Below are 72,089 nucleotides of genomic sequence, written 5' to 3'. Positions count from 1 at the left end.
TGTGTCCCTGACTGTCTGTGTAAGATAATCTCCACACATTCTCTATCCTGCATGTTTTCTTTCTAGTAACCCGCCCCTGCCTTTAATATCAGTAGTTTATTTCATATTTTGATTGCTTTTTAGAAAGACATTAAATGTCATAAAGGCAAGAACTTCTTATTTTTACTGTTGTTTCCCTGATCCCTAAAAGGTGCTAGAACACAGCAAACACTCAATAAACAATTTTGGAATATATGAATGAAAGAGGAACTAGAACTAGAATTTGATGATAAAGGTTGAGTAAACACTGACTGGGAGGATGACATGGCAGACAAGGACTGCAGCAGAAGCAGGGAGGTATTGACAGCCCTGGGCATTCATAGACAGTTAAGAGTTCTCTGTGGATAGAACCCTCCTGGAATCCTTCAATGATTGCAATAATTGTGCAAATCTGTTTGCCTATCAACTCTGAATCCAGTAAAAAAGAAGCAAATGAGTAGAATTAAAACTTCAGTGTGACCCATCACAATGCTCCCATTATCTCCACAATGTGTACGATAACTGTTATTAGAGGACAAAGAAAATGATTCAATCAAACCATTAATTAAGTGCAGTCTCTTCCAAGTGTTCATAAGTTGTCTCTGTCATTGACAGTATCATGATGCATATGTAAAGGTGGGACTAAAATCCCCAGGTGTGACAGGTAATCCTTGTGCCAATAAACAGAAGCTTAGCCAGACACTCATATTTAAGACTCGTCACATTCTGTGGCTTAGTCTCTTCATCTCTCTGGCTGCATGGAGCCTTATCTCAAACAGAGCTACCTGATGTTGTCTTGTTATATGCCAGGTGAATCTGTCTACTGCTGTCAAATTTGGGACTGTGTACAGTTATGTTGCAGCATTAACATTCCTCTATCCACTCGGTTGGAGTTTACTTCACAGCAAATTCTCTGTCCTCAATTATTTCGAATTGTGCAGACATCCAACACTCAGTAGCATAATATTAAGGCTGTAGAGTACAGAGTGCCCAGTTGGCCAAAACTTGTGAATTTTCTCAATCTTGGTTTTATATCATTTATAAATGAATTTGACATAGCAGTTTAGAAGCAGAAAACAATATCCATCACAAGAATTTTCATTTAATAATTATCGTTATTTTGTTGTTGTTCTGTTTAGAGGGACAATCTTAGTGGGCTGAAGTGACTAAACAAGGATCTAGCCACAAACCCAGAATGTACAAACAAGAGTAAAATTAATGTGCCACTCTCAATTCTAAGGAAGAATCAATTCTTAGAAGAGTCTGATGTTAGTATACCATTAAGAAAAATATTAATGTCAAGAATTGTAAACTCACTGACAGCAGACAACTCCCTTTGAAAAAATCTGTTGCTATGTTTCTAGCACCTAGTCTGTATTAAAGAAAAATTTTTACTTAGTTGATCTCAGTTCTACTCTTAGGAAATCAAGAGCTTTTGTCTAAAATAAAGTTTAGACAATCACAGCACTGCTTGATGTAAATGTGATGAAATGCTTCATAGGTGTGGGGTTGGCCCTCCTGGCAGTTACTAGACGGTGGTGCCAGAGGGAACACAACAGGCAGCTAGTGCAACTGAGGACCTGATTTCTTCATTTCCAAACTGTATGATTTTTATTTAAAAAGATATATATGGTTAATGCTTACTGTAATGAAAAACTCAGATCTGCAGTACTCAGATAATATGATCTTATATATTTTAGTATGAAATAGATGTATTTAAAATTGTTGGTAAACCCTTTCATTTATTGGAAATGAACATATACACACATTTTAAAAAAACAGTACTGAGAACCTCCATAATTAACTGTGCCTATTTATTGCAAGATACCTGGGAAATTTTTAATTTTCCAAAAGGGTTTTCTTGAATTTTCTGTTAACAGAAATATTCCTTGGTATCCACAAGAAACCACTGAAATGAAAAATCATAAATTTTAAGTTAGTACAAAATAAAGTCATTAATGAAAATCATTAAACTGTCAGAACTCCCTACATTATAAAGCATTGAGCAAAACAACATATGCCTAATATCTTCTTTTTTTTTTTTTTAATTGTGTATGTGAAGAGATGGCAAAGGAAATTGTCTATAATTTTCCTAATGACAAAAAGAGGAAATTCTCATACATATGAATAGTGATGTGTTCTTCTTTTCTTCCATTAGTCCATTCATTTTAAGAAGAGGAGGAGAAAAGGAATGCTTTTTAACTTTACTTCAATTTCCATCACATTGTGTCTGAAGACAGTATGTTTATTAAGTAGCTAGAGACTTTCTCACAGTGTCTTTTGCAGCTGTATAAACTGGCTCCCACCCTCTTCCCATTGACAAGCTCATGTTAAACAAAAGTTATGACCTGTCCCTCCTGAGATCTCTCTGTCCTTTGCTATAAAATCCCAATTTACCTCCCATTTTCACCCAGGGTCACAAAGAATTTTTATTGGAAAGTTAAGTAAAACCAAAAGGGTCCATGAACTGCTTTGAATGCCATTTTGCACAAAGCACTAATCAAGACTTCTGGGATCACACTGGAGAACTTTATATTGTTTTATATCTGCAGCAGGAGTTTGGTGAATTTCACCTTAATATGGGTAAAAGTGAACAAACAAGCTACTCGGACAGAAGAGGAGGAAGAATGTTTACTGTATTTACACTTAGGCAGATACTTAATGATCACTCAACATACCTGAAGCATGTGATGACCTCCTTTCATGCTTCAATATCAATTAGGACTACAGAGTTTTCTTCATTTCACTATTGGTGAAATGTCTATATTGAACTCCAAATACAGCAGTTTTTAATTTTTTTCTTAAGCCAAAATATTTTATTCTTTAAAAGTTTTACACATGCCTGTAGAATTTTTATGCAGAAAAAATACTGCAGGTCGGTAATATTTGAAACAATTGAACAAACTATTCTCCTAATTTTATCTTGATCATTTGTTCTTTGCCAAATATACAATATGGTTTCTACGACCACTAATGCACATGAGTCCTGTCCCTTCCTGGTCTTTCCACTAAATTTTAGTCTAAGATATCTTTTGGCCAGGATTTCATTGAGGACAGGGTCATGTCTTTTTTACTGTTTACTTTTAAGTTTCCAGAAGAATTCTCATAGTCAGAGATTGAGAATACAAGAATTCTCATGAGTAAATTTTCAACTGACTACTGTAAGGTTTCAACTGAAACCATCATGTCCTTGTATCCTTTGTTTTTTTTTTTTCTTTTAAATTGCTGGTAATGTGTTGTTACCATTAGCATCTTTGATTAAATGGCTGTCTTAACCCCTTCACCAAATATTTGCCAAATTGTGTCCATCTCCAAAAGATTTGAGCCACATATCACTTATGTCTTCTCATCTCATTCACACTTTTTCTATTTGAGGCCTTTATTAATGATAAAATGCACTGAAATGTGACTCTTCAAAACTCCTATGTCAAAGGCTTAACACCCAATGAAGGCATAATTGAAGGTAGGGCCTACAAACCTGAATTAAGGTTCAGTGAGATCTTGAGAGTTGGTCCTGATACGACTAGATGAATTCTTTTAAGAATTAACAACAGGGGCTGGGGATGGGGCTCAAGGGTAGCGCGCTCGCCTGGTGTGCGTGGGGCCCAGGTTCGATCCTCAGCACCACATACAAAAACAAAGATGTTGTGTCTACCAAGAACTAAAAAATAAATATTAAAAAATTCTCTCTCTCTCTCTCCCACTCTCTCTTTAAAAAAAAAAAAGAATTAACAACAGAGAAATATCAGTCTCTCTTCTTCCCTAGAACCTATGTCTCACATACAGGTCATATGAGCACATAGTGAGATGGCAGTCTATAAGACAGGAAAAGAGGTCTCACCAGAAACTCTGATTTCAGACTTCCAGCCTCCAGAACTGTGAGAAAATAAGTACCTACTATTTAAAATACCCAGTCTATGTTGTCTTGTTATGGCAAGCCTAGCTGATTATAACAATTATATTTTTTACCTGTAAACATGAATTTATTCATCAGGATCATAACTAGACCTCTTCTTTACACCTATCCATTAAGAATATTCTGAGCAGATATTCCAAGGCACAGCCCTGATAAAAGTCACTGTTGTATTAAACTGTTCCTAGTATCTTCTAGTTTTTATAAGATACAGTAATAATAGTGCATAAATCATCAGTATTTACATGCCAGGCACAGAATACTCTATTCTCATTGTGGCATTTGACATTAATAATCATATGAAGTATGTAATACATTTAACCCTCAATTTGCAGAGATACTGAAGTTTGTAATATATTTATCCCACAATTTGCAAATATACTAAGCTATTTGCTCAGTATCACAGCTGACTAACCACAGTTGCAGGGTGTAAAGTCAGGTTTTCTTGAAACAAAGTCCAAAATTTAAGCACAACTGTCATATAATCTTTCTTGAGTTGGCATGCAAGTGGTTGGAAACTAATAAAAGACTAGTACAGTCTTCCAGATGAGATGGATCTAATACAGATAGTTGTCGGAGGAAGTGAAGTGTAATTATCTGATACTAAAGACATACAGGCAAAAATGAATTAGGACTGAGAATACATTTCAAATCATCAATTCGGGTGCAGTGGCACATGCCTGTAATCCCAGTGGCTCAGGAGGCTAAATCAAGAGGATCACAAGCTTAAAGCCAGCCTCAGCAAAAGTGTGGTGCTAAGCAATGTGGTGAGACCCTGTCTCTAAATCAAAGACAAAATAGGGCTGGGGATGTAGCTCAGTGGCTGAATGCCCCTGAGTTCAATCCTCAGTACTTACACCCCTGTATAAAAAAAAAAAAAAATTCAAATTATCAAATATGGCATGGCATATGATATTTTAAATAAAAATCTCAACTTCTATAAGAGTCTATTTCTATCAAATACATTTGGTAATATATAATCTTTTGAAGATATAATAAAACATTAATTTTAAAATAGATGTCTGCCTCCTTTAGAACACATGCCAAATATGTGACCATGTCATTTTAATATCTTCCCTCACAAATGTGGAAATGTTTTTATAATTATTTATCTTAACTTTACCCTCTTAAAATAATAAAAGTCCATACCATCTACCATCTTTCGTCTTATTCAGCTTAGATCTCAATGTTTAGAAGCTTTCTTTTCCCAAGTGTCTTCCTTGTGAACAGTGCTTTATGATTATTGATTAGTTTAATTTATTAATCACTTGAAAAATTATAAATTTGTTTATAAGGTCTTATAAAATTTGCTTTAATAAATGCCTTTTAAAAAATTAATTTAATCTTGAATGAGTTCCTATAAGGAATTTTCTAAGATTGAGATGTTTATTATTTTAACTTATTTAAACTAAGAAGTAGCCTACAATTTATTTATTTGAAAATATCCTTTCAATTTTTTTCAAGGAAAAGCCATTATACAATTGGAACTCAAATTAGCAAAAGTGTTGTTATTCTGGTAAAATAATTATTATGTTCCTTTAAATGAAGAGACTGTAATACAAAATTTAGACACCCTATGACACACGTAACTTTATGTTTAAAAGAGACTATGAATAATTATAAAAGGGAAAACTCAAGTTAGAGGCTTTTCTATGATTATTTTCTACAAAAATTGTTTCACATTTTCAGTACTTTTCTGGAACTAAGACTTAAGTTTCATAGTATTCTGCAGCACATATATTGTTAGATGAGACATGCAAAGTGACATTGATTAAAAAAATCAAAACAGAGTACTTCTTTCAGGGGCACATAGGAACAATTCTTAGTACAGAATATATTGTTACTTTTCAAGGAAAATAATTTTTCTCCAGTGAAATTTTTATTGATAAAAATAGAACTGATCATTTTTAAACTAGAGAGAAACAAGTTCCTTTTCTTTCAGATTGGTGTTACTTCTAGCCACTGAATCTCAGAGAATAGATTTGTGTTTTATACAATGCCTGGAAGGTACCCACTTGTGCTACTAGAACATCCATGGACAATGTTAACTATAAAACTCATTTATATTCAGAGTATTGAAATATTCTGTTTGAATATGATTACTGAGGAAACTTTTATGAAGCCAGAAAAATTGATCTCTATCTACCATTAATACCAGCAAATGGCACTACTTGGAAGAAGTATTAACTTCATTAAACATTTTAATTTTACTAAAAATCTTTAGACAGAGAGCAATCATAACATAGTATAAAAACATGAAAAAATGGGCTTGGCTGGAAGAGTTTGAAAGAATGAGAGAGACCACCTGGCCTATCCTCCTTTGAGCAAAAAATATGCCTATCTTTCCATTAGGACTGTAATTACATGGGTCTTGCATTTATATCTCCAGTCCTTATGTTATGCCTAGAGCATAATAGATGTTATAAAACAAATATTTGCTGAATGATTGAACATAGCCAATGAAATGATTTTAGAAGAAAAAAAGGAGAGAGAGAGAGAGAGAGAGAGAGAGAGAGAGAGAGAGAAAGAACATTATAATGCAATAAAATTTAAATAAATGCCTCTACTTCCAATTGGAGATTAATAAAGCTTATCAGCATATTACTATCACCTAAAAGAATCTAACAGTAAATAATAATGGTAATAAAGGACACTTTTGTTCTGTCTGGTCATTCTCTTCACTGGTAGTGGGGCAAAAAAGCATGCCCATATTGCTTTCAGGCTTTGACACATCAAGTTGCAGATACAATCTCTCCCAAGTCCCTTTCTTTATCCTTTTCTCTTCCATAAATACAACCAGATCTTGGTTCTTACAATAAAGCTACATAGTTTACATTATTATGATATTTCTTTTGCTACTGTGAAATTAAGGAACATATTCCTTGAGAACTACATTAACACATGAATCTGGATAAACACCTGAGTAATTGTGTGTTATCATTTAATATTCAAGAAATCTTGTGGACTAGGTCTATTATACTCTTAAGGATAAAAATCTGAGATTCCTGGGGACTCAGAACTGTTCAAAATAACAAGTTTTAAAATGAAGACTTACAAATTGACAATAAGTTACAGATATTAAGAACTCTACAGATATTATCTTATTTAATCTACAAATTAACCTGTGAGATAGTATATTAATTTCCATTTGCTGCATAATAAATTAGCACAAATTTAGTAGTTTACAACAATACCAACAATATTATTACATTCCAGGTCTGAAGATTAGAAGTCTGGGCTGGCTAAAGTAGATTCTCTGTTTGGGTCTCAGAAAGCCTAAATCAAGTTCAGGTCAAGGTGGGCTCCTGTCTGAGGGTTCTGGGAAGAATCTACATAAAAGCTCATTTTGCATTGGTCAAATTCAATTTGCTGTTGTCACAGGATGGTGACTTCCCTTTCTTTGCTCATTAACAGCTGGGGCCCTGCTCAGCTCCATCATTACTTAGCATGTGACTTTGTCCATCTGTAAACCCAGCAATGGCACAACAAATCCCTCTCATAGAATCTATGATTTCCTCTTTCTCCACCAGCTGGAGAAATTCTCTGGAATGTACCAGTCTCGTGTGATTAGATTAGGCCCATCCAAATCATCTCCACTTTGCTAAGTAACCTTCAGGGATGCTCACGTCTTATCATCTTCACAGGATCCATTTGTGTTAAAGGAGAGACTATAAAAGGGTGAAAGTCATTGGGGATCATTCACCAATTTCCTTCTAAAATAGCTAAGTTCTGCTATCCTTGCATTCATGTTATTATCTAAGCTCCACCCCTATAAACAATGACTTACATTTCCCTTCACTTAGAAGCTTCTCTAGGATATTATAAATGTTTATGGAGCATCTGCTGACTGAGCAGCCTGGGTTAAATATGTTACTTTATTCTTTTCTGAACAACAAGAAATATTACCAACTCTTAGGCTGTCCTTCTTGTCTGATAAAACTACCTATATTTACAGCTTCTCTCTTCCTTTTTCATTTCCAAAGAGTTTCTGGACTTTTTTTAAAAGACCCAACTCCCTCTGCCTCTCCTGTATCTACTTTATGTAGGACTGCTTCTATGTAGGATAAAGCATTCTTTTTTTTTTTTCTGTCACTTCTGTTGAGTTTTTTGATAACATCTTTTGTCTTCTGCATATTTAAACAAAGTCTGGTATGGAAAAACAACAACAACAACAACAAAACATTGACTAACTTTTGTGTGAGCCAGATTATAGAGATCATTATCTATCTCAGGTATCATTGCAATTTCAATCCCAATTAATTCATTTTTTGACAATAGCTTTTCTGAAATTTTTGAAAGTGTGATTAACTGAAATAAAATTTGAATTCAATAAAAATTTATTTGTAGTTTATTTGAAAAATACAAGTAAAACACAATGAAGAATGTAGAGTTAAAACAATAGGTAAAGGCATAATAGCAATGAGATTCAGTGATAATTAATGTGATAAATGGACATATGCCATATGACTGTTTTATGCTAATTTTTCAAATATACTCATAAAGTGTGCTTGAATCTCACCTAACTGGTTATAGAATATTGAATAAAGCATTTAACTTTACTAGGCTTTGGTTTTCTTGCCTAAAATAAAAAGTGAATAGATATTATGGTTTGTATCTTAAATGTCACTCAAACATTCATGTGTTGAAGGTTTGGTCCCCAGCTGATGGTGCTGTCAGGATTTGGGGCAACCTTAGGAGGTGGGACCCAGTGGGAGGAAGTTAGGTCATTCAGGTGAGCACTTGAAGGGGATATTGTGATCCAGGCTCTTCCTCTCTTTTCTTCACTACCCGGCTACCAAGAGGTTAACAGGTTTTCACCACTATGTGATTCCACCATGGTGTACTGCCTTGCCACAGGTTCAAAGTGATGGGAGCAAGCAACCATGGTCTGAAAAGTATTGTTTACTCTGGAATATTTCAAATAAAGTTTACTTTAAACTGAGAAATGGGTTTCAGAAGAAAAATAGTTAAAGCTTTGAAACTTTCAGCTTAAGATTTCTATAATAAAGAACACAACTTGATTTATATTAACTATCAAAATGTGTTTTGTGGATAATTTTAAAACCCTTCACTTTGCTTGAGTGACAACCTAACAAGTGATTATTGTAGAAGCTAATGTAAAATAGTACTACTGCTCACTATAAATTTGTTTAAAACCAAAGTGGTCATTCTACTGCAATTGTAGTGTTAAGAACAAACATGATCTTTGATGTTATGAAATAAGATATGAATTTATGTTCCACTTATTCAGTTTCACGAAATGTTCTTCAAAGTATTTTCCACTGTATTGTTTCTTTACTTTGAAGTGGTTTGTGACCAACGTGAAGTAATTATTACCATGGCAAGTTTCCAGACTGCTAGATATTGGAAACTAAAACCGCATATATGAGAAGAGCAGTCCCTGTGCACCTTTATTATTCACATTGGAATCAATGATATACTGTTTAGCTACTGTAGCTTATAAAACCATCTGGTTTGATCTGGTTTGACAAAGAAACTCATTTTTTTTTCTTCCTAGTTTCTCCCTTGCTACAAGAGAGTTTTTGTTAAGATCATGTCAACACATCCTTTATAAATTCAATATAGAAATAGATAGAGCTCTAGCTAAAGATTCAGAAGGGGGTGCTTTGAATGGAGTGGGATTTACAGGTGGTTAGGAGGGAAGAAGGCCAGAGCCATAAGTGTCAGCAAAGATCACTGATGATTCCTTTAGCTATGAGGGAAGAGGTCCCGTTGGGGTCTTTGTGCAAATCTTGTGAGTGGTATTTACAATGTTAGAGAGTTTTATTTGAAACTCAAATGATGAATTACGCAGAAAAGTAGCACAAAGTGATCTTATCTAACATCATTTCTTTAGAGTCATTATAACTCTGAGTGTACAACCTATATATAATAAGAAAATTTTCTGTGAACAATATGATGGTAACACAATTCGGAAATAGCATAGGTAAAGTAAGCATATGAGTCCATATGAGAATTTTTTGATCAAATATATTGTGCTTTGTAATTTTTTTTTACTTTCAGCAAACAAACAATAATAAAGACTGTATTGACAACTCTCAGTGACATAGCATCTACCAATGAAGACTTACACAACCATAATTGAAAGAATGAACTTGACTGAAGTGCATAGCTGTCTTCTCTCATGCTTCATGAAAATGATTCTGAAGTAATATAGAGATGATCGTTTCATTTAAAATGAATCTTCAGACATTTTAATGGCAAATAGGAAAAAAAGAAAAGTATCTTAGAAAAAAACAGATACAGATATCTTCTATACATTTACTTAAAAAATCTCTCCTCTCTATAAAACTCCTACATCTAAACAACATCTGTTCTTACAGTAACCTTCTGTTTATTTTTCACATTTTTAACACATATCTGTTAAGGTATTTTTGGTTTTTATTTTTATATTAGTTAACTGTACTTCCTAAGGAGTCTTGACCCAAAATCATTTGGTACCTTATTTTAGCCTGCTTATAAAATATAATTTTACAATGTAGCATTTATGAAAAAATGTTTTAAGTTTCTAACAAGTATTAAACTTGGAAGGTTGGATATACTTTCTCAATGAAATACTTGTTATAAGTGTATACCTGTCAATTTTAATGAGTACTTAAAATACTATCATATTTAAAATCTAAATGGCATATTAATTTTTTTGTCCAAAAATATCATCATTAAAATAAAAATATACTTTATTAATACATATTACACATGTTATTCACTCAACATATGTGATTTAATTTATTTTAATATATTTTATTTGAATTGTATGAATTTTTGGAGTACAGTATAATAATCTAACACATATGTACAGTATGTAGTGATCAAATCACAGCAATTTACATTTCCATCTCCTTAAGCATTTAAAATAAAATTTTGATTAACATGCAACAAATATACACACTTAGGAGTTCAGGGTAATATTTTAATAAACATAGACATGTTTTCAAATTAGGAAAATTAACATTTCCAGGTTGTTATCATTACATCCAGACTCCACATTTACTTTGAAGCTCCTCTGTTCTAGTTATTTGTGAATTCAACACTTCACCTATTCTTCTTGACATCTATTAATCACTATTATACATTCAGATCAACTTTTTAAAAACATTCACATATGCGCAAGAAAGTACAGAATTCATCTTTCTGCCTTTGATTATTTCACTTACCATTTCTCTCAATGTATTTGATTAAATGAATCAAATTTCACCATATTATCAATGATATTTGATGATAAACATGGGCTGACAAATATTGCCAAAACAAGGTTTTAAATTTTTTTATACTCCATAGACTAGACAAAAAAAATTATTAGTGGAGTCTGAATCAATCTAATATATCATTATAAAAATCATAAACTTTACAATATTTTCTACTGCTCATGCAGAATTGTTATAATATCGTGTTATGGTGAAGAACTGCCATTGAGTCTAGTAAATAGCAGTATATAGGTTAATGTAACATGGCCTGCTTTTCCTAATACATGAGTAAAGAGAAATGCCCTTGTAATCCTGCACAAATACAAAAGTTAATCTTCATGTCACATCACAGGTCAGAGTAAATTACAAGTACCCAGCAGAACCGTTGAAGAGTTCATTACAGAGCTACAGGCACAACTTAATTCCATTTAACAAATGTGTGCTATGATTTTATTTTGAACAAATTAATGAACTGTTGAGCTGCTGAGAACATGTTGTAAACAGCTTGGGTTCCACTTTGGTGAGACAGAGAGCAAAAGTGCCTCCTCCTTTCCCTGTGGTTTCCCAGATGATCGGACCATATTTCCAACATTTTCAGGATACTGAATTTTCAGCTGTAGAGTCATTCTAGATAACCTAGTTCCTTCACTTATTTTGTTTGAAAATCTTGCCCTACTATCCCAACACTCTCTAAGGTATACTTATGAAAGGTAGTCATACTGTACAATTCCCCAATAGTTCTTCATTTTCCATTATCTACCTTGTACCTTTACCCAGAAGGATATCAAAAAGTTTTCTAATCCAAGATAATAAAATTCTGACTTATGTAGAGAGACAATTCAGTATGGTGGTTTTGAAGAAAAGAGGATAGTCTGTTCTTTTCCAAGTATCCATCCCAAATGCCTATTAAATTAAGAATTAATGTATCAATTTTATACTTCAGCATCTTATCTCTCTATACTCTCCTCGCTTCTGTCAAATTCTTAGAAGAAACATCTCCTTCTCCAAAACTCTGTGATATTATTTTCTCCACCTAAAAAGTTCTCCTACCTGTATTTCTTCTAAAATACAGTTATCCACATTCTTGTATGAAGGCTTATCTTTTTCAGGAAACAGGGCTTTATTCTGCAATATGGAGGAAACATGCTTTGCCCACCTGCCCCAGATATAAATCATTACCACTCAGGAATTGACCAGCAATGCCCCTTGTGGACCCCTTGCAGGGTCCTAAAGACAAATCAGAAGCTGAAAATTCTTTCTTCCCTTAAACACACTCATATCATTTTTTACAGAATTCTTTTTTATACTGGTATCAAAAATTATACTGAAAATTTATCACTAAACTAATTTTATTATATTTTTTCCCTTTTAAATTTCTTTGCTAAATATCTTCACTGTCCTGTAACTTCTGCTTCTTATTTTCTTGGTGTACTGTGTCCTTATCCTCATCCTTCTTTAGGTATTCTGCCCATCTCTTGGCACCTCTTGGCACCTCTCTGCTCAGATTTACTCCTCAGTGTAGAATGCATGTCCAGCTTTCTGAACCTCAGACACCTGAAGTCTGAATCCGGTTACTCCTTTGTCTTCCTTTCTCTTCTCTTCCTTTTCCTTATGGGGACTGCCAAGCTTTTCTCCCTCACTTCCTCCTCTGCTGTGTGAGGTTGGGAAATTCTGTCTTCCAGATCTCAAATACATTTTCTTTTCCCTGACTTTGTCCCTAGACTCAGGTTTCTCATCTTCATCAGCTGAGTTCTGTAGCTCCATTTCCTGGGAGGTTTTCATGTGCTTCTTTCCTGGCCCACAGAAATTGCTACATTAATGAGTGGTTACTATACAATAGTAGATAACTAATTCATATATTGGTACCTGGAACAGAATTCAACCAAAAGAGATACCAAAAATGTGGGAGAAGCTTTGGCTTGGACAGTGGGCTTTGAAGGGAATGTTAACAAATGCTTAGGATCCCTGGGACACACTGTTCAGAGAAATTGGGGCTTTGAGAATACTGCAAATGAGGGCTTGCACAAAACTGAAGATAACCTTGTTGAAAACTCAGGGAAGGGGGATATTGGATATGTATTATTAGAATATTTAGCACCACTATTGCAGGAAATGGTGTGAAATGAAAAAAATGTGCCTATGAACTAAGTGACACAACTAAGGAGATTTCAAAACAAAGTTTTGAAAATGCTTCCTAGTTTATTCTTGCTGTTTATAGGAAAATGCAAGAAAATAGAGGTAAACAAAGAAAAGGGCTTGATAAACAAAAGGAGCCAAGACTTGGTGGTTTTAAAAGATTCTCAACCTCTCCACAAAGTATATGATTTTAAAAATAAAAAGATGTCCTCTGAACAAAAATCAAATACAGAGCTCTTTCAGAAAATCATAATATACAGATGAAACTGACGGTGGCACTGTGAAACACTGGTGAAGACCTCAGAAAGATCAAAGGTTTTGTGCCAGGTTATTGTTTGGTCATACAAAAGGTACTTAGCAAGGTTAAAGATGTATCTCACATATGTTCTCAATTAAGCAACGGGTTATTAAGAAGCTTAAAGGCATCATCCTTCAGTCATCTTAGGAGAGCCCTGAGCACAGGAGGGCTTAGTTAGAAGAGATCCAAAGATATGGCTTTTGTGTCAACTCCAGTGAAATGCACAAGTGATCCACAAAGTTTTTCAAAGTATTATGCCAACATAAAAACTACAAGCATGGAGTTAAACAAACAAACAAACAAAACTAGTACAAAAAAGTAAAGAGGCAATTGTATTCCTCAAATACCCCTGATAGAAAGTGGGCTGAGCACACTACTTAGATGAACTCACATGCTGCCCTTCTTGAAAAGAAGCCTTATAGGGCAGATAGAACCAGGAACTCAAGAGAGGAGAGCTGATAATCTGAAGAATTAATCAAAGCCCTAAAATTAATCGAGGAACTTCCAACATTTACTCGACTGGATTTAAGAATTGCTATGGACCAGTATCTTTTTTTTTCTAATTATTAACAGTGAATGTCTGTAGTGATTACCTATGCCCATCCCACCCCTGTGTTTTTAATGCATGTGGGGGAAAGGGTGTGACATGGAGTAGATACTGACTCTACAGTCGCATAGTTCTACAGATCAAGGAAAATCATATTCAAGGAGCTATACTGAATAAATCTCTTCCATGGCTAGACCTGATTTCAATACTAAAATTCCGCTTTCTGCTTTCAAGCTCATGTTGAAATTACATTAGACTGTTAGAATCCTTGCAATTGGGCAATTTTTTTTACTTTTTATTTTTATTTTTATGTGTGTGTGTGTGTGTGTATGTGTGTGTGTGTGAGAGACATGGACATTAATCACTAGAAGCCTTAGAGCAGACTGATGTTGGGAGCTTCTAATGAGGTGCACCCCACTTCCTGATGTTAATGCCTTCCTTGCATTATTCCTTCTCCTGGAGTATGGATTGTATTTATTTATTTGTTTCTAATGCATAGATTACAGCAGAATTGATGAGATGTAACTTCTGAAGTTAGTCACAAAAAAACTATGACTTCTATCTTGACACCCTATCCTACCTCTGTTGCTTGGTGGAAGTTTGGTGGAAAGTCTGTGATGAATTTTCAGCAGGAGAGGAATCAGTCTCAAAATTTTTACTCTTGCTGTTTCAAAGTGTGGATTAGGTAAGGAAGGTAAAAAGAAGAAGGGGACAGCTGATACAGAGACTTTAAAAAGCTTTGTATTAGTCCTAAAGAGAATGATGAAAATGTACAGTTGAGTGTTGGCAAGGAAATGGAAAGATTTGAAAATAGATTCTGGAGGTCATGCCAAGACGACTTGTAGATAGAACAGATGAGCAGAATAAATACAAAAGATTGTTAGCTATGACTCTTAGATGGAGGGCTCATTTTATCTTATATATTCAACAAAATTGCAAGCACTTTATGGTTGAAGACTCTGTATTATACTTCTTCCAAACACACAATGCCTAATATAGATTGTTTTGTGGAATGTACAATGATAGATGCGTATGGATTAAGTAAAATCTCATTTATTTTGATGGTTCTGGGGTTTTGCCAATACCTTTCCTGAGCTCCTGTAAATTTATATTTCTGCCGAAAATTGAAGAGCAGTAGTTAAAAACAGAACAATTACTGAACACTTTCTGTAATTGAGAGAACTCAAAGGCAATTAGAGATATGGAAGAATAATAAAGGCAGCTGAAGGAAAAACTGATCATGTGTGTATCATTTGACTCCCTTAGTGAGAACTTGGTTATAAACATTTCTGTTAACATTGCCGTATTTTCCAAGTAAGACATTTCACCTGAATGTGCTGTTTGGGTTTAAATCATTAGAACTGCAGTCTTATAAAAATGACAGGTTTTATACAGGAACCTGGGTAAAACAACATTAATGAGGTACCCCAAAGACCTGTTGACTTTGTCTTAACAGTCTTCATACAGCATGATTTCTTCCCTGTGCTTCACTTCAACTGTTTTTAAATACAGATCTGTATTTTATATCCTTCAGAAATTTCCACTTAAATCCATATGTGACATTTGCCCATAATACTAATTAGCATGAGGGATTCAACATGTACTACAAGAGACAAAATGTTTGCTACCATGCTCTTTGAGCACTTAATCATAAGTTTTCAAAGACTCCAATCGAATTTACATGTGCCATCATTGTGTGGTATGAGCCTGAGTGTTTTCAGATGTCTCCATCTCATTTGGTGTCATCTCTCCACGGTAATCATAGCTCAGCTGCTTCTCATTAAGGAGGGAAGCATTAAATGGCAGGTGAGAGTTGACTCAGCCTGGTTCTTTTCCATGGATTTTGCAACTTTTAACAAAATCAGAAGCAAAATTCTCATTTTCCTTTTCTTCTTCAAAAGAGTTCTTCAAGATTCTAATATTTCTTTCTTAAAATGTCATTTGAAACACATCTTCTCTAGCATAAAAGCACATTATAATGATTTTCTTGTCTTATTATTTCAATTCAGTGATTAACTAAATTTTGCAATTAGGCCTGCAAATGTGTAACATGCACCCATATAAGAATTCCTTTGATTTTTGTTTTAAAATGTCATTAGTATACTTTTCAACATCTCATTAACTAGCTACATAATCTCCTACCAAAAATGTGGAATTGGATCTTTTCTATTAATTTTTTTTTATTATCAAAATAGTCTCAGATATTCAAGTACTGTTAAAGCTAGTACTGATGTCAATAGCCATAAAATTATTTTAAGAATTAAATGAAAAGTTTGAACTAGTATTATGATGATATATCTATCTAGTGTTTTGCAAGCAGTAAAGTTGAGGTATATATAATCATTTTCAAGTACCATACCCTTATATCAATGTAGCATTCATCAAAGAAGAATCTAGAATTAGGTAAGTTCTTGGATCTAATGTAAAAAAATTTAATTATTATAACCAACCCTTTCTGATTCATTAACTTATGCATTCAATTAGCATTCTGGATGCTGGATGTGGTGGCACATGCCTGTAATACTAGAGGCTCAGGTGGCTGAGGCAGAAGTATTCCAAATCCAAAGCCAGCCTCTGCAATTTTATGAGAGACCCTATCTCAACATTTAAAAAAATAAAAATAAAAAGGGCTGGGGATGTGGCTCAGTGTTTAAGTTCTCCTGGGTTCAATACCTTATAGAAAAAGGGGGAAAAAGTGTGTTCTGGAATATATATGATACTTAAAATCTTACATGGATAAAATCAACATATAAAAATGAAATAAGAAATTAGAACTGATAAATTCTTAACAAATTAAATGTGAAACTGTGATGAATTACAGAAAACAAAGAGAAACTTCTCTGCTAGAATAGATAGGGCACTGAATCAATTGAGATGTCAGGTATTTTTTTTTTGCTATTTATGTATTTTATTTTAAAAATAAAACTCTCAATTAATGTATCTGCAAAATTAATTTTAAAATACATAATGGCTAAACAATAAGCAATGCTTGCTATTATTGTTATTGCTGTTGACTATTACTTATTTCCTCTAATAGCCCTACCAAAGATATGTATTACCATCCACACTTGGAGTGTGTTTGTGTGTGTGTGTGTACGCATGCACTCGTAAACAGGTAGGTTTTGTGACTTTCCTCAAGGCAAAAAACATGTAAATAGAATAGGATTAGAAATCAAATATGCCTGATGCTGAACCCATCCTTACAGCACCTATTTTAGTTAGCTTTTTCACTGCTGTGACTGAAACATCCAACCAGAACAACTATAGAGAAGAAAAAGTTTATTTGTGGGCTCACGGTTTCAGAGGTCTCAGTTCATAGAAGGCCAGCTCCATTCCTTGGGGTTCCAGGTGAGGCAGAACATCATGGCAAAAGTGGAGCGAAGCAGCAGCTCACATGATGATCAGAAAGCAGAGAGAGAGAGAGAGAGAGACAGAGAGGTTGCCACTTGCCAAATACAAATATATACCCCCAATTCACTTCTGCAATGCCTTACCTTCTCCAGCCACCCCCTACCTGCCTGTAGTTACCACTCAATCCCACCATGTGATCAATTCACTGATTGGGTGAAGGTTCTCACAACCCAATTATTTCTCCTCTAAACCCTTAAATTGTCTCACATGTGAGCTTTTGGGGGGCACCTCTCTTCCAAAGCATAACATTTTGGCCCAGCCCCCAAAAGTTCACAATTATCTAACAATGCAAAATACATTTAGTACATTCCCAGGAGCCTCCATAGTCTAAACAGTTCCAAGATTGCTAAGAGTTCTAGTCCAAAGTTTCCTCTGAGACTTGGGGCAAATTTTCATTGTGAGTTCCTGTGAAAATCAAAAAGGAATTTACAAATATCTAATATATAATGGTACAGAATAAACATTTTCATTCCAAAACATAGGGGCATAGAAAGAAAGGATGGACCTAAAGCAAGACGGAAATCCAGCTGGGCAAACAAGTCCAGTCGCTCCATGTTCAGCATCTGGGGCACATAACATGGTAAAATTCTGTCCAAAGGGCTTATGTAGCTCCATTCCTGTGGCTTTGTTGGTTGCAGACCAAGTGACCTTTCTGTTGGCTTATCTCAGCTGAATTCCTGCAGCCCTTCTCAGGGCATGTTCCAGGGTGCTAGAGTTTCTTTATCTTGGGGGTCTCCACTGCAATTCTGGCTTCCTCTTCACACCTCCAAGCATCACTCTCTCAGGGGCTGCCCACAGGGACTCCAATCCTGCTGCACTTTGCCTGGCCTCCCAGGCATTCCTTTGAAATCTTGGTGGAAGCCTACATGACCCCCTAACTCCAGAATCCTGCATTTCTTCAAGACCACTACCATGGAGTTGATGCCAAGGTCTGTCACCCTCTTGAGCAGTAGTAAAGCCTCCAGGGACCCTGGCTTCAGCAGTCTTTGGGTGGCTGAGCATATTGAAAACACATCCTAGGCCCCCTCGTTCAAGAACTCACCATTGGTCGCTTCTTAAAAGAATTTTAACATTTACTCCCTTCAGTCTCTGATGGGTATAGTCTTGCCAGCTCCCGATATGCCTCAAGCCATCTTTCTTTCTGTCTCTGAGCAAAGTTTTTACATTTCTTTAGTGTCAGTAAAGTCTTTGACAACTGCAACTTTCTTAGCCCTAGTTTTATTCTCACCTTTGAAGTTCAACTATTTCAAATTTTTCTGTCCTGCTTTCTGCTCCTGAGTATCACAATAAAATTGGTTAAAAGCCTCCAGCAATACACATGCCACTTTCTCTTTTTTTTCACTTTTTAAATTTAATTTGCTATATATGTCAGCAGAATTCATTACAATTTATGTTACACATACAGAGCACAATTTTTTATATCTCTAGTTGTACACACCATTCGTGTCTTCATATGTATACTTAGGGTAATGATGTTCATCTCATTCTACCATCTTTTCTACCCCCATGCCTCCACTCTTCCCCTTTCTCTCCTTATCCCATTTGCCCTATCTACAGTTCATCTAATCATCCCATGATCCTCCCTCCCCTGCTCACCACATCATGAATCAGCATCCTTAAATCAGAGAAAATATTTGGCATTTGTTTTTTTGGGATTGGCTTACTTAACTTAGCATTATATTCTCCAACTTCATACATTTATCTGCAAATGCCATGATTTTATTCTCTTTTAATGTTGAATAACATTCCATTGTGTGTATATACCATATTTTCTTTATCCATTCACCTATTGAAGGGCATCTAGGTTGGTTCCACAGTTTAGCTATTGTGAATTGTGGTGCTATAAACATTAATGTGGCTGTGTCTCTGTAGTATGCTGTTTTTAATTACTTTGAGTATAGATGGAGAAGTGGGATATCTGGGCCAAAAGGTGGTTCCATTTGCAGTTTTCCAAAGAACCTCCATACTGCTTTCCACATTGGCTGCTCCAGTTAGACGTCCCACCAGAAATATATGAGTGTTCCTTTTCCCCCACATCCTTGCCAACACTTGTTGTTGTTCATAAAAGCTGCCATTATGACTGGAGTGAGATGAAATCTTAGAGTAGTTTTGATTTGCATTTCTCTAATTGCTAGAGATGTTGAACATTTTTTTTCATATATTTATTGACCGATTGTATATCTTTTTCTGAGAAGAGTCTATTCAGTTCTTTGGCCCATTTATTGATTGGAATATTTATGTTTTTTTTTTGGAGTGGGTGTTAAGATTTTGGGGTTCTTCATATATCCTAGAGATTAGTGTTCTATCTGACGTGTGTGGTAAAAATTTGTTCCCAAATTGTAGGCTCTCTCTTCCCTTCACTGATTGTTTCTTTTGTGGAGAAGGAGCTCTTTAGTTTGAGTCCATCCCATTTAGTGGTTCTTGATATTAATTTTTATGCTGTAGAAGTCTTATTAAGGAAGTTGGGGGCTTAATCTGACATGATGGAGATTTGGGTCTACTTTTATTTCTGATAGATTCAGGGTCTCTGGTTTAATTCCTACGTCCTTGATCGACTTTGAGTTTTTTGCATGGTGAGAGATAGGGATTTAATTTCATTTTGTTGCATATGGATTTCCAGTTTTCCCAGCACCATTTGTTGAAGAGGCTATTTTTTTTTCCAATGCATGTTTTTAGCACCTCTGTCTAATATAGGATAACTGTAGTTATGGGTTAGTCTCTGTGTCCTCTATTGTGTACCATTGGTCTACAAGTCTAATTTGGTGCCAATACCATGCTGTTTTTGTTACTACTGCTCTGTAGTATAGTTTAAGGTCTGGTATAGGATGCCACCTACTTAACTCTTCTTGTTTAGAATTGCTTTAGCTATTCTGGGTGTAATATTTTTCCAGATAAATTTCATGATTGCTTTTTCTATTTCTATGAGGAACATCATTGGGATTTTTATTTTAATTGCATTAAATCTGTATAGTGCTTTTGGTAGTATGGTCATTTCAACAATATTAATTCTGCCTACAAAAGAACAAGGTAGATCTTTTCATCTCCTAAGGTCTTCTTTAATTTCTTTCTTTAGTGTCCTGTAGTTTTTGTTGCAGGAATCTTTCACCTCTTTCAATAAGTTGATTACCAAGTTTTTGTTTCTTTTTGTTTTGTTTTTGTTTTTTGAAGCTGTTGTAGATGAGGTAGTTTTTCTCATTTCTGTTTCAGAGGATTTGTCACTGATATTCAGGAATGTCTTCGATTTAAGAGTGTTAATTTTGTATCATGCTACTTTCCTGAATTCATTTACTAGTTCTAGAAGTGTTCTGGTGAAATTTTGGGGGTCTTCTAGGTATAGAATCATATCATTGGCAAATAGTGCTAATTTGAGTTCTTCTTTTCCTATTCATATCCCTTTAATTTTTTTCATCTGTCTACTTGATCTGGCAGGTGTTTCAAGGGCTATGTTAAAGAGAAGTGGTTAAAGAGGGCATCTTGTCTTGTTCCAGGTTTTAGAAGGAAGGCTTTCAGTTTTTCTCCATTTAGAATGCTATTGGCCTGGGTTCTTCATATATCCTAGAGATTAGTGCTCTATCTGACATGTGTGGTAAAAATTTGTTCCCCAATTGTAGGCTCTTTCTTCACCTCACTGATTGTTTCTTTTGTGGAGAAGGAGCTCTTTAGTTTGAGTCCATAGCTTTTATGATGTTGAGATATGTTCCTGTCATCCCTAGTTTTTCTAGTGTTTTGAACATAAAGGGGTGCTATATTTTGTCTAATGCTTTTTTTGCATCTACTGAGATGATCATAGGGGTCTTATGTTTAAGTCTATTGATGTGATGAATTACATGTATTAATTTTCATATGTTGAACCAATCTTGCATCCCTAGGATGAACACCTCTTAATCATGGTGTACTATATTTTTGATACAATTTTGTATTCAATTTGCCAGAATTTTATTGAGAATTTTTGTGTCTATGTTCATTAGAGATATTGGTCTAATGTTTTCTTTCTTTGATGTGTCTTTGCCTGGTTTGGGAATCAGAGTGATATTGGGCTCATAGAATGAGTTTGGAAGTGCTCCCTCTTTTTCTTTTTCCTAAAATAAATTGAAGGGTATTGGTGTTAGTTCTTCTTTAAAAGTCTTGTAGAACTCGACTGTGTATCTATCTAGTCCTGGGTTTTTCTTGGTTGGTAGGCTTCTGATGGCATTTTCTATTCATCATTTGAAATTGATCTGTTTAAATTGTATATATCATCCTGATTCAATATGGGCAAATCATATGACTCTAGAAATTTGTTAATGCCTTCAATCTTTTCTATTTAATTGGAGTACAAGTTTTCAAACTAATTCCTAATTATCTTCTGTATTTTTGTAGTCTCTGTTGTTATATTTCCTTTTTCATCATGTGTGCTAGTAATTTGAGTTTTCTCTCTCCTCTTCATTAGCATGACTAATGGTCTGTCAATTTTATTTATTTTTTCAAAGAACCAACTTTTTGTTTTGTCAAATCTTTCATTTTTTAGTCTCAAATTCATTGATTTCAGCTCTGATTTTAATTATTTCCTTTCTTCTAATTCAATTAGTGCTGATTTGTTTTTTTTTAGGTCTTTGAAATATAATGTTAAGTCATTTATTTGTTGACTTTTTCTTCTTTTAAGGAATAAACTCCATGTAATGAAATTTCCTTTTAGAACTACCTTCATAGTTTCCCAGAGATTTCAATATGTTGTATGTCTGTTCTGATTAATCTCTAAGAATTTTTAATCTTTTTTGTCTTTTGCAACCCATTGTTCATTCAGTAGCATATTATTTAGAGTCTAGGTGTTTGAGTAGCTTTTATTTTTTTTTATTTTATCATTGATTTCAAATTTCATCCCATTATGATCTGATAAAATGGAAGTTAGTATGTCCACTTTTTATATTTCTTTTTTTTTAAGAGAGAGTGGAGAGAGAGAGAGAGAGAGAGAGAGAATTTTTTAATATTTATTTTTTTAGTTTTTCCGCAGGCACAACATCTTTGTTTGTATGTGGTGCTGAGGATCGAACCTGGGCCGCACGCATGCCAGGCGATCGCGCTACCGCTTGAGCCACATCCCCAGCCCTTTTTTATATTTCTTAAGAGTTGTTTTGTGGCATAATATATGGTCTAGTTTAGAGGAGGATCCATGTTCTGCCAAGAAGAAGGAGTATTCACTAGTTGAAGGATGAAATATTCTATACATATCAATTAAGTCTAAGTTATTGATTGTATTATTGAGTTCTATAGTTTCTTGGTTAAGATTTTGTTTGGAAGATCTATCTAGTGGTAAAAGAGGAATGTCAAAGTTACCCAGAATTATTGTGTTGTAGTCTATTTGACTCTTGATCTTGAGAAGAATTTGTAGGCATAGTCACTCCCTTTTTGTGGGCATATATATTCATTATTGTTATGTCTTTTGATGTATGTTTCCTTTAAGTAGTTTGAAATATCCTGTTTTTTCCCTTTTGATTAATTTTGGCTTGAAGTCTACTTTAGTTGACATGAGGGTAGAAACCATTGCTTGCTTCCACAGTCCATGTGAGTGCTATGATTTTTCCCAACATTTCACCTTTATTCTGTGCATGCCTTTTCCTATGAGATGAGTCTCTTGGTGGCAGCATATCATTGGATGTTTTTCTAAATTCAATCTGCCAGTCTATGTCTTTTGATTGGTGAGTTTAGGATATTAACATTCAGGGTTATTATTGAGACATGATTTGTATTTCTAGCCATTTTTTTATTATTTTTAGTATTTAACTTGACTTGATTTTTACTCTGATTAATTTTTTCTTTAGTGTAACATCTCCCTCTGCTGATTTTCATTATTGTTTTTCATTTCCTCTTCATGTAATATTTTGCTGAGGATGTTCTATAGTGGAGGCTTTCTAATTGTAAATGCTTTTAAATTTGTTTATCATGGAAGGTTTTTATTTCATCATCAAATCTAAAGCTTAGTTTTGCTGGATATAAAATTCTTAGTTGGTATCCATTTTCTTTCAGAGCTTGGTATATGCTGTTCCAGGATCTCATGGCTTTGAGGTTCTAGGTTGAAAAATCTGCTGAGATACAAATTGGTCTCCCTCTATATGTGATCTGATTTCTCTCTCTTGTAGCCTTTAAGATTCTATCCTTATTCTTTTTGCTAGGCATTTTCATTATAATGCACCTTGGTATAGATCAGTTGTAATTTTGCACATTTGGTGTTCTATAAGCCTCTTGTATTTGATTTTCCAATTCATTCTTCATGTTTGGGAAATTTTCTGATATTATCTCATTGAAGAGGTTGTGCATTCCTTTGGTTTAGAACTCTATTTCTTCCTGTACCCCAAGAACTCTTAGATTTGGTCTTTTGATGCTATACCATAATTCTTTGATGTTCTGCTCATGGTTCCTTACCATTTTACTATGTATAACCTTTATTTTCCAGATTGTATACTTTATCTTCATTATCTGACATTTTGTCTTCCAAATGATCTACTCTGTTGTTAATGCTTTCTATTGTTTTTTTATTTGTTTTTTTATTTCTTACATTTCAAGGATTTCTAAATTTTTCCCAGAATCTCTGTCTCTCTCTTGAAGTAATCTTTTGCTACCTGTATTTGCTCCCTTATCTCTTTGTTGGTGTTGTCAATTGATGCCTGTATTTGCTCCCTTATCTGTTTATTGATGTCATCAATGCTTGCCTGTATTTGCTCTCTTATCTCTTTGTTGAGTGACCAATTTTTGCTTCTATTTTCTCATTTATGTCATTCTTTAATTCACAGGTCATTTTAATTATGGAAATTCTGAACTCCTTCTCTGACAGTTTATCAACTGTGCTGTCCATGGGTTCTGTTATTATAGTATCCTGGTTTGTTTGGGGCACTTTCCTTCCTTGTTTTTTTATGTTATCTATGTGATTTCCTTACTTACAGTGTGTATCTGAGGTATTACAGTTTATACTCTATAATCTTGTAGTATCTGTGCAGATTATCTGTATCTCACCTTGGTGTTGGGCTTCCAGACCCTGCTGTTGACCCAGGAGGATGCTACTGCAATCATAGGTGGTAGCAGCAATAGCAGGAGATAACATGAGATAGCAGTGGAGGTGCCCCAAGATGCATGCAACAAGTTTCAGAGATGGGGCTGAAAGGGTGGGACTTACACTGGCTTTAAGATGCCTGCTCCAAGATGTAGCTGTTTCTAGGTCCTCTCTGTTGTCCCAAGGTAGAGGCTACTGCATGGGGAAGGTCATGGGGATGGCTGTGACCTGGGCTCCCAGGTGGTGGTGGGGGGGTGGACTCAAGCTTACACTGGGCCCTGGCTCCCATGCAGTCAGCAAGAGGGTCTGAGCTGGGCCTGAACACCAGTGGGTGTCTGTCGGTGGCTGTGATGAACCCAGCCTAATTCTATCTTAAGATTAAGAGCCATCTCATCACAAAATCATAAAAAGTTCATTTCTATTTTATTGCAAAATACAAAGATTTCTGTTTTGCCTGACCATAATTTGATGTTTTAAAAACTTGATTGGGATTCTTGCCTGTGCTTTGAACTTACCTGTGCCTGGTTCTCCTTGACCAGATAACAACCCTTCTTGAAATCCTAAATGCTCCTCATTAATTTTGATGTTGGAATCTGAATTTGCTTCCTACCTTGAGATGTTAAACAATGTAGATCATAAACCTGCTATCTACCCTTTTATTATGCTTGCATGAAACCTGTTAGCTGTAAGTTCCCAAAACACCCGCCTTTGTAACTTTTTGTGTTATAAAAGCATCCCTGTAATCAGATCAGCTGTTGTCCTCTGGCCCTGTTTTTCCAGGTGGGGGCGGCCATTGGCCAGCTCTCTTGAGTACACAATATAAGCTTGCTTTAATTTGGCTTAAGTTTGAGTTTTCTTCTTTTTTTTTTTTCATTGTGGCTCAACAGGTGGATGAATCCAGGCCTATCCTAGACCCTGGTACCCACACAGGTCAGTGAGGCAGATCTAGGCCATGTCTAAGCTCTGGTGCATGACTACTGGTAGTGAAGTGGACTAGGGCTTATCCTGGGCCTGAGCTCCTGTGCAGGTCAGCAAGGTGGATCTGGGCTGAGCCTGAGCTCCAGCAAGTGTCTGCCAGTGGGCAGAGGCAGTCCTGGGCTTAGCCTGGGCTCCAGCAAATGTCTGCCAGGCCCATGAATGCTATAATGTCTAGAAATTTCTTCTGCCAGATTAAGAAGTCCATCACTTTTAAAATCACCCTCACAGAAAGTCTCAGGACATGAGCAAAATGCAGACAACTTCTTAACCAGAACATAACACAAATGACCTCTAGTCCAATTACCAATAATGTTCTCCTTTCCTTAAACTCTCTTCAGCCTTGTCTTCACTAGTCATGGTGCTTTTGGCATTCTGGTCTTCTGATCTCTCAGCAGAATTAGCCATTAAGTTCAACTTAATATAATCTAAAACATTTTCAGCTTGCACTGCTAAACATCTTAAAATTCCTTCAACTAATTCCAAAGTGCTCCAAAAACATTTGAACTACATGGTCAGGTTAGTTAGAACAGTGACCCCACTTCTTTTTGTCAATTTGTGTTTTAGTAAGCTTTTTCACTGCTATGACTGAAAGAAATCACCAGAACAATTTCAGAGGAGGAAAAGTTTATTTGGAAGCTCATGGTGTCATAAGTCTCAGTCCCTAGAAGGCTGACTCTATTCCTCAGGGCTCGAGATGAGGCAGGACAACATGGTAGAGGAGTGTAGTAGAGAGAAGCGGCTCACATAAAGATCAGAAAGCAGGGAAACAGAGGTCTTAACTTGTCAAATACAAATATATACCCCAAATACACTCCCACAATGTCCCACCTTATCTAGCCATACCCTATCTGCTTTCAATTACCTGTCAATTAATCTCATCAGGTGATTAGTTCACTGATTAAGTTAAGACTATCATATTTAAATCATTTCTCATCTAAACCTTCTTATATTGTCTCACATATGAGCTTTTAGGGGACACCTCATATCCAAACCATAACAATGTCCTATGCTATAAAATACAGATTCAAGATAGTCACTTTTATTCTTTATCACAACTTTATTTCTCTGGTTCATTGAACTTTCCATTAATAAATAAAAAAACTTTTGGGTTTGTTAGGGTGTCTCTAGGTTATATTACCAATCATTTTATACACTCTCAAAGGATTTTGAAGAAGCACTTTAAATAGGAAGGTCCTGATTTTCATAGGCAGGCATGTGCACATGCACATCCACATCCACACATACTTCTTATTTAAACAAGCTAGACCAGTATGATATGTCAGTGTGGTAATAATTCCTATCTACATCCATAAGCTTTATATTAGGTAACAGTTCATGGTGCTATTTTATAGAAAAAAAATTCCAAAGTATATTTTTATTTCTCTTCAATTTTTGGTGATAGTTATACTCAAAGCTTCTTGTCATCATTATTAAGATCATTCTGAAGACAGTCTAAACTGATTCTTCTATTCTCCAAATTAATTAATCCAGATTTGAAAGCTCCTATTATTATTTCTTTTTTCAAACTTTAAATTTATGAATTATTTATACTGCTAACATCTCTATGTTTTTTAAACTTTCAAACATCCAAAATACTCTCTTAATTCTCATCTCATGGAAAACATACCATTTTTATATACGTTCACTTTGAAATCACAAAGACCTGTTTTATTTTTATATTTATTTACATATTTAATATCTTCAGGCTAGTAGTATGCTTTTTGAATTCCTTATTGTTCACTTTACTGGTTTTTATAGGTGAGCTATAAACATGGTAAATTTCAACTATACCATCATAAAATATTCTTTTCATTACTTTATTTTGTCTCATCCATAATTTAGTTTTCCTTTTTAAGTAAAATGTATCTGAAATCTGTCAAAACCCATCTATTAACTATTACAATAAAATTTTGTATTTAATAAATCAAATACATTAGTTAATGTAATAGATTCATGTCCCACTTTATGGCCTTTCTTTAAAAAAATAAAATATAATAAAACAATTTATAAAAATTAGTCACATCATTTTAGATCTAGTAATGTAATCAAATAAATAAAAAATAGTGAAATGCATTCTCCTTTGAATTGTATCATTATTAGTGTTGATTCACTGGTTGAAATATTCCTGTTTTGAACTGTGGTTCACCATTCCCTAAACTATGACTGTTAACTACAGAAATAAATCTTCAGAGCAGCCTATCATAGAAGGTCAAGCCCAGCATCCCAAATCCATCCACACTGGTCTCTGTGGGACCCAGGCGCACAGCAGGCCTGGTCAAACCCTTTCCTGGAGGGACAGACACTCTCCAGAGCCTAGCCTCTGGTACAGGACTGCCCCTTCTGACCAGGGTATTACCATGGGAAATCAAATCCAGTGGCCCAGATTCACCCACACCAACTTAAGCAGGACCCAGATCCAGGATGCACTAGTATTCACTGAGGGACACCAGCAGGGTCTGGAAGCCCAACATCAAGGTTAGGTACAGACAATCTGCATGAATACTCAAGAATACAGGGACGAAACTAATATCTCAGATGCACACAGCAAGAAAGGAAGACACATATACAGCATGAAAAAACAAGGGGAGAAAGTGCCCAAAACAAACTAGAACACTAAAATAACAGAACTCATGGACAGTGAAGTTGAAGAAATTACAGAGAAAGAGTTCAGAAGGTTCATAACTAAAATGATCTGTGAATTAAAGAATGACCTAAATGAGCAAACACAAGCAAAGATTGATCACTCCAACAGTGAGATAAGAGAGCAAAGGCAGGTAGCAAAAGATTACATCAAAATAGACATAGAGACTCTGAAAAGAAAAAAAAACAGTCAGGAATTCTTGAAATGAAGGATTCAATAAATCAAATAAAAAATTCAATAGAAAGCATAGCCAACAGACTAGATCTCTTGGAAGAAAGAATATGAGATAATGAAGACAAAGTATACAATCTGGAAAATAAAGATGATCACACAGTGAAGAAAGTTAGAAACCATGAACAGAACATCCAAGAATTTTGGGACAGCATCAAAAGACCAACTCTAAGAGTTATTAGGGTACAGGAAGGCACAGAGTTTCAAACCAAAGGTATGTACAATCTCTTCAATGAGATAATATCAGAAAATTTCCCAAATATGAAAAACAAATTGGAAAACCAAATACAAGAGGCTTACAGGACACCAAATGTACAAAATTACAACAGATCTACACCAAAGCATATTATAATAAAAATGCCTAGCATATAGAATAAGGATAGAATCTTAAAAGCTACAAGAGAGAGGAATCAAATCACATATAGGGGGAGACCAATTTGTATCTCTGCAGATTTTTAAACCCAGAACCACAAAGCCATGAGATCCTGAAACAGCATATACCAAGCTCTGAAAGAAAATGGATGCCAACCAAGAATCTTTTTTTTTATTAGCTACACATGACATTACAATGATCTTGGCATTTCATACATTTAAATCAAATGGGGTATAATTTCTCATTTTTCTGATTGAGAATCTTATATCTATCAAAACTAAGCTTTAGAGTTAATGGTAAAATAAAATCCTTCCATGATAAACAAAAGTTAAAAGAATTTACAACTAGAAAGTCTGAACTACAGAACATCCTCAGCAAAATATTCCAAGAAGAGGAAATAAAAACCAAAGATGAAAATCAGCAGAGGAAGGGATTACACTAAAGGAAAATCTAATCAGAGGAGAAACCAAGTAACTTTAGATGCCAAAAATAAACAAAAATGGCTGGGAGTGATGGGAGTATATATCATGTCTCAATAATAACCCTGAATGTTATTGGCCTAAACTTACCAATCAAAAGACATAGACTAGCATATTGGATAATAAAAAAAAAAGACCCAACAATATGCTGCCTCCAAGAGACTCGTCTCATAGAAAAAGACATTCACAGATTAAAGGTGAAGAGTTGGGAAAAATCATACCACTCACATGAATATGGAAGCAAGCAGGGGTTTCCATCCTTATATCAAATAAAGTAGATTTTAAACTAAAATCAATCAAAAAGGATAAAAAAGGACACTACATATTGCTCAAGGGAACCATACACCAACAATGCTTAACAATTATAAATATATATGCCCCAAACAATGGAGCATCTATGTTCATCAAAAAAACCCTTCTCAAATTCAAGAGTCAAATAGACCACAACACAATAATTTTAGATGACTTTAACACACCTTTTTCATCACTAGATAGATCTTCCAAACAAAAGCTGAACAAAGAAACTATAGAACTCAATAATACAATCAATAACTTAAACTTAACTGACATTTATAAAATATTCCATCCTGCAATGAGAGAATATACTTTCTTCTCAGCAGCACATGGATTCTTCTCTAAAATAGACCATACACTATGTCACACAGCAACTGTTAGCAAATATAAAAAAGTAGAGGTATTACCCTACATTCTATGAAATTATACTGGGATGAAATTACAAATCAATAATAAAATAAGAAATAAAATCCACTCCAACACCTGGAGACTAAGTAATATGCTAATGAATGAATAATGGGTTACAGAAGACATCAAGGAGGAGATTTAAAAATTTCTAGAGGTGAATGAGAACACAGATACAACATATTAAAGTCTCTAGAACACTATGAAAGCAGTTTTAAGAGGAAAGTTCATTGCATGGAGTTCATTCCTTAAAATAAGAAAAAGTCAACAAATATATAACTTAACACTACATCTCAAAGCCCTAGAAAAGAAAAACAAATCAATATCAAAACCAGCAGAATACAGGAAATAATTAAAATCAGAGCTGAAATCAATAAAATTGAAATCAAAGATACAATTGAAAAAATTGACAGAACAAAAAGTTGGTTCTTTGAAAAAATAAATAAAGTTTGAAGACCCTAAGCCATGCTAACAAAGAGAAGGAGAAATAAAATTACTAACAAATGTGATGAAAAAGGAAATACCAAAACAGACACTGCAGAAATACAAAGAGAATTAGAAATTATTTTGAAAACTTGTACTCCAATAAAATAGAAAATATCAAATGCATTGACAAATTTCCAGAGTCATAATTTGCCCAAATTGAATCAGGATTATATACACAATTTAAACAGGTAAATTTCATGATTTGAACTAGCAGATGCCATCAAAAGTCTACCAACCAAGAAAACCCCAGACACACAGCTGAGTTCTACAAGACCTTTAAAGAAGAACTTACACCAAAACTCTTTAATTTATTTCAGGAAGTAGAAAAAGAGGCAGCACTTCCAAACTCATTCTATGAGGCTAATATCACTCTGATTCCAAAACCAGGCAAAGACACATCAAAAAAAAAAAAAGAAAGAAAGAAAGAATGAAAGAAAGAAAATTTCAGACCAATATGTCTAATGCACATAGATGCAAAAATTCTCAATAAAATTCTGGCAAATCGAATACAAAAACATATAAAAAAAGACCGTGCACCACGATCAAATGAGATTCATCCCTGGATGCAAGGTTGGTTCAACATATGGAAATCAATAAATGTAATTTATCACATCAATAGACTTAAAGATAAGAATCATATGATCATCTCAATAGACACAGAGAAAGCCTTTGATGAAATACAGCACCACTTTATGTTCAAAACACTAGAAAAACAAGGAATAACAGGAATATATCTCAACATCATAAAGGCTATCTATGCTAAGCCACAGGCCAACATAATTCTAAATGGAGAAAAATTGAACGCATTCCCTCTAAAAACTGGAACAAGACAGGAGTGCCCTCTTTAAACACTTCTATTTAACATAGTTCTTAAAACACTGGCCAGAGCAATTAGACAGATGAAAGAAATTAAAGAGATACACATAGGAAAAGAAGAACTCAAACTGGCATTATTTGCTGATGATATGATTTTATACCAGGAACACCCTAAAAGTTCCACCAGAAAACTCCTAGAACTAGCAAATAAATTCAGCCAAGTAGCAGGATATAAAATCAACAACCATAAATCAAAGGCATTTCTGTATATCAGTGACAAATCCTCAGAAAGGGAAATGAGGAAAACTACCCCATTTCAATAGCCTCAAAAAAAAATATACTTGGAATCAATTTAACAAAAGAGGTGAAAGATCTATATAATGAAAATTACAGAACCCTAATAAAAGAAATTTAAAAAGATCTTAGAAGATGGAATGATCTACCCTACTCTTGGATAGGCAAAATTAATACTATCAAAATGACCATATTTCCAAAAGTACTATACAGATTTAATGCAATTCTGATAAAAAATTCCCATGACATTCCTCATAGAAATAGAAAAAGCAATCATGAAATTCATCTGGAAAAAGAAGAGACCCAGAATAGATAAAGCAATTCTTAGCAGGAAGAGTAAAGTAGGTTGCCACCTTCTTCACTATACCAGACCTCAAACTATACTACAGAGAAATAGTAACAAAAACAACATGGTATTGGCACCAAAACAGACTGGTAGACCAATGGTACAGAATAGAGGACACAGAGACTAATCCACAAAACTACAATTATCTTATATTAGACAAAGGTGCCAAGAACATGCATTGAAGAAAAGATATCCTCTTCAACAAATAGTGCTGGGAAAACTGGAAATTCATATGCAACCAAATGAAATTAAACACCTATTTTTCACCATGCACAAAACTCAACTCTAAATGGATCATGGACCTAGGAATAAAACAAGAGACCTGCATCTAATAGAAGAATAAGTAAGCCCTAATCTCCATCATGTAGGATTAGGCCCCAATTCCTTAATAAGACTCCTGTGACACAAGAACTAAAATCGAGAATCAATAAATGGGATGGACTCAAACTAAAAATTTCTTCTCAGCAAAAGAAACAATCTGTGAGATAAATAGAGAGCTTACATATTGGGCATAAATTTTTACCCCTCAGACATCAGATAGAGTACTAATCTCTAGGGTATATAAAGAACTCAAAAACCTAAGCACCAAAAAACCAAATAACCCAATAAATAAATGGGCCATGGACACGAACAGACACTTCTCATAAGATGATGTACAATCATTCAACAAATACATGAAAAAATGTTCATCATCTCTAGCAATTAGAGAAATGCAAATCAAAACTACTCTAAGATTTCATCTCACTCCAGTCAGAATGGCAGCTATTATGCATACAAACAACAATAAGTGTTGGTGAGGATGTGGGTAAAAAGGCACACTCATACATTGCTGGTGGGACTGCAAATTGGTGCGGCCAATATGGAAAGCAGTATGGAGATTTCTTGGAAAATTGGGAGTTAAACCACCATTTGACCCAGCTATCCCTCTCCTCAGTGTATACCCAAAGGCCTTTAAGACAGCATACTACAGAGACACAGCCACATCAATGTTTATAGCAACACAATTCAGAATAGCTAAACTGTGGAACCAACCTACATGGCCTTCCATAGATGAATGGATTTTTTTAAAAAAGGTGATATGTGTGTGTGTGTGTGTGTGTGTGTGTATGGATATACACACACGCACACACACAATGTAATATTACTCAGCAATAAAAGAGAATAAAATCATGGCATTTGCAGGTAAATGGATGGAGTTAGAGAAGATAACGCTAAGTGACGTTAGCCAATCCCCAAAAAACATAATGTTGAATGTTTTCTTTGATATAAGGAGGCTGATTTATAGTGGGATAGGGAACGGGAGTGTGGGAGGAATATACAAACTCTAGATAGGGAAGAGGGGCTTGAGGGGAAGGGAGGGGGCATGGGTTAGAAATTATGGTGGAATGTGATAATCATTATTATTGAAAGTACATGTATGAAGACACAAATTGGTGTGAATATACTGTACATATAACTGGATATATGAAAAATTGTGCTCTATATGTGTAATAAGAATTGTAATGCATTCCGCTGTCATATATAAATCTTAGAAAAAGAAAGAAAGAAATCTTTAACTGTTGTTTCATTGGGAGTTGATACTAATGAGCCTGAAAAATAAATTCCACAGGTAAATATATTTGGCAAAGCTGCATGCACTATAGCTCTCTATAGCTTCCTGTAGTAGCAAAGCCACTAAGAAATTCTAGAAGGAGCTTATTTTGGTCTGTTTAATACATCAATATCAAATTATCTTGAACATATATACCATTTTTAGACTCTATCAGACCAATAAGAAAATGCTAAAATAACAAGCCATCAGACATGGAGCACTGTGAACCCAGTGCACATTATATAAGCTGAAATGAATTATTTTATACATGATGTTTTTGACAGAATATATGTAATCGCAAACACTTTATAGTTTGTGCTGTTAAATCTCCTGCTAGATAAAGAGTAAACACCTTGAATAATACAATCTCTGAAGTGTTTAGAGAAATAACTTTAGAGATTTAAATCTTGGCTAGGAATCCTTCCTAGGTTGACAAGTCTTCCCTCATTTGTTCTTTAAGCCTTATATGTACACTATGTCACAAATATTTCCATTTGGTTGCTGGAGGAGTGATAATTTTGTAGTGGTCACGTATCTTTGTTTAGTTCTGAATAGAAGCTTTCCAGGATACGTGAAAATGAAGGTTTTACAAAGTCAAGAAACTGCAGCTTAGCTAAAGAAATTGTAGTGTTAAACTGAAAAAAAAATCTCATTTAGGAAGAGTAGATAATAAAAGTAATTGCCGCCATTTGTTCTTTGTTAGCCATGTGCTAGACAATGTTCTAGCCAGGCACTGATCAAGAGAAAAATGAAAAACTTCCTTTTGAGCTAGTATTGATAAAAGTGCCACAATGTGTTTGCTTCCTGCCATCTGAAACATGGCCCTTACTTGTAACTCCTGCTCTGGAGTAGTAATCTTATCTTAGCTGAAATTACAGCTAATAAGTAAATCAACACCTGTTACTCTGGAGGATATAAAGTGGGGGGAAAAAGGGGAAAAGAAAGTGCTAAGAATTTTTAAACATGTTTTCCGCCTCAGATAATTCTTCCATCTACTTCAAATCACATATCATGTAGCTGTGATATATCACCTTTTGTTGTAATAGAGAAATACTACCCAGTGTCACAATGGTATCATGGGAATTAAAGAGGATTTATCTCTTTTCCTCCCTGCCAAGAACCCAATTTGAAGTCTATATTCTTCTTGAACTAATAAGTAAAAGAAGATTCCTCTGGGATATCTCATTATCCCTTCCATTTTCTCCCATTTGGATCTCTAAACATTTGCTACATTTGTCTATTGCTAATGGAATTCTCTTCAGAAAAATTCTGGAAATAGACTTGCTCCAAAACACTCCAATTTTTATTACTATCAAAGTTATTTTAAAGTTTTTTTTTTTGAAATTTTATCAATTAATCATAGGGGGTCAAACCTCTCTTCACGTTAGACATAGGAGTAAAGAATTATACCTTTCCTATTTTAATACAACATGCTACATATTAATAATTTGCTTTGGGTGATGTCAGATGGAGGATAATAGAGAAGTTTCTTTCATATTAAATTTTAAAGTTGGATTTATAACTATACAAACTATAAACTGCCCTCTCAATAAGAAGATAAGCACTAATAGTGAAAATATTTATGGTTTAAACCTAGGGCCTGAACATGATCGCAACTATAACCTAACCTCACCACTTTAGACCACAGGTAGGTGAATTATCCCCATTTTCATTCTTTCTTTTATAAAATGAGGCAGTTCCTGACCATGTGTATCTGAGGGTTGATATGAGGTTAATTTGATATAAGTTTGTAAACCCTTAGTGCTTTGTAAACTCAAAAAAAATAAAGTGTGCACAAAAATATTGGTTAGAATTAATAGCTATCGTTCTTTAAGTAATAAGTTTTAAAAATAATAATAGTAGGAAGTGCTGGAGAACTTTTTCAAGTTTGTTTTAGCCCCTGGATACAACTATAGCTGAAGGCCCATATATTTTATGTGGTCTAATTAGAACCAACAGAACCTAGATTTTCTTGAAATACATAAAAATAGGCAGCTTCAAATATTATCATTTTAATAACTGACCTTTATTTTCTTAAATCCGTATAGTTTTTAAATGTTAAAATACAAATTTTAAATCCCAATCTAAACAGAATTGCAAAACTAGAAGATAGCAGGAAACTATCTTCATTTGAAGTCAAGACTGCAAATTTTCAATCTGCTGATTTTCATCCATGATTAGACTCTTTCCTATCATTTCTAATTCTGGGTTCAGAAATTCAGAGAAACAGACTCAAACAGACTTTTGATCTCTGTGTCCAAAACAACTATTCTGGTCCTTCTGGGAAAATACTTTTAGATAAAAATACACAATCTATCTTTCCCCAATGTTATTTAACTGAAATAAGTGACAGTGATTATTAAAGAGGACATATAGAAAAACTTCATATTGAAGGATTGCATTTCCATAATTTGTAGTCTTCAAAGACTTATATAAGTGTTCAATACTTTAAATGATCCCCAATATTTTTTTACAATATACTAATTAGATTTGTTTAGATGATGTATTACTTTTTTTAACTGAAAGAAACATTTTAAAATTTTTGCAGATAAAACTGTATATACTCATAAAATATGTTTTTGAAGTATGTATCATTGTAGAACAACCAAATCCAAATAATTAACATATGTATAACCTCATATAATTGTCAATTTTGTGGTGAGAATATTTTACTTCTACTCTCTTAGCATTTGTCTAGAATATAATACACTTTTATTAACTATAGTCGCCATATTGAACAATAGATCTCACCACAATAAAACCAACTTGTATGTATGATTATAATGAACTTACAAATATATGTATGTGTGTATATATATATATAAATAAAAAGAAAGAAGGAAAAAAGAAGAATATGTTCAAGAGATCTATTGTACAATATAGATAATGTATTATTATAGACTGGATGAGTTAACTAACAGAAATTTATGTTTTCCAAATTCTAGAGGCCTGAAGTCCAAAGCAGACATTAGCATGGTCAGTTTCAGGGACTCTCTTTGTGCCCTGTAGACAAATGCCTCCTCTCCGTGTGCTCACGTGACTTCTTGTTTGCACACACATGGGGAGAGGGAAAGAGTAATCTCTTCAATGTCTCTTGTCATAAAGATGCATTCTAGGGAATCAGGCCACTCTTATGACATCATTGAACCTTAGTTAATTCATACTTTTATTTTTGTTTTTAAACCTCATCACTTAGTTAATTAATGGAAAAAGTTTTAGATAGAAAACAAAAATATCTAATGCACAATAGAAACATGGAAAATCATAAAATAATCTTTTCATTTTCACAATTTTTTATTTGTTCTTATATATGAGAGTAGAACGTATTTTGACATATTATACATGTATGGAGTATAACTTCTCATTCTTCTGGTTGTACATGATGTAGAATTACATAAATTGTATAATCATGTATACACATAGGAAAGTAATGTCCGATTCACCCTATTATCTTTCCTATTCCTATATTCCTCCTTTACCTTTATTTCCCTAATCCCAAGTACTTCTATTCTTCCATACCCCTGCCCTTATTGTGAGTTAGCACCTTCATATCAGACAAAACACTCAGCTTTTGTTTTTTAAGCTTATTTCATTTAGCATGATAGTCTCCAGTTTCATCTGTTTTCTGGCAAATGCCATAATTTCATTTCTCTTTGTGGCTGTGTACTATTCCACTGGGTATATATACCACATGTTCTTTATTCATTCATCTGTTGAAGGGCATCTAGGTTTGTTCTATAATTTGGCTATTGTGAATTGCTTAGTTAGTTCTTTAGAAGTCTTATCTCCAAATACAGCCCCATTCAGAGTTAGGGCTTCAATATGTAAATTTGGAGGGCACACAAACATAACAGATAGAAGTGAAACACCAAACTCAGTATTTTTTATTTTCTTGGTTATTTATTTATATCTGCCCTCTTATTCATATGGATCATCAATCATATATACTATGTTGTAAGCATTTTTCTGGATTCTTGGAACACAGAAGAGTAAGCCATGGTCCTAAAGTAGTCCATCTTTAGTTATGAGGTTGTATGCAAAGTGAAAGCTATGAAACTTATCTTCCTTGTAAAAATACAAGTAAGCATATTGGTGACTTCCATGATGACAGGGATTAAATCATCCACAATGAGATTTTGAAAATAAATATAGACTTATACTTTTAGCCAAGATAGAGTAATGAGGACATTCTAAAAGAAACAGATAAATATACAACAATGATTTGCCAGGTAATACATGACAATGACACCAGAGAAATGGGGGAAAACATGAGCCAAATGTATAATTTCTGAGCTGCCTGCCTCTAGAGACTATCTAGGGCACACAGAAGGAAACTCAGGCAGAGCCTGGAACACTTCCTGGGTAGTATAAATTGCTGAGAATATTCAAACAATATGGTAGGTGGAGATCACAAGACGAGTGCTGTAGAGAAGAGATTTCAGAGAGTGGGAATGACAGAGAACTATAGAAGTGTTCCTTGTGTGTTCAACAAAATACTAATTATCTCATGTGTTTCAGGAAATGATCTAAGATTGGAACTAAACATCTCAAAAGGACTAAACACAACAATTGTCCAATGTTCACAGAAGGATGGAGAATAGTGCCTATTTTCACCAAGCAAAGTGGAAAACCACAATTCATAGGGTATTGCATAGAACACTCACAAATATGTATATGGACTACTCAGTAGTGCACCTATTTAGTCCTAGGTGTTAATTGGTCAATTGTGATCTAATCCAACCAATATTAAAAGTAAGAGTGAAGGTAATTAAGAAGTTCCAATGCAATTCAACTGAATTCAAGTAAAATTTACAGTTATCTATAGAAATTAAAAAATACCTATCATCCAAAAAGATGTAAATTACTATGACTAAGAGCCAATGAACATCCCCAGACATGCAATGCAGGAAAACAGAACACTCTTATGATGATGAGAAAATTAATCAAATCTCATCAGAATAGACAGTCATTAAAGTTAGTAGACAAGAGAATTAAGAGATTAAAGTATATTCTATATGTTAAAAAATAAGAATGAAAAATACCTTTAAAAGGCCTAAATCAAACTTTTTATTGATAAAATTAAAATGAGGAGAAAAATGACTACATAAGATTGATGATAGATTAAACATTGCATAATAAAAATAGTAGTAAACTTGATGAGTAATAACAAAAGCTTTTCAAAATGAAACCCAGAGATAAAAGGACCACTAAAAAAATAAAAATAGGATTAGTGAATTGTGGGATAATTTCAGATAGCCTAACTATGTATAATTGGAAACTCAAAAAGCAGGTGTTAAAGAAATAATGGTAAGAATATTCCAAATTTGATTTAAACAATGAGAATAAACCAGATTCCAAGAATCCAATGAACCTGAGAATACAAACATCAATACAATATTAAGAAAATTTCACAAAGTTATATCATAATTTAATTAGTCAAAAACAGTGATGATGAGATTTTAAAAGACGAGATGTGGAAGAGACAAACACATTATCCACAGAACAAAGATAAGGAATATAGATTCTTGAAATAATAACTGAGAAGATAGTATAGAAACAGCTTTAAAATATGAAAAGAATACATCAACCTAGAATTTTATATCAAATAAAAACATCTTTCAAAAATGAAGACAATATAATGACTTTTTTTTTGACATATAAAAGCTGAAAGAATTCTTCACTAGAAGTTTATCACTAACAAAAAAACTTGAAAGTCCTTCAGGAAGAAGTGAGTCCAGACAGAAGTCACACAAAGGAAAGTAACCAAGATTCAAAAAGAAGTCAAAAAGGAAAAGGAAAGTATTTTTAATATACTGGAAAAAAAATGCTTTGAATCAAAATCTGAAAAGCTCTGATAAAACAGAACCTAGTGGAAGAGAGCTTAATTCATAGCCTTCAGTCCCTAAATTAGCAAAGAATAATGTTTCAAATCAATGACCTGATTCTATCATAAGGAGTTAGGAAAAAAAGAAGAAGAAATTTAAATTACATTAAGGAGTATAGGGAAAAATAATATGAATCCATAAGAAAAATCAAGAGAAAAAAATAATATGAATCCATAAGAAAAATCAAGAGAAAAAATAGAGAAAATCAATGGAAATATGCTGTTTTTTTGTTTTGTTTTGTTTCTTTGAGAAAATCTTCAGCCAGAATAAAAAGAAGATATAAGTCATTAATATCTGGATTGAGAGAACTGATATTACCACAAATTCTATAGATAGTAAAAGGCCACTAAGGGGACATTATTTAAAAACTCGATACCAGTAAAATTTAAAGCTTAAATGAAAGGGTCATATTTCTTAAAGATACAAATTTCACAAAGCTCCCTCTTGAAAAAATAGGTAGTCTAAACAACCTTATGGATGTTAAAAGCTCTGGATGTATAGTTATAGTCTTTCCACAAAGAAATTTCTGGGCTCCAAATTTCTATGGTTTTATTGGAAATTCCTGAATAAACACAGAATGAATAAATCATATCAATTATCTAAAGTCTTTTCCAGAAAACTGAATGGGTAGTATGCTTCTCCATTTATTCTGAAGCCAGCATTACCCTAATACCAAAACCTGACAGAGGTATTACCGGAAAACAATGAATGATGTGAACGAATATTGAAAAATCTAAAGAAAATATTAGCAAAGTAAATACAGCATATAAATAGGATAATCCATCATAACAAATTAATAATTATACCCAAAATAAGACTCATTTAACATTTGAAAATCACCAGATTCACAAACAAAATTTTAAATCATATTCTTATCTCAATAGATGCAGAGAAAGAGTCTGCCAAAGTAAAACATATATTACTGATGAAAGTGCTCATAGAAAAAACTAGGCATATAGGGAAACTTTCTAAACCTGATAAAAGACATCTGTGAAAAATCTACAATCACATGATATTTATGATAAAATACGGATTTTTTTTCTCACTAAGATTAGGAACACGACTAAGGTTTCTATTCTTACTAATTATATTCAACATATTGCAGAAGGTTTTACCCTGTGCATTATGGAAAGAAAAATGAAATAAAATGCATCCAGACTAGAAAAGAAGAAAAAGTTTCCTTATTGAAGAAAACATGATCATCTGTACAGAAAATTTAATATACTCTGAAGAAAATCTAACAAACTAATAAATGAGTTTAGCAAATCCATGGAATGGAAGATCAATATGAAAATTAATTTTACTTCTATCTTGGAAATAAATAATAAAAATTTTAAATGTTATTTGCATTTTTATCAAAACTTATAAAACACTTAGGCATAAATCTGACAAAATACATGCAATATCTGGAAACTGAAATCTTCAAAACATTTCTGACAAAAACTAAGGAGGGAGAAACAAATGGAGTGATATATTGCTTTTATGAATAAAAAGACTCATATACTGTTAAAATGTCATTTCTCCCCAGTTTCATTAAATGTGTTACTAATGAAATTCCCAGCAAGTCTTGTTTTGTTTTGTCAAACTTTACAAGTTAATGGAAGTTCATCTGGAAGTTCAAATGGGCTATAAAAGTCTAAACAACTTTGAAAGGAGAATAAAGTAGGGGAACTACCACTACCTTATTTCAAGATTCATTATCAAGCCAAGTAAGTGTATCACAAACTTAAGGTGGACAAAATAGATCAATGTTACATAACAGAGTGTCCTCAAACAGACCCATGGGTATACAAAAAGTTGTTTCTGAACACAAGTTCAAAGAAAGTCCAGTTGGGAAGTGATAATCTTTTTAAAAATATGACTGTAAGAGTTCAATGTTTATATGCATAGAAAGGGAAAAAAGGACTTCAGTCATATAATCTTACATGCAAAACTTATAAAGGATCATAGACCTAAATGTGAAGCCAAAGCCATAGAACTTCTAGAAGAAACCACAGCAGAACTTCTAGAAGAAACCATAGCAGACTATTCCCTGACCTGGAATTACAGCAACATTGGTCACTGGGGAAATGCAAATTAAAGAACAATAAGAAAGTAAAGCCAATGCTTTAGGATAGCTAACATAAAACTGACATTACCGAATATTGGTGAGGACCTGAAGGAAGTATCATTCCATAAATTATACTTGGAGTAAATGTAAAATGAGAGGCTTTGGAAAACATTTTGACAGGTTCTTATATTAAAGTAGGCCTACACTTATTAGATAATCCAGCCATTACACTGCTAGGTAATTATCTAAGTGAAGTAAAGAATATGCCCATGAAAAATATGAATCCCCATAGATTCATTTATGACATCAGAAAAATGGGAAACAATCCATGAAAAGAAGTTATTCTTGTACAATATGGTATTTTTATGTAACAGAACACCATTCAGCAATAAAAAATAATGTATACAAGACATAGTTGAGTGTCAAAATAATTACGTTGAAAGAACCTGTCAAAAAAGGGTACACATTGTATTTCTCCACTTTTATAAAATTTTAGAAAATACTGATAAATCTATAGTAGCAGATCACTTTTACCCAGAGATAGAATGAAACTTTTCTGGGCCTGAGATGATGCAGATGTTATGATAGAAGGGTGTGGCAGAAAGAAGCTACTCATCTCAGGGAAGCTGGGAAACAGAGAGAGAATTGGGGAGGATAAGGAAAGGGTTATGGTTAAGAAATACTCTTCCAGGACCTGCCCCCAAGGATGTATTTCCTCCAGTTAGGCCTAACCTCTTACAGTTTCCACTACTTCCCCAAAATGCTGTCAGGTATGAACACATAAATGGATTAATCCACTGATGAAGTCAGATAAGTGTCCTAATGATCCAGTCATAGCCTAAGAGCCCCACTTATGAACATTGCCGCATTGGAGACAATGCCTTCAATACAATTACCTTTATAGAACATTCTAATCCAAAGGGTAACAGGAGAGAAAGGTAACTTATTTGGAGCAGTTAAGACTCTGGGTGACTATTATTCTTCGATGGGGAGCTAATACAGACCCCATGCAAACCTTCATAATGTATTGTCTTGATAAACATTGGCCTTGAGCTGCTGGCTTTGATGACAGTAAGAGGAAAGTTTTGTCTAGCTTAAGTTTTCATGATGAGCTGAACTCTCAAGAGACTGTAAAGCCAGGGCATAGCTGTGGTTTTATTTAATTTGTGGATTTTCCCTTTGTAGTTTTTTTTCCTTTTGAAATTTCAGAAATAAAATTTTATTTCAAGTCTTAAGACCATGAATGGAGAGGTAAGAATTCACAAATTATGTTGAAAAGAAATTATTCCAAAAATGGAAATGTATAAAAAGTGGTTATGTTGTTTGTTTAAAGATGAGTTTTAATGCCTTGTTATAGATTATTGGAGAAGCAATGAAATGAAATATTTATTTACTCTACCCAAACAGAAAGATCTGAAATATTTAGAGACAACAAATTAAGATTTATTATAAAAAGATAAAGCAATTCAGTCAGAACTATAGCTCAACAACCCCAACATAAAACTTAACTTTATGGTAGATATAAGGATGATAAATTGGGGTACAGTACATAGAAATACTTGAACACAGCAATGCATACTGTGGTTCTGGTGAATACAGGAAAATATCACAGAAATGAAGGGATCATGTTTCCTGCAACTGAGAAGACTTTGTTTCTGATGTATGCATCCCTTTTATGTCCACTAAATGGTTGGTGGGGTTAGCAGCTGAGGCAAAAGCAGTATGAACTTATGCAATATTGTGAGAGAGAATATTCATAATAAAAAGAAAGCAATATAATACAGAATTTTCTGAATTTAACACAAACTGTACGTACTGTGTTTAGAAGCAATTGACAATTAAGCAGAAAAGTGTACCATTTTATTTCTGCAGAAGATCAAAATTAAATTCACTTCATTAAATAGACAAGGCAGAGGTAAAGCAAAAATTTTTTTAATGGTGCCATAACAATCGTGAAGACTTCCTTGATATTAATTTACTCTTTAGTGTCTAATATAAATTTCTATGAAGCCTTAAATAAAATTATTTATGATACATATATTTTATATAAAAATTTAATTGTGTATTAAATAATAATGTATTGACTAATACGTTAACATCAATTCAGAATGTGAGCAGATCCAAGTTCCTTTCTGGGGGCTGTTGAGGAGGACCCATCTCCTTGGGTCCTTCAAGTTATTGGTAGAACACACTCCCTTGTCATAGTTGATCTGAGGTCCTGGCTTCTTTGTTGTCTGCTGAGGCCTTCATTGGCCTTAGAAGGCCACCTGCACTCCTTGGTTTGTGGTCCCACTCCTCATCAGAGCCAGCAATAGTGAGGTGCTTCAGTTATTCTTCCTTCTTTTCTCTCAGTGCTCTGACCCCCTCCTTTCCTTTCCTCTTGTACTTTCAAGGGCCCGTGAGATTACATTGGACCCAACTGGATAATCCACACTTACTCTCCCTATGTTAAAGTCAACTGATTAACCACCTTAATTCTGACAGCAACCTTAACTTCCCACACAAATACTCAAATTATGTCTGCGTTTATGTACATGACAGGAACACTTGATAAGGATTAAACTATATTCTTTTAGCTGAAATGTTGAGTGTAGATTAATTGTCCTACAAAATAAGAATTTCACCCTTCATTTACACTGAGAAAGGGTGACCAAATATTTCCTATTATTGTTGAAGACACTGAAAAATAGCTCAAAGCCACATTATAAACTACTGTTTGGACTTCCCATGGGATTCTAAATTTGAATAAATTGATAAAAAAAAAAGTAAATGCTATCTCTTTTCTGAATAACATTAAACAGCTGGCAGAGCAATATTTTGCACCTTTATAAATTTTAATTCTAAATTCTATTTATAATTCAGCATCATTTACACACTTAAAAGTCTATTGGGATGTTAATCAACCATCAGTTATATATTTTTATATTGCAGACTAGGTTGTTTACTTCTTAGTAACAGTTTTTATTCACAAACAACGACTACTAAATATTAGATTTAATGTGGACATAGATTTAATAGTATACAAATATCATCATTTCATTATTAAATCTACTCTTAAAAGAAAATACATCCCCCTAAACGGATTTTCTTACATTCCCAATTATACTTCTGTTCATTTATCTGAGAGCTAAGAATTTGGACAGAGTGGCTCATCTTAGTCTAAATTTACCAAGTCTGAAGCATCATACTTAATAAAGAAAATACTCAGCAAAGATACCTTTATTTCTCACATACTATTAGTAGACATTTGGCATTTTTAAAAACGTATTTTTAAGCTTGCAATGTGTGAGTATTTCCAGAACATCAATCAGAATCTACCTTTCCTCTTCTTTTTTTCTTCATATGAGTTTGAACAATATCTTTGTGCCTCTCTCAACCTAGCCCGATTCTTTGTTGCTTCTTAGGTTTTCTGAGTTTGAATGCTATTTCCTAAAGTATGATCACATTTTATATAATGTATACTACAGTAAAGAGAGATGTTTTATATTTGTATTTCTCTGCAAAATGAAAAATGATGTTATGAATGTCATAATTTAATTCAGAGTGATACACAATGTGTTTTTTAAATAAACATTTTGGAAACAGCACAAATGAAGACATAATATAATGTCACTGAATGATGGATGTCTTCTAATGCAATTAAATTTGATTTTTAAAATTTGACAAAGTGAATACTTGCTCATAATTTAGGCAGAAGCATTATACATTAAATCTGATGATCTCAGGCACTGTTTTGTGGAGAGATTTTTTGTTCAGATCTTCACAAGCCACTTATTAAGATAAATGATTGTGCCATGTCTTATGTCTGTAACAGTATATGATATTCTTCATGTAAAATAAACCAAACCCAACTGAATTTGCTTTCGATTATTAGAAATAATGTTCCACCCAAGTTTTAAGACTAAAATATAGAAGTTTAAAAAAAAATCCTTGAAATGATTTCAATTGCTATAAATGTTTTTCAATGATAATCTTTCCTATAACTTCTTGTTGTTTTAAATATTGCTAATTAAGAATTATGACTTAATTTAAAATAGTTGTGATGAATTATCTCTGAAGTGATCAATGTGGTATTTTTATAAAATAAAGAAAAATAGAGCATTTTGGGTTGATATGTATAGAATTATAAATTAGATGGACAGAATCACAGGACAGCTGATGGAAAAGAATTTTTAGAATTTTAAACCATTGCTTTTAAAAGAAGAGTTGGGTATTTCTCTTTATTACCCCAAACTGCAAATATCAATTGCTTTCTGCTTTGAAATGCTTTTAAGTTTGTAAATTTTGCAGGATAAAATGAAATTACAGGGTAGTTGGAATAACAGAGTTGACCTTGCTATAGCTGATCATTTTACTTTTCAGGATGGATCAAATGTTCTTGGGTTATTATAATCTAGTTGGTTTTTAAGTCACATTTTAAAATTATTTTAAAGTGTATGAATTCAAATGATTCTTACAAGTACCATAACATGAATCGATGCAGTAATGCCACAGTCTTTGTTTTTTTTTTTTTTTATTGGTTGTTCAAAACATTGCAAAGCTCATGATATATCATCTTTCATACATTTGACTCAATTGGGTTATGAACTCCCATTTTTACCCCAAATATAAATTGCAGAATCACATCGGTTACACACTCACATTTTTACATAATGGCATATTAGTGACTGGGATTGGTCTGGAAGAATATCATTCTTGGAAGCAGTCTTTTCAGAATCACACACAGAATGATGTTACATAAGAAAAAAAAACAAAAAATGATCACTCTGAGTCAAAACTTCATTCAGGTGTGTAAGATTTTTAATACAAAGTAGTTTTAGAAATATCTTAATCAATTTCTTTTCCTTGTTTTCCTTCATCTATGGGCATGATTTTGACATGTTATAAAAATCTATGTGTACACAAGCATAGAAGAGCATTTTCAAAATAATAAAATAAAAAGAGTAATTTATAAGAAAGTATAATCATTTAATTATCAGTGTTTTTTAGGAGTACATATAATAATAATTTTAGTTTTAATTATTGTGATATTTTAGCCAAAACATTTAAGAGACGATCCACAATCTTTTTTATTTGCTAAATATTTTTTTACTTTTATATTTTTTAGTTGTTGTTGGACACAATACTTTTATTTTATTTATTTATTTATTTTTATGTGGTGCTGAGGATCAAACCCAGGGCCTCACATGTGCTAGGCGAGAACTCTACTGCTGAGCCCCAGCCCCAGCCCCAGCCCCAGCCCCTATTTACTAAAATTTTGAAAAGTTATTTTTTTATTAAAAAATGGAACATTCCACATATAGTTAGCACCTATATTGCTTTGCTTTATTTCTTCTGTATTTCATTTACTCCCAAGTATAGAGTAAATGAAGAAATTTAGGTGACTATTTGCAAGGTAATTTACGAATGTTTTTGAAATTGAACTACAGTTATTTTGAAATTAGTACTCTGTAAGAATGAACAAGATTACAGAGAGAAAAAAAGCTTAATGAGAAAAATATAAGACCCATTTAAGTTTTTAGTTCACTTGTTAGTTTATTTATTCTGTCTCATCATCAGACCTGCCATGGCATAAAAATTTTTAAATTCTGGTTTTGATGGAGAAAAAGTTAGAAAGAAGTAATTGCTTTCTTTACACAGAAATGTCATATTTTTTCTAGCATGATGATTTTCAGGAATTTAGTGAAAATATGTAGAAATTACTGAAAGAAATAATTTCCATCTTCTTCTGGTGACCCATATATAAATTATTTATCTCAAACTGTTTTGTCTGACAAAAGAAATAAAGGTTTTGGGGTTTTTGACTGCATTGGAAAATAATCTGCTATCCTACTTCTTATTTTCAGGATAAAATAGCAACAGAAGAGAAGAGAGGAAAGAATGGAAGGGGAAGGGGAGGGGAAAAGGAATGGAGCCAAGCAGAGCACAGCAAAGCAGAGCTGGAAGATTAATTAACAACCAACAGGAAGATAAAAGGGAAGCAGATGAACTGGTATCTTCATCATGTGTACATTGCACAACATTTTTCCTAGCAGTACATCAACAATAGCTCTAAGGCTGAAGCATGCCCATGCGTGGTTTTGATAGTAGTTCACCACTTTTCCACTATAAGAGTGTTCTTAATCTGCTAAACTTTTGGGTTTTGGTGGTGGTGGTCAGTTTCAAAAGACACATATGTGTACTACAGTGCCATCGAGTGCAATTTTGCTTATATAATTGTAGAGAGTTGCCAATTAAAGATATTGGGTGATTCATTATCCATTAGATTTAGATAAGCAGAGAATTAGTAAAATGTCCAAGAAGCATGTTTCGCCATCTTTTTCACAATAGAACATTTACTTCCAGACAGTGCAAGAAAAATTCTGCAAAAGACAGCAATCTAAGATCAAAGCTAATGTAGTTGAAAGAAATATCAGGTCCCAATACTTCACCCAGAAAGGAAGTACATAAAAATACTTTCGGCATATACATGACCTATAATTTCATACTTGGTCCTGTGCGGTGACTCCTACAGTGCATATACCTGTATGTGGACAGTTCATGACAATGTGTTGTTGAGTACATCTGAAAAAAAAAAAAAAGGTGAGAGGCCATCTCTGGTTTCTATTCATAACAATAGTTCCACTAATTTTCAGTTTCACTGTATTTAATCCAGGATTTATGCACTTAGTGAATATTTATCAAAGTCTTCAATATGTCAGATTTTAAGATAAGCATTACTTTTAGAAACATTCCTTTTTGATTTTTTTTTTTTTTTTTTTGTAAATTTTACTATTTTGTGAGTTTTTCTTCTGTTAGAATATCAAACCATTTCTTGAAGGGGAAAAAAAAACTTCTCTACAAATTGTCTTTCTCTAAATTTTTCAAAATATAAATTTAATAAGAAAATTTGACTCATAAGATTACAAATCAAGATAGCTCACTGTAACTGCTTTCCAAAAAGTATTGACTGGATTTCGAGAATTAAACTCATATCTTCAAATGGGAACGGATCAGATTGGGAGTTTAACAGAAACAGGAACAGCTCAGCCAGTAAGTGTATTTAAAATGTTTATGAGAATTTCTCTTGAGCCCTTAATTGCTCAATTTTAAAGTGCCTTCAGCAGTTAGCTAGGGCACTTAGAGAAGGGAGTAGGCCTTGAAAAACAGTTTTGCTCCAGGCTCAAATGTACCTAGAAATAGACACAGCTGAGAAACGTGTGTTGAATGTATATTGGCATTTGCAGGATATTGTTCTTATAGAACTAGTCTCATTCTCTCTGTTCTACTTACCTTTTACAGGTGAATATCAAAGATTTCCTTGAATCATAGACTTCACATTAGAACTTAAAACTAACTATACATAAAACACAGAACTCATAAATTCGCTGCCAACATCATTGATTGTACAGTTGCACTTAGACCTACTAGCACATCCCAGTACACTGAGACCTTTTTGTAAACCAGACTCTCAAATATATTCATTCCAATATCTCCTAATACAATGTTACACCATTTTCCTTCTGTTCATTAATCAACACTTTGACTTAACTATTATTGAGAAACTACTAAGTGTCAGGTAAGGTGTTCATAGCTTAGAGTACAAATATGAAAAAAAAAAAAAGAAAGAAAAAAGAAAATCATGGTCACCAGTCTTGGAGAAGAAGAGTTTCATAGAAAAGGTGGTTTACAATATGATATAATAGGACAATGACTTCTATATACATAAACATAAAAGGAATGTACCAAAGTAGAATGTCAAGAATGATCTAGAGAGTTAGAAAGGCTTCCTGTGACAGGCTACACCTGAATATATTCTGAATGAGAAGAGTTTTCCCAGGGAAAAGAAGAAATAAAATTTCAGACAGAGGATGTTACATGAGCAGGTACAGAGATTACATAGCATAGTATATTGATGCAAGACACATAGGAAGTGGAAATAGTAGGAGTTGAGGGAACTCAACACAAAGATTCTGTCCTCATTTTCTCCATCACTCTGACATTCTGCCAAAGATTCCCGTTAGTCAATCCTAACACAAGCCAAAGTTCATGGGAACCCAGTCCATATTGCTGAGTCTTCCTCCTGAATAATGAATCAAAAAAATAAAAATGGAATATAAACATAAAAATTCACCTCCGTACCCGATAGCCTCTATTCCTGTTTTGCTTCAGCATGTGTTCCAAATATGAAATGCACAAAATCCTCTTGGTCACCTTATCAGGCTGGGATGTCATATTAGCAGTTCAGTCACACTGACACCCAGAACCTAAAGTATTAGCTAATATTTCTGTCATTTATTTTATAAGATAGCAAGGAAAAATGGGGAGAAAATGAATAAATAACATATATTAATCTAATCCTCACTATGTGGCTTGACATAATGCAAAATGCAGTAAGCATCAAGCCTTTTTTTGTCCTCCTCCCATTCAATATTCTTTATACTCTCTACCTGCAACCCACACGGTCAGGGTTTCTTACTGGTGATACGCAATACGTAACTAACACAGAATCTAAATGCCTTGGTGATCCAGTCTTTATTTTGCCTTTTCTCATTGACCTGATTATTAGACAATGAAGTGCTAAGAAGCATTCCAGGGACTAATCTCAATTCTGTGCTCTCCTTGCTTACATTGTGTAGAAGCCAACCCCATTTTCATTCTGTAATTGAGATCAACCACCTTAACAATAGAATGAACCCTTTCTCTTTTACTCAGTAGCCTGCTGCATCCAAATGGTAATGGGGCAGTGTCAGCTTCAGATTTAATCAAACAAGTTCTATGCTCTACCAAGACACTAAGACCTCTAAGGGCATGAAGCGTTAAGATTATATGATGAGAGCAGAAACCCCTTGTTTTAGTTTGCTTGAGCTGCCGTGATAAAATGCCATAGACTGAGTGGCTTAAAGAGTAGAAATTTGTTTTTTCACAATTATGGAGGCTGGAAGTCCATGATCAGGATACCAGTATAAACAGGTTTTTGTTGGGGCTTTCTTTCTGGCTTTTGGAAAGCTAACTTCTCAGTGTGTGCACATGGAAAAAGAAGACACACTATCTTTTCTTCTTATAAATCCTCCATTCCTGTTAGATTAGGACCCCACCCTTCTAAACTCAACTTAATGTGAATTATCTAAAAAGCCTATCCCCAAATGAAGTCAAACTGGGATTTAGAGCTTCAACATATTAATTTTGGGAGGGCACAATTCAGCCCATAGCACCCCTTAATGTAGTTACTTAGTGTAATAATGGGATTCTGTTCTACCTTTACCCACTGATTCCTCAATTAGGGAATAGTGACTGTAAGAAAGATGGGACCATATATTGGCCCCTGAAATCATGCATATGCTACTTCTTATAGGAACACTTCCTAGCCTTGCAGGGCATTGTCTTCTAACTGGTATTTTAACTGTGTAGTTAAATGCTCCTGGTGGTAGGACATATGGCAGAACTCATAAATGTTGTAGGCATGAGCCATTGCTAAATTTACTTTGCTATGAGTTTCTTGTATAGAGGCAATGATGTATAAATATCATGGCAATAACAAAATCATTCCCTAAGACCACATATGGTAGTGTTGAAAAAAATGTTAAGGTAAAGCATATCATGCATTCTTATGAGGGCAAATTGCAGTCTCTTGTGATGGAAAGGCTGCACACTTTCACCAAGTGGCTGGCTGTCCTTCTGGGGAAATAGTTCTGTTTCAGGGGCTCAGCATGGGCTCCTGTTACTGTCCGCTTTGGCAATAAGCAGTGGTGGTTATCAGATCATCCATTGTAAGGAGATATCTATATTGTTGAATTAATACATAGCTGCCACTTTGTACTTTATATATGGGCCTAATGAATCAGCATGGGACTGGAGACTGGGGGAGCAGGGAGCTGGTTGGCGCATGAGCAGACACTAAATGTGTCTGAACTCATGGTGGAAGGGGCAAGGTAGTTCTCTGGGGTCTCTTTCAGAAGGATACTAATGCCATAATGAGAGCTTTACTTTTATGATCCAATCACCTGTCACCTCTTGTCATAGTGTATTTTGTGCTGCTTTCACAGAATATTTAAAATTGTGCAATTGATTGAAAAAAAAAAAACATTTATTTCCCACAGTTCTAGAAACTAGAAGTCCAAGATCAAAGTGCTGGCATCTGGTGTCTGGTGAGTGCCATCATGTTGCATCCTCACTTGGTGGAAGATACAAGGGCAACCAAGAAAGCTAGCCAAAAAGTAAATGAAACCTCTTTATTAAGGGCCTTAATTCATTAATGATAGAAGTGACATCATGGTCTAGTCTTCCTGAAAGGCCCCATAACTTAGTACCATCACATTGGCAGCACTGGATTTTTGAAGGGGACATATTTCAAACCACAAAGCTCCACTTAATAATACTATTGATTATTTATTGGATTTTCAACATATGAATCATGAGGGGACACAAGCAAACAGAATATAACAACTACCATTTGATTCAATATACCTTGGACTCATCTCCTTCAGTTTGGTTTGGAAAAAATCAGATAATTGTTCAGGGAGAGAGAATCTCTTTTTTATCTTTGTTTTTCAGCATCACTCCTAATGAAGACTTTAGGATTTAATATACATCGTGGCTATGAAATTATATTTTCCAGACATGCTTGAAACAACATGGAATGCTATAAAGCATATCTACTTTTTGAATGCCATTTCAATGTTATATTTATGTCATGTATAATCATAGTGTACTATAATGAAGTATTTAGGCTCCATGGGCAACTTCTAGAAATTTAAAGTCCATTTTCAGATGTAAAATAGTAGCTGACATAATAGAATCCCTTGTTGGAGTTTACCATAAGATCCACTCAGCACTTCCATGTGTTATAGAAGTTTCCTGTACTATTGGCTTGCTGAGTACGAGGTCCAAATGCAGGAAAACTTGTTCTGTAGCCCTAAGATGATACCAAATCTTTACTACTTTGTGCTAAATTTAAAACTGCCTTTTAAATTTCAGAGCAAAAACCTGGAGCTGCGTACCTGGGTATGCTATGTATTACCTACAGCAACCAAGTTTCATCAAGTATGTTGTCACTTTCTCTGCAGAATATACATGATGCTACAAATTAATACTCTTCATTTTAAAGGGTTCATTCCATGTGTCTTAGAGAATCAAGTCCCCCAGAAATATCACTGATTGGGCAGATGGAGCTTGGAGTTTACTTTCTATTTTCTTTCTACTTTCTGCCTGGTATGATCAATTAACATAATATCATCAATAATATAGCCAAATGTGAAGCTCTGTGTGATAGCAAGAAAATCATGTTCCTGGTCTTCTACGATGATAGAAAACAGAAAATCAGAAAAAAAAAATATCCTCAGATAAGACAGTGAAAGTACACTGTTCTCCTTGCTATGTAAAGGAAAGTGGCTCTGATTAAAATTTTTTCTTAGAAATTAAGGGAAAAATAAACTCCATCAAAGGCTGAATGCTAGAGCTAGTAGCTGAACTTATTTGTTTCAATCAGACACAGTATATGATCTACAGTTGTTTTAACTTTGCTTCTTAAATTTGCAAAACTCTGTTCATGCTTTAAAATGCATCTGTCTGGCTTTTGATTTGCCAAACAGGACACCTAAATGGAGATGTAGTGGAAATGTTTTACTCCTGCTTTCTTAAGCCCTTTGTTGGTGGGGTCAATTTTTGAAATTTCCCTAGGAATGCGGTACTGCCTTTAGTGTGTTATGGAGAGAGTCATTCTGGGACTGGGAAAATCACCATGAGTGATCTTGCTCTTCTTTGACCAAGACTCCTTTGTCATCTGACTTCTACAAGACTCAGTCCCCAGTGTGTTTCTGCTTTCTGGGCATTAGTATAAGCCTAAAGCCAATAACCACAAAACCCAAGGATGAGTTCTACTCTTTCCCCTGAAAATAGTCATCCTTACAGATTGCTGTTGGTCTTTTGGGAGGAAAATATGCAGGAAGATTCTCATGTAGGTGCAAAGAATATTTCCTCAGAGAGACCTGGATTTCTCCATAAACAAACAACTTGAATTCTATGAAATGGAATATATATCTAGAATTTGAGTACAAGGCCTGAAATATTCTATTAGAAATTTGAATTGAATTTTTGCTCACTAGACCTGTAATTTTCTCACTTATACATTTGAAATAGCATCTTGATAGCTACCTCATCAATTTTATCCCTATAGATAGCATAATCAACAGGCAATATATTTCTGCTTTGGAGAGGGCTCTGATTGGGACCTCTGTCTGAAGTGTATTAGGATAATTGTGTCTACCTTTGAGCTTTCAGGCATGTCTCTCCTCCTGTAGTATATTAGCATTCCACTGCTCCTGTAGAAACTGAGGAACCCAGTTTTATAATAGCATCTATGACTATCAATTTCAACTTATAAAAGAGTTTCTAAGATTTAGAAAAAGGTGTGTTATCTCTCCCCACCTCCCACCACCATTTCCATAGAGTAGATGTTGGGAAATGTTGGTACACAATAGATTCATTCCAACATCATCTGGGCCTTTTGTCTTCAGTGTTGCCTGCAAATTTGAGCTTTGCAATTTTATTGACCACAGGTCAGCCTTCAATTTATCATCTCAGCATTCTCTTCCATTTCTTAAGCCAACACAAATTTCAAATCCTGAGTGCATTTATTTCAATAAACTTAATCCATACCAGTTACATATCATGTTTTTTGGCTTAAAAACATCAGCATATCTCTCATTTGGGATGCCCATAGTTTTACTGATACAAATCAGCAAGATCCTATAAATGTTTAAGCAGTTAGGCAATTTTCCTCCAGATACCGTTTGTACTTCTTCATTGAATTGTGCTGGCTTCTAGCTCTTTCTGTAGGAACTATAGTATATAAAGCGTGGTAGGAGTGAATCCTATGGATAATTGAAATTTCACTGAGAGGTAGCTGTTCTCCTTCATGTAGAAAGAATCTGTCTTCATTTGTGTATGGAAATTCAAATATCTCAGCTTTATTTGTTTCTTCTCTACCTCACCCTTATCACACAAGTCTCCCTGCCTCTTTTCCAACCAGGGCCAGTTCTTTGCTTAAAGATATCCTAGAATTGCACATTTAATTATTACTGAAGTTCTTCTGTGGTTATAATCAAGTCCTGGACTTGATTACATATCTAAGAGAGATGAAAAACTCCCTAAAAATTGTCTTTTTAGAATTTCCATCAGAACACTACAGTTGGCATCTGAGACAATCAGCATTTTATTTTCTTTGTCGGCTCTCTAGGATCCTCAGAGAAGCTGTACCATGTTGCAAACTTTGCAACACCTATGGTTACCATAGCTACGGAATGTCATAGACTCTTGATCACAAAGCCTTGCCTTCCATCAATATTCCCTCATGTGCTTTTACTGATGATCATTTTCTGGAACTGAGATGCCAACACTTGACCATTATCATCTTCAACCTGACAATAAGGTTATGCATGTGCTCCTAAAATATGTAAACAAAACAACCTTATAATCTTAATAATGTTACTGTTCCTTTCTTGGGGCTACTCCTGGTACCAATTACTCTTTCAGTCAGAAAACAGATGGCACACTCTAATGGGGTAATTAAGAAAGGCTTAATGTAGGCAACATTTTTGGCTTAAGTAGACCAACAAGGGACTTTGAAGCACCCCAGGGGTATGAGGCAGTAGTAAGTTGTAACCCTCTTTAAGCTTGAAGTGGCAAGAAAAAAGATGAAATACAAGATTTTAGGAGAGAGCTGCCACTCTATATACCCACTAGAAAAACCATCGCTGTCAATCTGCAGTCTGGCAGACATAAGCTATAGGACAAACCCTTTTGACATCTGTCTTCCCAGTGCTCCACCAGCGCCTCCTACTGGTTGTAACGTGGCACAATGTGAGAACACTGTCCACACCTTTCCACTAGACTCCAGAAGTATGTGTCTTCATACTACACATTTATTGTCTACCTTTCCTCTTGAAGTTGATGATCCTTGACTCTCCCAAGAAAACCAAAACTTTCAGAAGGGAATGCTCACAAGCTTCCACCAGTAGGTTGTCACACTTGGCAGTATCTATACAACCATAGGCCCCTATTTCAGTTGCCTGCAGGTCAGTTGTGTATTTCCCTGTAATGCACACTTCTGTACTAAGGATCCAACCTGTTCAACCATATCTCTCTGTTGTCCTGTTTCTTCCACAGCATCAATATTTCTTGCTTACTGGTACTGCTATTAACTCACTGACAGACTATTATTTTTCCCATCAAAACATACTATTTTAAAAAAAATATTTTTCTAGTTATAGATGGACACAATACCTTTATTTTACTTATTTATCTTTATGTGGTGCTGGGGATCAAACCCAGTGCCTCACACATGTGCGGCAAGCGCTCTGTCACTGAGCCACACCCCAGCCCCATAATATATTATTTATTCTTCTCCCTCCTCATTTTGGCCACTGATAAATTTATAGTCTCCTGCAGTAGGGAAAGCCCTGGTGACTTTAATACTATTATTACTACCTAGAAACACTACTAGTTTTATTCTTTAAATCCACTTGAGTCTGGCTGCCATGCTGAAGTTGTTATTGTTTAAGGACATGAACAACTCAACTTGTTAAATACAGTGGTTAATTTCAGTCGCCTTGTTCCATCAGCATGGGTTCACTTAATTGACTTCTCACTACCTAATATCTTAACTTGGACAGCAGTACACTACATACTGCTGGCACTCTGACTTGCTCTGTGGTTACTCCTTCATCTTTTGCTGTGTTTCTCAACTCCTCCACAACCTCTTATTATTGAACTGCCCTAGAGTGATTTTTCCTCTCTTTACTTCTGCCTACCTTCACTCCCTTAGTAATCTTGTTTAGTCTACTGAACTTAAATAACATCTCTACATTAATGACCTCTAAATTAGTGCCACAAATTCAAACCTATCTTCTAAATTCCAAACTTATGCATCCAGCAGAATTCATGACACCTCTAATTTGGTGTTTAATGTCTTCATAATCTTTCCCCAAGTCTATACTATCATACCTTACTCACTCCTTGACAGCCAAACTTCTCTCTTATTCTTAGCATATACCAAACAGCCTTCTACTTAGGATATTTGTTTAGTGGTTTGCTTTTCCTGGAGTACTTTCTCTGAGTACTGTTTTATTTGTACCCTCACCTTATTTATGTCCTGGCTAAAATCTCTCACTTTCAAAATTTATTCTTACCTATCTATTTATTACTCCATCCTTTACCATTTCTCACTCCTAACTCCTAACACATTTACCCCACCATACACTGTTCTTTTCCTCTTTATTTCATAGCACTATCTTCAAGCATACCAGAAAATGTACATTTATCATTGTTTAATATTGTTTAATATGTGTACATTTAGTTGTGTGTGCATTTAGTTATAATGTTTATTGCTTGTTAACAATGTATTTTTTCCTAAGATGAAGTTCTGTAAGCACTGATATAATGTCTGATTGATACACTGAGGCATACCAAGCATCTGTACATAGTAGGCACTCTGTATATATAAGCCAAAGAGGAAAAAGAAAGAGAAACAGAATAAGGTTTAGAAAAAAAAATTAAACTTGCCTTTTCTTAATATAAAAATTCAGAATAATCAAGATGAATTTTAGTTAATAAATGACTTTAGTGCAGAGGCTATGTAGATCCAATACACAAATAAGTTGTACTTATATACATTAGCAATGCAGGTAAAATTGAAATTAAAACATATTAATTACAAATGCAGCAAAAGGTATCAAATGCTTTAAAATAATAAACGTAATAGAATAAATTTAACAGAAGTACAAACTAGGAAAAGGATGAAAAAAAAATTTTTTTAAAGTTGTAAAACTATGTCAGTTTCTCCTGAATTTATCTGTAAATTTAGTGCAATTTCAATTAAAATGGAATGTGTGTGTATAAATGGAAAAAAATTCCAAAATCCATATGAAAATGAAAATTGATAAAAATTTTCCAGGGCAATCTTCAAGACAGATATAACTACATAACTTACTTGTATATCAATATCTAGTATAAATCTATAGGAATTTGGACAAGTTCACATTGGTGCAAAAATAAACTATGTTGCCATTTGAACAGAAGAGATCCACACATAAATCTTCACTTGATTTAGAACAAAGGAAGCACTGTAGTGCTTGGAGAATATATCTCTTTTAATAATTGGGCTGAATCTATTATATGGCAAAAACATAATAATAATAATAATAGAAGTGTATCTTATTTCCTTCCTAATGTCTTTAAAAAATCAAAGATCAATGGCAGATCAAAACATGATAGGGAAATTAACAAAGTTTTAGGGAGAGCTATAGAAAACTTTATGAGGTGAATGAATAAATATTTTTCAAATGGGACACAACAGTATTAATCATAAAAGAAAAAATTGATGTTAATGACTTTAAACTTAAGAACTTCTATTTATCAGAAGTTACCTTTAACAGGATAAAAAGAAGCTGATAGACTGAGAGAAGTTACTTACTATGCATAGCTAGCAAAGGACTAATTTCCAAAATGTCTCAATTTCTTCAAAAGTCATTAAGAAAAACATAGCTTATCCACGAAGGATGTGCAGAAAATCTGGACAAATATTTATCAAGAGAAGACATCTAAATTACCAATAAGAATATATAAAAATTATCATCTTCATTGTGTATCAGGAAAATGAAAGTTAAAATAAAATTATGAGGGGCTGGAGTTGTGGCTCAGCGGTAGAGTGCTTGCCTAGCACATGCAAGGCCCTGGGTTCAATCCTCAGCACCACATAAAAATAAATAAATAAATAAAGGTTTTGTGTCCAACTACAACTAAAAGATAAATAAATAAATGAAATTATGATACCTTACTTTAACCACAATGGTTAAAGTAAAAATGGTGGGAAATTAGCAGTGTTTACAAAGACAGGGACTACCTGAAAATCTCATGAACTAATGGTGCATGTACCAATTGATAAAACCCCATTCTCTAAGTTTTTAATGGTAGAATCTACCAAAATTAAAATATGCATATCTGATAATTTAACGATTCTATTCCTAGGCATATCCTAAACACAAAGTGCATTTGTTTGCCAAAGACATGCATCAGAGTACTCACAGCAGCCCTCAACCTAACAAATGGTAGTTACCTCAGTACCTGTCACTGGATAAAGAATACTATAGTCACATATTGGAATACCACCCTACAATGAGAATAGATGGTTTTCAACCACACAGGAAAACGTGGATCAATCTAACAATAAAAAGTCAGAGAGAGAGTAATATATGTAAGTAGATTAAATTCATATAAAATACAAACCATGTAAAATAAATCTATCTTCCTTCAAGTCACAATAGAGGTGGTTCTCACAGTGATAGTGACTGGGAAGAAGAGGATGCTTCTGTGGTGTCAGATGATCTCGGGAATCTGTTTTGTGTTTTTATTTTAACACAGAGCTGATTAGACCAGGATATTTAGCATGAAAATATATCAGGCTGTCCATTCATGATACATAGTTCTTTCTGGATGTTTACTAAACTTTAATTGCCCTACTTATATTGTTATATTGTGTACATATATGAATATGTAACAATAAATCCCACTATTATGCACAACTACACTATACCAATAAAAATATGGAAAAATTTTAACGTGTGGAAGACAAGGGTTTATTTTTTCAATAAAATGTCCTTCATTTTTATTGTTTACCATATTTCACTTTTATGTCATTATGCATTTTTCTCTTTGAATAATGAAGCTTTGTTTTTATTAATAAACAAAATTCCAATTCAAGCTGTGCCCCATTATATACATCATGTATTATATAACATGAAAAAGGGAAGACATCTATTTAATCTCTGATACTTCCATTTCTGGAATAAAATCCAGAGGCTCAGATTTAAACATTTTTTATTATGAACCCCTCATGCCAAGAAAGCAATGTCAACATGTGTGCCCCAAATCAATCCTGTCACCACTGTTTTACAGTAAAATCAGAACATATAACTTTCAGTTTTATGTTTTAAAAATATGCATTAATTTGACTAATTTTTCAGCCTGCTAAAAATATTCATCGGTATTTAAAGATCCATCTTGGAAAATATTTTTCATATTTCTCTAACGGAAATTATATGCTGAATATTTCATAACATTCAAGTTGACCTTCTTTGAAAGAAGAAGGGGAAAAATTCCATAGTACTCACAAAAACAGGAACCACCTAAACATATCAGTAGATGCTTCATTACAAGTACTGAGATTAGAATTTTCATAGTGACTTTTTTACTTAAGATTTTTAGCAGTTCTTGTTCCCAGGCACTACTTGAGTTCAAAGTTTGCTACACTAAAACTGCACTTTCTTGTAGTTTTAAGGAAATTACTACACTGGTATATAAACTAGCAGCTTTATTAGGTCAGATGACAGGGAATCACTTGGTTGCCTTTCTTTCATAATAAAAACACATCATTATTTTTTACTATAAAGCCCATCAAGTACTTCATGCATTTTATACTGCTTTCTATATACAAACATTCATATACTCCTTCATACATGCACACGTGAACACCAAATAAACACAATTCTACTAATCGGTACATTGTATCAATTTGAGTGTATGTGTGTGTGTGTGTGTATGTTTATGCATGCGTGCATACATATCTATATTTATAATATATATAATTTTTTTAGTATGTATATTTTTGTAATATATATATTTGTAAATCAGATATTCCTTATTTACAATTATAAAACTCAGTATGTTGCCACTTCTATCTTTGGTTTGGGTACAGGAATCTAGGAAAAGCACTAACATAACACTAACATAAAACGATTGGTCATTTATTGAATTTATTTTATTGAATTCATCAAATAGTTGAAACAACATGACAATCTAATAACTTCAAACTTAAAAGACAGCTACCTCCAAGGAAAAATTAGACGTGGGTACTTACTTGTCTGTAGAAGATGCAAAAGACATGGGAGTTAGAAGATCTTTGCTAAAATGCTAAATAAGTGGCTAAAATCTGGGTGAGGTAGATCATATGTGATGATAGAAACTTAGGACACTTCAGGCACAAGAGAAATCCACACTTTCAAGAGCCTCTTCTGCAGATTCTACCGCATGATTTCAAGAAAGCCAGGCTACAGCTCGTCATGATGGTGCATGCCTGTAATCCCAGTGGCTCTGGAAGCTGAAGCAGGAGGATCATGAGTTCAAAGCCAGCCTCAGCAACTTAGCGAAGCCCTAAGGAATTTAGCAAGACCTGTCTCTTAAAAAATATATATATATATAAAGGGCTGAGGATGTGGCTCAGTGTTTAAAAAAAAGAAAGACTAGTTACAGCAGAAGTGTCCAGAGAAAGTCTCATTTGTGACACAAGTCTGAAGAGAGCAATAACCACTGTAGGAAAAAATACCATCACCTCCATGATCCTTCTGACTTATACTCTGCTTGGAACAAAGGCCTAAAGCTTCTAAGGAAAAAGTAATAACTGTTACCTTTGGGCCACAGGTAAAAACTCATTAGAGCTAAAGGAAGAGGAGCAGAAAAAATATCCTCTACTCATGAGGTAATGGCAGCAGCACATATCCTGAGCCCAGACCACAGGAGTCCCATACAGCTGAACCAATGGTAGGATCATTAGCAGTCTCCATCCCTGAAAACCAGAGGCAGACCACTTGCCTAAGACTGAGGCTGAACCAGATCAGCAGACATTTCTTCCACCACTCACCACAGGCAGCCACTCACCACTGCCAAGCTTGAAAGTATCATTTAATCAGTAATAGAAGTCTAAATCTGGAAAAAATGTCATGTGAGAAAGAACTTTGAAATGTAGATGCCATGGAACTACCTAAAGTCAGGTGAAAAAAAAAAATCAGGGAGATCTTCTGAAAAATCAGGTCGAATCTAAACATAAGGTAACTCAAGAGAGACTGGTAGCCTGTGTTGTACCAATGGCAGAAGCAATAAAAATATCAAATGTAGATTAATTTTTAACTCTTTTGATAAAACCTCTGACACAAAGATTTTTAAAAAAGAGGCAATGTGTCTTTTTAGTTATAAATATTTTTCCCTCAATATTTGTTATTCTTCATAAGATGTCAGGATTTTATCCAAAACTCGTAAGACATATAAAGAAGCAAGAAAAATTATACATGTTTCAGAGTAAAAGCAATCATAGGAACCACAGTGAGATATGACAAGATATTTGAACTATCAAACATGAACTTCAAAATAAGTATAATTAATAGAGTACAGGTTACTATAAGAAAGATATACAGCATGCATTACTAAATAGTAAACCATAGAAAGAATATAATGGAAAGGCTAGACATAGAACACAGTAATAGAGATGAAGAATGTCTCTGATAGTCCCATCAGTAGAAAACAGGCAAGAAAAGCATCCATGAACTGAAGATACATCAAGAGAAATTATCCAAAGAAAGAAAAGCAAACATTCTCCCTGCCCCCCCCCAAAAAACCCAAAACACTAACAAACAAAAAACAGAATAGAAAGAGCAGCCACTGTTAAACAATTCAAATCTAACATGCATGCAAATTGATCCACTGAAGAATGACAGGAGCTAAAGAAATATTTAGAGATAATGTACCAGAAGTATCCAAAATTAATGCAAATTAAAAGTTCAAGAAGCCTGGACAACTTTGGAGTAAGAAAAATAAAACAAAAAGAATACATAACCCATTTGAACAGCTAAAAACTTCAAACAAAGAAAATCTTGATAGCAATGAACATGACATATTATATGCAGACTAAATGTAAAATCTGTATTTAAACTTTTGCCAGAAACTATACAAGTGAAAAATACAAGAAAGTAACACCTAATTGAAAAGCATCATTATCACCATCTTCATCAGAATTGTCCATTTAGGGTTGCATAACAAATACAAGTACCTTTCAAAAAAGGAATGAGAAATGGGATTTTTTTTCTTTTCACACACAAACAAGTATAGTTGTTTATCTGAAACTCAAATATAAGAAATTTTAAAGGAAAAATTTTAGATATAGGGATATGATAGCATGCAAAATGTGTATGTACACAAAGAAATGAAGAATATTGGAAAAAGAATAATGAATGTAAATATGTAATTTATCCTTTTCTTGTAATTGCCTTAATAACTTATTATTTGAACAAAAATTTTGATGATGTACTATGTATTTATAGTCTATGTAGAAATAAAATACATAACAAAATCATACAGGGGATGGGAGAGAGAAATTAAGAAGGCAGTCTTGTAAAATACTTTCACTGTACATGAATAGTGCAATATTATTAAAAGGCACATTGTGATTAAGTATGTTTATTGGAAAACCTGAGACAAGCAAAATTTTTAAAAGAAGTATATGATGAAGCAGAATGTGAATAAAATAGATTCATAAAAATATTTCTGTAAAAAAGAAGCAACAATATAGGTAATAATTAGAAAACAGCAAAATAAACATATCCATCCAATTATATCAGTAGTTGTAAGTGTGAGAGGTCCAAATGGACATTAATTAAGACAGAATATTGAATTTAATGACAAAACAAACCAAGACCCAGATAGGAACTTCCTAAAAGCATAAATAATAAATATATATATAATTTAGTGACACTGACAGATTAAAGGAAAGTGGAGAAACAAATAGACCCTATAAATGCTTGCTAAATTGAAGCTGGAGAGGCTATGTTGATTTTAGACAAGGTAGTCTTCAGAATATGAAAGATTGCAAATGACAAATAGGAAAATTGAATTACAAAACCAACAAAAGTGTTGGTTCACAAGAAGTAGTAGTAAACCTAAATGTATATGCACCAAACAACAGATTCTCAAATCATATGAAATAAAACTGAATTGAAAGGAGAAATGATTAAATCCACAGATATATTTTGGTAATTTATCATAGTTGCCTCAATAAATGATAACGCATGTAGATGAAAATCAATGAGTTAAATGAAACTGAAAAAAATATGATTTTACCTTATTGGAATTTATGGAATACTCCATAAAAGTAGAAAACACATATTCCTTGAGCTACACCTATAACTTTTATCAACACAGATCATACTTGGAACCACTGAACAAATCTTAACAAATTTAGAATTATGTTTAGAATTATACTAAATAAAATCTGTTCTTAGACTATGACATTATGTAACTTAGATATCAATAACAGAAATACACCTGCAAAATTTCCACATTTTGGGAAAATGAACCAATATGTTTGAAAATAATCCATGGTTGGTTAGAAAAATAAAAGTTAAATCAGAAAATACCCAAATTAACAGTATTAAAATATCCAAATTGACAATATGAAAAAATTTTGGGCTACCACTAGTACCATACTAAGAAAAAATTCACAGAATGATATGCTTACATTTAAAAAGAAGTTAGGTTGCAAATACATTTTTTAATGGTTAAGTAAATAGTGAAAAAAAAACAACTGAACACAAAGAAAGCAAAAATTGAGGACTGACAATAAGAAATTTCTAAAATTTAGAACAGAAAAGTAATAACTAATGTTAACTAAATTCAACAATTAACTGAATTCAACAATAAATTTTTTAAAAAGGAAGACATGATGACTAAACAGTGTTTACTCTATGAATGCAAAAAGTCTCTTTTAGGAACATAATAATGAGGTGATAACATTTTATCCAGACAGATCAAAATTTAAAGGTTGTAGGTATGTGGAAAAACATGAGAGAGAATGAAACAAATTACAATTCACAAATAAAAGAGTAAACATCTTTATTATACACTCTAAAAAATTGAAAAAAATGATGAAATTCTATAATAATTTTTACACGTAACATTTACAATTAAATGAAGCATAGTCTTTGAAAGGCACAAACGTCTACATTTCATTTTAAAAGTAACAGATAGCCTGAATATTTTTCATCTTTAAAGAAATTAGATTTATAATTTAAAAATATTATAAAAATAAAAATCCTAGTTCCAGATAGCAAAAATTCAGATCTTACACAAATCCTTCCTGAACATAAAGAAGAGTTAATATTTCTCAACTCATTTTGAGGGGCCAAAGTCAAAGACATTGAAGACAAAGATAATAAAGAAGAAGAACTTGAAAAGAGGAAAATTACAATAGCCCTCATAAACAAGGGGGAAAAAATTTCAACAATATGACCAAACTGAATTTTACAATAATAAGTTAAAAGACTAACACACTAGATAGAGTTTGCACCAGGAATGCAAGGTGTTCCTAATGTAACACATAATAAAAATTTAGCATAATTTTCCACATTAAAAAATGGAGAAAAAAATCATGTGCTCATTTTCACAAGTGTAATAAAAGTCATGACAAATTTCTATATCCATTTCTAATAAAAAATTTGAGCAAATGAGAAAGAGAAGCAAACATCTGTAAGTCAATAAAAATGATCTACAAAACTCCTATAGCTGAGATCATACTTAACACTAAATCACCCCAAATCAGAAACAAAGCAAAGATGTTCACTATCCTGTTCTTATTTAATATCATGTCAGAATTTATTTTGCTTATAAAAGTGATACAAAATAAATTTCCTAAAAATTGAAAAAAGATCACTTATGTAGAAAATTTTAAGAAATCTTCAAAAGTAAAATAAAACAGATAGTAAAAGCCAGGCATGATGGCACAGGAATGTAATCCCAGCTGCTCTAGAGGCTAAGGCAGGAGGGTCGCAAATTGAAGGTCACAGCCTGCATAGTGTAGCAGGACTCCATCTAAACCAAAAACCAAACAAACAAACAAAAAGCAAAGAACAAAAGAGATGGAGAGAGAGAGAGAGAGAGAGAGAGAGAGAGAGAGAGAGAGAGAGAAGAGAGAGAAAGAGAAAGAAAGGAGAGAGAGAAAAAGAGAGAAAAGAAAAGTGGTAGAGCTAATACTGAGTTTTGCAAAGTTATAGTATACAAGGTCAACACAAAAATAAATCAGAGACTACCACAGAAGGTCAAGCCCAGCAGTCCAGATCCATCCACACCAGACTATGCAGGTTCCAGGCGCACAGCAGGCCTGGTCAACCCCTCCCCTGGTGGGGCAGACACCCGTCAGAGCCTAGCAAGCCTCTTGTGCAGGACTGCCCCTTCCCACTAACAGACTACCAAGGGAGGTCAAGCCCAGGAGCCCAGATCCATCCACTCCAACTTGTTCAGGACCCAGATCAAGGATGCAGTAGCATTCATTGAGGGACACTATCATAGTCTAGAAGCCCAACATCAAGGTGAGGTACAGACATTCTGCACAGATACTTCAAGAATAGAGGGAAGAAATTGTAATATTACAGATCCACACTGCAAGAAAGGAAGACACATATACAGCATGAAAAAACAAGGGAGGAAAGTGCTCCAAACAAGCCAGGACACTATAATAACAGAATCCCTGAACATCAAAGTTGATGAAATGTCAGAGAAGGAGTTCAGAAGGTTCATAATTAAAATGATCTGTGAATTAAAGAATAACCTAAATGAGCAAATACAGGCAAAAATTGATCAGTCCAACAATGAGATAAGAGAGCAAATACAGGTAGCAAAAGAGGGAGAGGTAGAGACTCTGAAAAACAACCAGTCAGGAATCCTTGAAATGAAGGATACAATAAATCAAATAATAAACTCTATAGAAAGCATAATTAACAAACTAGATTACTTGGAAGAAAGAATGTCAAATAATGAAGACAACGTACACAATCTGGAAAATGAAGTTGAAAATACAGCAAAGAAAGTTAGAAACCATGAACAGAACATCCAAGAATTATGGGACAGCATCAAAAAGACCAAATCTAAGAGTTATTGGGATACAGGAAAGCCCAGAGTTTTAAACCAAAGGAATGCACAATCTCTTCAATGAGATAATATCAGAAAATTTCCCAAATATGAAGAACAAATTGGAATACCAATACAGGAGGCTTACAGGACACCAAATGTACATAATTACAGCATATCTACACCAAGACACATTATAATGAAAATGTCTAGTATAGAGAATATGAAACAACATTTACCAAGCTCTGAAAGAAAATGGATGCCAACCAAGAATCTTATATCCAGCAAAATTAAGCTTTAGATTTGATGATGAGATAAAAACCTTCCATGATAAACAAAAGTTAAAAGAATTTACAACTAGAAAGCCTGCACTACAGAACATCCTCAGCAAAATACTCCAGGAAGAGGAAATGAAAAACAACAGTGAAAATCAGCAGAGGGAGGGATTACACTAAAGAAAAATCTAATCAGAGGAGAAAACAAGTCACTTAAAATACCAAAAATAAACAACAGTGTCTGGGAATACAAATCATATCTCAATAATAATCCTGAATGTTAAGGCATAAACTCACCAATCAAAAGGCTTAGACTACCAGGTTGGATCAAAAAAAAAAAAAATGACCCAACAATATGCTGCTTCCAAGAGACTCATCTTATAGAAAAAGACATTCACAGACTGAAGGTGAAGGGTTGGGAAAAATCAAACCACTCACGTGGACTGTGGAAGCAAGCAGGGGTTTCCATCCTTATAGCAAATAAAGTAGACTTCAAACTAAAGTCAATCAAAAAGAACAAAGAAGGACACTACATACTGCTCAAGGGAACCATACGCCAACAAGCATTAACAATTATAAATATATATGCCCCAAAAATGGAGTAGCTATTTTTATCAAACAAACTCTTCTCAAGTTCAAGAGTCAAATAGACCACAACACAATAATTTTATGTGACTTTAACACACCTCTTTCATCACTAGATAGATCTTCCAAACAAAAGCTGAACAAAGAACTATAGAACTCAATAATACAATCAATAACTCAGATGTAATTGATATATATATATATATATAGAATATTCTATCTTTCAACAAGAGAATACACTTTCTTCTCAGCAGCACATGGATCCTTCTCTAAAACAGACCATATACTATGCCACAAAGAAACTCTTAGCAAATATTAAAAAGTAGAGATACTTCTCTGCATTCTATCAGGTCATAATGGAATGAAATTAAAAATCAATGATAAAATAAGAAATAAAACCCACTCCAACACCTGGAAACTAATTAATATGCTACTGAATAAACAATGGGTTACAGAAGACATCAAGGAGGAGATTAAAAACTTTTTAGAGGTGAATGAGAACACAGATACAACATATAAAAATCTCTGGAACACTATGAAAGCAGTTCTAAGAGGAAAATTCATTGCATGGAGTTTATTCCTTAAAAGAAGAAAAAGTCAACAAATAAATGATTTAACACTACAACTCAAAGCCCCCAAAAAGAAGACCAAATCAACACCAAAAGGAACAGAAGACAGGAAATAATTGAAATCAATAAAATTGAAACAAAAGAAACAGTTGAAAAAACTGATAGAACCAAAGATTGGTTTGAAAAAAAAATAAAATTGACAGGCCCTAAACCATACTAACAAAGAGAAGGAGAGAGAAAAATTCACATTACTAACAAATGTGATGAAAAAGGAAATATGACAACAGACACTACAGAATACAACACAGAATTAGAAATTATTTTGAAAACTTGTACTCCAATAAAATAGAAAATGTCAAAGGCATTGATAAATTTCCAGAGTCATATAATTTGCCCAAATCGAATCAGGATGATATACATTATTCAAACAGCTCAATTTCAAGTGATGAAATAGCATATGCCATCAAAAGCCTACCAATTAAATAAAGCCCAGTACCACATGGATACACAGTTGAGTTCTAAAAGATCTTTAAAGAAGAACTAATACCAATACTCTCCAGTTTATTTCAGGAAATAGAAAAAGAGGCAGCACTTCCAAACTCTTTCTGAGGCCAATATCAATCTGATTCCAAAACCAGGCAAAGACACATCAAAGAAGAAAAACTTTAGACCAATATCTCTAATGAACATAGACACAAAAATTCTCAATAAAATTCTGGCAACTCAATTACAAAAACTTATCAAAAAGATTGTGTGCCATGATTAAGCGAGATTCATTCCAGAGATGCAAGTTTGGTTCAACATACAGAAATTAATAAATGTGTTCCATCACATCAATAGACTTAAAAAGAAGAATCATATTATTATCTCAGTAGATGCAGACAAAGCATTTGACAAAATACAGCATGGCTTCATGTTCAAAACACTAGAAAAACTATAGATAACAAGAACATCTTTCAACATCATAAAAGCTATCTACGCTAAGCCACAGGCCAACATCATTCTAAAAGAAGAAAAATTGAAGGCATTCCCTCTAAAAACTGGAACAAGACAGGGATCCCCTCTTTCACCACTTCTATTTAACATAGTTCTTGAAACACTGGCCAGAGCAATTAGATGAAAGAAATTAAAGGGAGACACATAGAAAAAGTAGAACTCAAATTGGCACTATTTGCTGATTATATGATTCTATACCTAGAAGACCTTAAAAGTTTCACCAGGAAACTTCTAGAACTAGTAAATGAATTCATCAAAAAACAGGATATAAAATCAACCCCCTTAAATCAAAGGCATTTCAGTGACAAATCCTCAGAAAGGGAAACAAGAAAAACTACCTCATTTACAATAGCCTCGAAAAAAAAAAAAAAGAAAAGAAAAAAACTTGGGAATCAACTTCACAAAAGAAGTTAAAGATCTATATAATGAAAAATACAGAACCCTGAAGAAAAAAGTGAAAAAAGAACTTAGAAGATGGAAAGATCTACCTTTCTCTTGGATAAGCAGAATTAGTATTATCAAAATGACCATACTTCCCAAAAAATATACAGATTTAATGCAATTCTGATCAAAATCCCAATGACATTTCTCATAGTAATAGAAAAAGCAATCATGAAATTCATCTGGAAAAAGAAGAGACCCAGACTAGCTAAAGCAATCCTTAGCAGGAAGAGTGAAACAGGTGGCATTCTTTAACAGACCTTAAACTATACTACAGAGCAACAATAACTAAAACAGTATGGTATTGACACCAAAACAAACTGGTAGACCAATGATATAGAATAGAGGACACAGAGACTAACCCATAAAATTACATTTATCTTATATTAGACAAAGATGTCAAAAACATGCACTGGATAAAAGATAGTCTCTTCAAAAAAATGGTGATGGGAAAACTGGAAATCCATATGCAACAAAATGAAATTAAACCCCTATCTCTCATCATGCACAAAACTCAACTCAAAATGGATTAAGGATTTAGGAATAAAATCAGAGACCTGCATCTAATAGAAGAAAAAATAAGCCCTAATTTCCATCATGTGGAATTGGGCCCCAACTTTCTTAATAAGATTCCTGTGGTGCAAGAACTAAAATCAAGAATCAATAAATTGGATGGACTCAAACTAAAAAGTTTTTTCTCAGCAAAAGAAACAATCTTTGAGGTGAATAGAGAGTCTACATATTGGAAGGAAATCTTTACCCCTCACACATCAGATAGAGCACTAATCTCTAGGGTATATAAAAAACTCAAAAAGCTAAGCACCAAGGAAACAAGTAACTCAATCAATAAATGGACCAAGGACCTGAACAGACACTTATCGGAAGATGATGTACAATCAATCAACAAATATATGAAAAAAAATGTTCATTATCACTAGCAATTAGAGAAATGCAAATCAAAACCACTCTAAGATTTTATCTCACTCCAGTCAGAATGGCAGCTATTATGCATACAGAGAACAATAAGTGTTGCTGAGTATGTGGGGGGAAAGGTACATTCATACATTGCTTGTAGGACTTCAAATTGATGTATCGAATATGAAAAGGAATTTGGAGATTTCTTGGAAAATTGGGAATGGAACCACCATTTGACCCGGCTATCTCTCTCCTCAGTCTATACCCAAAGGACTTAAAAACAGCATACTACAGGGACACAGCCATATCAATGTTTATAGTAGCACAATTCACAATATCTAGACTGTGGAGCCAACCTAGATGCCCTTCAATAGATGAATGGATAAAAAAAAATGTGGCATATATACACAATGGAATATTACTCAGCAATAAAAGAGAATAAAATCATGACATTTTTAGGTAAATGGATGGCATTGGAGAAGATAATGCTAACTGAAGTTAGCCAATCCAAAAAAAAAAAAAAAGCCAAATGTTTTCTTTGATATAAAAAGGCTGATTCATAGTGGGATAGGGAGCAGGAGCATTGGAGGAATAGACCAACTCTAGATAGGGCAGAGGTGTTAGAGGGGAGGGGAGGGGGCATGGGGTTATAAATAAATGGTGAAATGTGATGATCATTATGATCCAAAGTACATGTATGAAGACACAAATTGGTGTGAATATACTTCGTATACAACCATAGATATGAAAAATTTTGCTCAATATGTGTAATAAGAATTGTAATGCATTTTGCTGTCATATAAATAAAATAAAAACAAAACAAAATGAAAAAATTGTAATGAAAAATTTTTAAGTTATAGAAAAAAATCATATTCTATATAAAAAGAATGAACACTATATAAGAGCGCCTTTTACAACACAGATGAAATACTTACTTATACATCTATTAAAATATGTGTAAGATCTATTTGTTGAAATTGTAAAATACTAAATAAACTAAAAATAAAAAGCATAATGAAGATACATTATACTCATGTATTGAAAGACTCTTTGTTAGATGTCAGACCTTCTTAAATTGTTATGTAGATTTGACACAATTTCAATTCAAATTTTAGTAGGAATATCTTTCTTGTGTAGAAAGTGACAAGAAATTAACAATTTAAATTGTATATGAAAATACAAATAGCTGTAATAACCAACTAATAACCAAACAACTAATAACAAAAATATAAGAGCAAAATTAGAGAATTCTCACTTGAAAATTAAGGATTATTAGGAAGCTACAAACTCAAGACACTATGCTATTGGGGAAAGATGAATACAATGTAATCAATGCAACAAAATTGAGTATCTAGAAACAAAGCCATACATATATTGCAAATTGATTTTCAAATAGGTAAGATGGCAATTCAATGAAAAAAGAATATTCTCTTTAATAAATGATGATGAAACAAGTGTGTCTATATGCAGAAAAGTGATGATTATTCCTACTCACACCATATAAAAAATTAACTTAAAATGTATTATTGAATCAACTGGAATAATTATCATTATACCTAAAACTATAAAACATCTATGAGAAAGCACACAAGGAAAAGCTTAGCAAGCCTGGGGTAGACAAGAATTTCTTAGATACAACTCCAAAGAATACACATAGAAAAAAAAATAATAAACAGACTTTTTGCTTTTTGAAAGACACTGTTATAAGAACTAAAAGAAAAAAATGACAACCTGAAAAAAATATATTCAAAGCACATATAAAATAAAGGACATGTATCCAGAATGTATAGTTTAAATTAAGAAAGACAGTTAACAAATAAAAGATAAATAAGTCACATTTTTTTAATCCATTCATCCATCGAAGGACATCTAGGTTGGCTCCATAGTCTAGCTATTGTGAGTTGTGCTGCTATAAACATTGATGTGGCTGTGTCTCAGTAGTATGGAGTTTTTAGGTCCTTTGGGTATAGACTGAGGAGAGGGATATCTGGGTCAAATGATGGTTCCATTCCCAGCTTTCCAAGGAATCTCCATGCTGCTTTCCAAATTGGCTGCACCAATTTGCAGTCTCACCAGCAGTGTATTATGAGCGTACCTTTCCCCTGCATCCTTGCCAGCACTTGTTGTTGTTTGTCTTAATCATGGCTGTCATTCTTCAATGGATGAATGGACAAAAAAAATGTGG

This window comes from Callospermophilus lateralis, chromosome 7 (assembly GCF_048772815.1).
Source record: "Callospermophilus lateralis isolate mCalLat2 chromosome 7, mCalLat2.hap1, whole genome shotgun sequence".
Taxonomy (NCBI): Eukaryota; Metazoa; Chordata; class Mammalia; order Rodentia; family Sciuridae; genus Callospermophilus; species Callospermophilus lateralis.
The sequence above is the reverse complement of the archived record's forward strand: the minus strand, read 5'-3'. Positions refer to the sequence as shown.